This window comes from Danio aesculapii, chromosome 19, assembly GCF_903798145.1.
Source record: "Danio aesculapii chromosome 19, fDanAes4.1, whole genome shotgun sequence".
In the NCBI taxonomy this organism is placed as follows: domain Eukaryota; kingdom Metazoa; phylum Chordata; class Actinopteri; order Cypriniformes; family Danionidae; genus Danio; species Danio aesculapii.
The window spans coordinates 51,309,130-51,381,218 of record NC_079453.1 but is presented as its reverse complement, the minus strand read 5'-3'; the positions used below and the strand labels follow the sequence as shown (position 1 = coordinate 51,381,218).

Below are 72,089 nucleotides of genomic sequence, written 5' to 3'. Positions count from 1 at the left end.
TCTTTTCTCCTTCATGTTTCTCAATTCTCCTCTTTTTGTCTCCTCTTTTCTCTTAAATTCTCTTTTTGTTTCCTCAAATTCTCTTTCTCTTGTTCTCCTCTTGTTTCTCATCATTTCTCTCCTCTTTTCTCCCCTGTCCCCCTATTGTCTTTTTGTCTCTCCGCATTTCTCCTCCTCTTGTCCTCCTTTTGTTTCTCCTCTTTTTTTCTCTGTTCATCTTCTCATCTTCTTCTCAATTCTCTTTCTCTTGTTCTCCTCTTTTTTCTCCTCTTTTCTCCCCTGTCCCCCTCTTGTCTCTCCGCATTTCTCCTCCTCTTGTCCTCCTTTTGTTTCTCCTCTTTTTTCTCTTTTCATCTTCTTTTTTCTCCTCCCTGCATCTCCTCATTTCTCCTGTTTGTCTCGTCTTTTCTCCCCCTTCTGTTTCTCCTCTTGTCTTTTCATTTTTCCTCGTTTCTTTTCTTTTTCTCCTTATTTCTTCTTTTGTCTCCTCTTTTCTCCTTGTCTTGTTTCTCCTCATTTCTCCCTTTTGTTTTTCATTGTCTCCTGTTGTTTCTTCTGTTTTTCTCCTCATTTAACTTCTTGTTTCTTGTATTTTCTCTCCTCTTTTCTGCTTTTCTCCTCCTCGTCTGCTTGTTTCTCATTTCTCTTCTTTTTTCTAATTTCTTCTCATCTTGTCTCCTTCTCTTTTTTTCTCCTTTTTCTCATCTTTTCTCCCCTTCTCTCCTCAGTTCTCTTTTCTTGTCTTGTTTCTCCTTTTTCCTCATAAATTCTCTATTTGTCTCCTTGTGTTTTCTTGTCTCTCCATTAATCCCCTAATTTGTTCTGTTTTCTCCTCAATTCTCTTCCTCTTGTCCTCTTGTTTCTTGTATTTCCACTCCTTTTCTCCTCCGTTTTTCTCATTCCTCCTCTTTTCTCCTATTGTCTCTTCAGTTCTCCTCTTTTGTCTCCTCTTTTCTCCTCCTCTTGTTTCTCCTCATTTCTCCTCTTTTTTCTCTTATTTCTTTTCCACTTTTCTCCTTCTTTCTCTTCATTTCTTATTGTTTCTCCACTTGTCTCTTCATTTTTTCTCTTGTATTTCCTGTCGTTTCTCCTAATTTCTTCTAACTTTTTCCTTATTTCTCCTCCACTTTTCTCCTTATTTCTTCTCTTGTCTCCTTTTTTCTCCTCATCTTGTTTCTCCTCATTTCTCCTTATTTTTTCTTTTGTCTCCTCTTTTGTCCTTGTATTGTTTCTTCTCATTTCTCCTTTCTCATTTTGTCATCTCATTTCTCCTCCTTGTTTTCCCTCTAGTTTCTCCTGATTTCTCCTCCACTTTTCTCCTTATTTCTTTTCTTGTCTGCTCTTTTCTCCTCGTCTTGTTTCTCCTCATTTCTCCTCATTTCTCCACTCGTCTCTCCATTTCTCCTCTTGTTTTCCCTCTAGTTTCTCCTCATTTCTTTTTGTGTTCTCCTTATTTCTCCTCCACGTGTCTCCTCGTTTCTCCTCGTCTTGTTTCTCCTAATTTCTCCACTTGTCTCTTCATTTCTCCTCTTGTTTTTCCTGTCGTTTCTCCCAATTTCTCCTCATTTCTCCTCCTCTTTTCTCCTCCTCCAGTTTTTCCTCTGCAGGATCTGTGTGTTCGGTGTGTGTGTGTGTGTGTGTGTAGGAGGTGCTGTGAAGCGTGAGGATTGATTGGCTGGCGTGTGGGAGGTGTTTGTGGGATTGGAGCCGCCGCCGTCCTGTGAAGGAAACCTGCACTTTAATTTATTTACTGCAGTCTTCTCCTTCAGGTGTGAAGATGAGCTGATAATCACAGCCGTCTGAGTTCATCAACACCACTGACCCAGAGTTCATCACCGCTCTCAGGTCTACTCAGGGGTGCAGTCTTACCTGCAACATCTCACATTAAACCTGATGTGAAAATGTGTTATGTGTTACAATATCATGTATAAGAAATAATATAGAGAATTGAGTCTGTAAAATAGCATACAAGGTTTCTGTAGTGTAATATACAACACAGACCCAGACAATATAGCACTGCACACTATTACACATGTGTAGGAAAGTCAAGTTTTCACTGTTATCAATTGTTGGAAGAATGATTAAGATCCCATAATGACACTCAAAAGCAGAAATAAACAGGAAAATATAAAAATAAAAAACTTAAATAATAAAATACGTAAACCTGCTAACTTACAGATATTTTTACAGTGGGGGATCAGTCGTCATGTCAAAGCAAGTGCTGTTGAAATAGCTTCAAGCGGGATTATTTGAGACAATTACCATGAGTGAATGCAGAAGCTGCATGATGAGCTGATTTCTGTGACGGGTGTCTGTCATCACAGGCTCGACTCTAAACGCAGGGCTGGAGGTTAAACTGCAGATATAATTCACATCATTACCAAAGATCATTCCAGAGTAATTGAGGATGACCCGCTGTATGTAAATCTGTGCTGCTTAAACTTTCCTCCGCACACATGAATGAGTCATTTAAAGCAGATTCTGTCCCTCGCGCCGTCTGTAATTACGTGCCGGGGGGCTTGTCAATTAATGACACTTAATTACCACATTTCAGACCAGAAAAGGCCAAGTGAGATGTCCACGTTACTTCCAGATGTTAACTGGAGAGAAGACTGAGCAGAACTGACAGACGTGTGACTTATGCAAGAGTTTATGAAGTTTTGTAAATCATTAGAACATACATATATACAGTCAGGCCTGAAAGTATTCATAGGTCTGGCAAATTCTGAATTAAAGTTACTTTTATTCAATAAACAAGTTTGTTTTTAACTGGAAATGACACGGGCTTCTCTCAAAAGATAATAAGACCATGTACAAGAGGCATCATTATGGAAAACATTATCCTCAGCTTTTATTTATATTTGAACAAAAACTTTAATTATATTTATGTGTGTTAAATTACAGAAATTTACTGTAAAATATCAGTGGCTGAATTACAGAAAGTTACCAGAAATGTACAGGGTTCGTACAGGTGCTGGAAATCCTGGAAAATGCTTGATTTTTAATATAGAGTTTTCAAAGGTTAGAGAAGTGCTTGGATTTTGGACAAAGTGCTTGAACCTGCTTGAATTTGAAATTGCAGGGCTCGAAATTCATTCACCGGACGCGCAGATTTAGGAGACATTCATGCAGAATGCATATTTGCACCTAAAGCGCCAAACGCAGCGCTCAGAAACAGTTTAAAACAGTCGTCATGTCAACTTGTTGCAGTAAACAAAGCCCACAATGCCTGCCCCGCCTTAAAGCTCTTCTGATTGGCCCACTGCGTTTGAACTGAACGCAAATGGATTGGTTAATATCAGCTGTCAATCACTCAGTCAACGCTTTCCTTTAAATGAGAGGAAGCTACAGCCGTGAAAATGTAAAGGTCTGAGTATGACAGAATGAAACACTGACAGATGTTAGTTTTACAAACCACCTGAAGTTACAAATAACTGCACATCTGATCCGTGATCATGTGGTGAATGTTAATCCATCATTTACACTTTTCAAAGAGTGGATAAAGACTTCCAGTGGGTTAAACTCCGCTATGAAACAGACTAAAGCCATTGACTGTAAAGCCTGAGGGAGTTTGCTTTGCAGGTAACAGTGTTTGCCACACATTTTAAGCACGAGATGTTCTATTTAATCCTACATTTAATCGTCATGATGTTGTCAACTGCAGTGTGTTCACCATCGTGAGTTGAGCCTGCATTCACTGAGATTAAAGTAATATTGCAGCTCATGAAAAGACAGTTACTGTTATTAAGATGACGTTTGCAAATATTACGTTAATCCTGAATAAGCTAGTTATTATTTTTGCACTATATTTTGTTCAGTGCAGTTTCATTTTTGCACAATTTTTATTTTCATTCATTTTTTCCTAAACTCGACAGTCTAAAGGGCACTTCCTTGCTAATTTAAGTTATTGATTGTGTACTGCACGCCATGCCATGTGAGGGCTGCTCATGATGAGCAGAAGGCAGATTTTTCCCCCCTGTTTTACACAATTAAAGTGTTTATTGAAATTGTATTTATCTGTCTGGTGATTATTTGTCATTTATATTTAGGATATATAGAATGTCAAGTGTACTTACAGAGAGGTGATGCATCTTCAACCATTAAACATGTTTTCCCTTTAACCCCTTAACTGTCACCCTTTGACAGGTGGGACATTTGCATACAGTTACAACAGTAGCTTAATTAGTCCTAACCTAAAGTAATGTAAAGTAAATAAAATAATAAAAAATAATGAAGTGTTAGGTGCTGGAAAAACATAAAAATGCATCTTGAAAGTGCTTGAAAAGTGCTGTAATTTGAAGTTGGAAAAGGTGTAAGAACCCCTCATTTAGATCTAAGGAAATTTCTGTAATTTAATGTCCGTTATTTTATGGTAGATTTCTGTAATTTAACAGCCGTTATTGTACGTTTTTTTCCGGCAAACCAGCTGCTGAAAATAAACTGTAAAATGATGGATTTATTTACAGTGGACCTGACTAAAGTCTTGTCATCAATCCCAACAGATAATAACTGACTTCTAATTGATCATGTGTAAAAGTGTCAGAAGGTGGATTTCTCTGCTGAATCATCTGTTGATCTGCATCAATCATCACCAATACTGCAGAAGACCTACTGGAACCCACATGGAGCCAAGATTCTCACAGAAATCAGTCAAGATTGCTGAAGGAGTAATCATGGTTTGAGGTTATATTCAGTATGGGGGCGTGTGAGAGATCTGCAGAGTGAATGATCAACATCAACAGCCTGAGGTATCAAGACATTTGTGCTGCCCATTACATTACAAACCACAGGAGAGGGCAAATTCTCCAGCAGGATAGCGCTCCTCATACTTCAGCCTCCACATCAAAGCTCCTGAAAGCAAAGAAGGTCAAGCTGCTCCAGGATTGGCCAGCCCAGTCACCAGACATGAACATTATTGAGCACGTCTGGGGTCAGATGAAGGAGGAGGCGTTGAAGATGAACACAAAGACTCTTGATGAACTCTGGGAGTCCTGCAAGAAGGCTTTCTTCACCATTCCAGATGACTTTATTAATCAGTGATTTGAGTCATGTCAGAGATGTATGGATGCAGTCCTCCAAGCTCATGATGGAGTCAGACACAATATTCATTCTGTTTCCACTGCAGCATGAGCACATATTCTATACTGGACATTATTGAAGGTTCAGTGAGCAGACTTTAGTCTAAGCAGAGTCAGACCTTACTGTCCTAATCAAATCAGTCAACATCAAGACATGATCAGATTATAATGTGCTCAAATAAGCTTCATCTAGAGGCCTTTACCTTTCATATAAGACACTTCTGATAGTAAATCATCAACTAGAAGTTATTATTTGCTGTTCCTAAAACTTGGAGAGGCAACAAGCCTTTTGTCAGGTAGTGTGTGCATATAATTGTGTTTATTTTAAGGAAAAACACTTCATTTTGACTCATTATATCTGAAAACAAGACCATATTTCTTGCTTGGCTATAGTAAATGCTTCTTGATTTAAGAATCTTTAGATATTTGGACTAGAAACAAGACAAAAACTCTTAAGTAAGAGTTTGTTTTTGCAGTGTAGCAGCTAGTATGGCATTAAACACAAACAGAAATAGCATGTTTGTTAGATTGTATTACAGCTTTGCTTTGATTAAAGTTAAACCGTAGATCAGTGTGTCGTCTTCCTCAAGCCAACATGATGATAACTCACACTCAATGGCAGATGTCATGATGATAAACTGTACACAACGTCTTTAGTAAACACTAAATAATTCACAACCAAATGAATGTGTGTGTTTATATGAGCATCTCTGTCACCTTTACAACACCGCTGAGGTTTGAGCAAGAAAAAACACTTTACTTTTCGGTCGTCAAACACTGCTTTATTAAGCTTTTACACGTTTATGATGACCGGATCTACTCTGAGGAGGAATACAAACTCATTACGCTGTTTTTACTCCACACACTGCAAAAATACTGCTCCTACTTACAGTTTGTGTCTTGTTTCTAGTCCAAATACAAAAAAATTCTTAAATTAAGAAGCATTTTCAGTAAAAAATATTGTCTTTTTATAAAAATGATGAGCCAGAATTAAGAGAGTTTTCCCTTAAAATAAGCAAAATAATCTGACAATGAGGAAAAGCTCAATTTTTGCTTTCATTTTGGCAGATTTTTTATTATTTATTTTAAGGCAAAACTCTCCTAATTTTATCATATTATTTCTGAAAAAAGACAATAGTTTTACTCATCTATATAATGCTTTTTGATATAAGAGTTTTTAGATATTTGGACTAGAAAAGCTGGTATGGTGGCTCAGTGGTGTCACACTGTGGCCTCACAGCAAGAAGGTCTCTGGTTCGAGTCTCGGCTGGGTCAGTTGGTGTTTCTGTGTGGAGTTTGCATGTTCTCCCCGTGTTGGTGTGGGTTTCCTCCGGGTGCTCCGGTTTCCCCCACAGTCAAAACTCATGCGTTATAGGGGAATTGTTTAACTAAATTGGCTGTAGTGTATGAGTGTGTGTGTAAATGAGTGTGTATGGGTGTCTCCCAGTGCTGGGTTGCAGCTGGAAGTGCATCTGCTGTGTAAAACATATGCTGGAATAGTTGGCGGTTCAATAGAGCTGTGGCAACCAATAGACACGAAGCCAAAGGAAAATGAATGAATGGACTAAACAAGTCAAAAACTCAAAGTAATACGGGTGTTTTTGCAGTGCAGTCTTCATGGCCCAATGGGAGCATCTGCAGTTTTATCAGCGTATATGAAACGTGTCCCATTTCCCAGTGTTTATTGTGTGATTTACCTGTAGCTCAGCCAATAACACTTGAAGAGTTCTGAAGAGGCAGCTGTGCGGAGCTGAAACACCAGCGCTTCTGCTCTCATCAGCATTCAGATTATAATTACACACTATTTTCAGATATAGATGATCTCCATCAGTCAAAGTTAATGCTAAAAGACAAAGTTCAGCGGTCCTTGTGGACCACACTGCAATCAATGCTTTCCTTACCTAGAGGTTTCTAGTCCAAATGTCTAAACTTTTTTTAGATGAGATTATAAAAGATTTTATAGATGAGCCAAAAATATGGTCTCGTTTTAGGAAATGAGTCAAAATTAAGTGAGTTTTTCCTTAAAACAAGCAAATTAATCTATGAATGTGGCAAGCAAATTAATCTTGCTTCCACTTTGATATAAGGTTATTTCTCTTCCACCATTGTCAGATTATGTAGCATGTTTTAAGAAAAAACTCACTTCATTTTTACTCAGCTTCATGTAGATGATAGTTTTAAGTAATTATTTTTTGCAGTGCTGGGCGATATGACCACTCATATCAAAATATAGTTATTAAGTAAAATAATTAATTGTTAATATATGTATATAAATGAACTAAACATATATATTTAATGGTAATGATAAATATATAACAATATAATACTATTTCTGTAAACACAATCAATTAATAGTATATAGAGTTGGAATTCAAAATGATTTCCCAAGTGTTTAATGGAGAGAAGAACAGCCACATTATTAAACAGAATATTTCTAATAACTAATCAAGAAATGTTATGCATATTTAACAGAATTTTTTTGAACTTGCTTTGACTATCAGAGAGTAAAACACATTTTTTTTACCCATTTTGGACAGTTAAAATAGTGTTTGGGACATTTCATATGCTGCAAAGCAGTTGCAGGATGACACTGGATGTCTGTAACTAAATATAAAACATTCAAAGTATTTTAAATAACCATTTAAGAGCTAAAATGTGCTGTCCACATTTAAGCCCTAGGAGGTTAAACATAATATTTCTAATAATATTATGTAATCTCATTACTTTTGTATTTGCCATGATGACAGTACATGATATTTTACTAGATATTTAGCAAGATACTACTCTGTAAAACCCAAAAAGTTAAGGCAACTCAAACCTATTGAGGAAACCGATTTAACAAATCATTTAAATTGAAAAACTAATCCATATGAGTACTGTGAACTTACTCAATTTAAGTTGAAGTAATGAAGTATTTATTTAACTCATTACCTTCAACACTGAGTTCAAAAGTCTTTTTAAATGAGTAAAATTAACTTTCAGTCAATTTTGAGTTAACTACACTCATTTTATTTGATTAAGTTGACTTTTGGGTTTTCCTTAAAGGTGTAACTAGAATAATTAGGCAATTCATTGCACAACAGTGTTTTTTTCTGTAGATTATGTAAAATTAAATAATAATAATAATTAATTAATACATTAAATAATGTATTTTTCATTTAAAATAAATAAATTTCTTAAAGGGTTAATAACATTGACCTTAAAATTGATTAAAAACCTTAACTTGTTTAATCCAGCCCAGCTAAATACAAATAAATGAGAAGAAATAAGAAAATAATGTTTAAAAAATATATTTAAACGTTACAGGGGGCAGATGATTCTGTGTTTAACTGCATGTGGAATATGCATACACATAAAACTTTTTTGTTTTATATAAAATGCAAAGGAAAAACCTCAGCAGCTATTAGAAGCTCAGAAACGGCACTGATGACTTTAATTCTCAAAGCTCATGAACACAATTTAACTCATCTTTTTTGCTCTGGTATGGACTCCCGATAGTGATGTGGGTAATTTGTGTGTGGAGAACTCTGACAGAGAAAACAGCTCTTTGTTTTCTGAGAGTTTGCTCAGGGGGATTCAGAAAGTACCTCCATTTATCAGTCTATGAATATTTAATATCTCAGAGCTCCAACAGCCAAACCAAACGCTGCACAGATTCTCCCTTTCCAGCAATGTCTGGATATTTATGTCCAGATTTGTGTCTTTATCCTCTGGCTTGCATATTTTAAATATTGTTATGTTGTTGCCTGAATTTATAGCTAATTAAAATATTATTCTAGTATGTGTTTGGAGAGTTGCATCATCTTTAGCGAAGCTGGAAATCGATGATATTGATCGAAGCCTCGGTTTAATGAAGGAGATTGTGTGCAACTGTAGTGACCTGCTGTGAGCTTGGCATCCATTTCGGAAGCAAAATTATTATAATTTTTTTAAACATAATGTTTCTGCACTGCTAAACTGCTTATCTTACTCTTGTTTCTAGTCTAAATATTAACAATTCTTAAATCAAGAAGCATTTTCTAGACAAGCAAAGCATATTGTCTTCTGTTCCAGAAATAATGAGTCAAAATGTTTTACTTAAAGCAAGCAAAATAATCTGTCAATGGGGTAAACAAAAGCTTTTTTTTTATTTTTGGTTTGTGTTTCCTGCAACAAAATGTTTCATGATTTAAGATTTTTTGGATGTTTGGACTAGAAACAAGACTAAAACATTAAAAATTGACCGACACTATTGATATACTGATACCATAACATATACAATTACCGATTTTTATTTCTTTTTTGTTGAAACTTTTGTGATGACAACATGGGATGCAATACCAATTTCAATGACAGAAAAATTACTGATGCAATACTGATTACATGGGATGCGATAGTAATTAAAAAAAATGTTTGCATTACTGATATATTACTAATACAATATTTTACTGATAAGCTGGGATGTGATGCCTTTTGCAATCAAAAAACTACTGATGCAGTATCGATAACATGGGATGTGATACCAATTTCAGCATTTTTTTTACTTTTCTGATACAATACCAATATAATATGATTCCGATAATTGGGAATTTGATACCAATTTCAACGAAAAAAATTACAGATACGAATGCGATAACATGGGATGCAATACCATTTTCAACAAAAAATTACCAACACAATATCGATAACATGGGATGCGATACCATTTTCAACAATTTTTTTACAAAACCAATACAATATAATACTGACACTAAGGGATGCAATAAAGATTTTAAACAAAGAAATTACAGATACTATACTGATAACATTGGGTGCAACACCAATTTTTAAAACATTTTTTTACATTACTGATATAATTTCAATATAATGATTCTGATACGATGGGATGTGATGCCTGTTTTAACAAAAAAAAAAGCAGAAAAGATATCGAAACCATGGGATGTGATACTAATTTCAACTATTTTAATTTTTGATACAATATCAATATTATATGATACCGATAACATGGAATGCAATACCAATTTTAAAAAAAATGATACGGTACCAATAACGTGGGATGCGATACTAGTTTCAAAATAATTTTTTACATTAACAATACAATATGATAAGAGATGCGAAGAGATGAGACTGATTTAAACCAAAAATATTACTGATGCCATACCGATAACATGGGATGCAACACCAATTTTTAACAACTATTTTTAACATTACTGATATAATACCAATACAGATATGATACAGATATGGGATGTGATGCCTGTTTTAACCAAAGAATTATCCATATCATATCGATAACATTGGGTGTGATACTAATTTCAACAAATAAATTCTACTGATACAATATGATATTGATATTAAAGGATGCAATACAGATTTCAACCAAAAAATTACCAATATGAAGCCAATAACATGGAATGCGATACCGATTTCAACCAAAAAGTTACCGATACAATATCGATAACATGGGATTTGATACCAATTTCAACTACATATTTTACTTTACCAATACTATGCCAATACAATACAATTCAAATAGCATGGGATATATATCAATAACAAAAATTACCAATATGATACCGATAGCATGGGATGTGATACCGATTTTGGGATGTGATACCGATACAATATAATACTGACACTAAGGGATGCGATACAGGTTTCAACCAAAGAAATTACAGATACTATACTGATAACATGGGGTGCGACACCAATTTTTAACACATTTTTTTACATTACTGCTATAATTCCAATACAATATAATTCTCATACGATGGGATGTGATTCCTATTTTAACCAAAAAATGACCGATATGATACTGATAACATGGGATGCGATACCAATTTCAACTACATTTTTTACTTTATTAATACTATACCAATACAATATGATTCAGATAGCATGGGATGCGATACCAATAACAAAACAAAAAATTACCAATACGATACAGATAACATGGGATGCGATACCAATTTCAACCAAAAATTACAGACACGATACCGATAACATGGAATGTGATACCAATTTCAACAAAAAGGTTTTAAAAAATACAGATATAATACCGATAACATGGGATACAAAAGCAATTACAGCAAAATAATTACCGATATGATACCGATAACATACGTTGTGATACCAATTTTATCTAAATTTGTTTACTTTACCAATACAATACCAATACAATATGATTCTGATAACATGGGATGCAATACCAATGACAATAAAAAAATTACAGATACAATACCGATAACATGAGATGCGATACCAATTTGAACAAAAATCTTTTTACATTACAGATACTGTATGATTCTAAGGGATGCGACAGCGATTTCAATTAATCTCACTTAGTTTTGACTTCTTTTATCTGAAAAGAAGACTTCTTGATTTAAGAATTGTTTGATATTCGGACAATAAAGCAAGACAAAATCCTTAAATAAGAAAAGCATTGTGTGCAGTGTGGATTTTGAAGTCAATCAATCTCCTCTCATTCTGTCAATTAACATGCATCATCACTGAATGAGACGTTCTTGTCGAGCAATCCATGCTAGAGTATGCATAATTTCAGGATACTACATCCGCTTTAATGATGCCTCCGCTGTACTTTTTTCATTACCATCCCTGAATAGGTTGAATCCTAAATCACAATCGCGGTGTCATTATGATAAATTACTCCCCAGCATCAATGCGTTTGACCTGACAGGCAGCTAAAGGGCTTGCGTAGGATTTTGGGCAACAATCGGAGGCTGATGCTTGTATTTAATAAAATAGATGACAGTCGATTGTGTGGAGTTTCCAAAGGGCCTTCAATTAATCAGGCTTTTGATTTAATAATGAAGGGATGCGCTGCCACACAAAGAAAACGCTGCACAGGAGGATGTGAAGAGGCTCATTGTGAAGACAGAATCTGTCCAATAGTGAACAGATTCAGAGCCCAACATCTCATTTAGCTTCAAACACGAGTTCAGGATAAAGAGTTTGAACATTGATTTTAACAACCCTTCACACACTCCAATTAAAGCCCACTGTGGGACATAACAAAGTCAGAGTTTATATCCCACATATCCCATTTTTTAGAAATGCATGATATATATTTATTTATTTTACACAATTCTGAGTATATACTGTATAATTTGCAATTCAGATTATTTTCTGAGTTGCAAAATTAAGTAATTATTATATTTATAATATATTTGATATTATATTTATAATATATTTGATATTATATTTATATGAATATAATGAGTTGTATTTAATTACTTTTTATAAAACTTTTAATCATAATAATAGTTAGGTAATTAAAAAGCCGCAGTTATTTATTAGTTAATTATTTAGTCCCATGCCTGATTTTCTTGCTTCATCACTTTTGTATGTGCGGAACAGCTTTAGTAGAGGCGATCATCCGGCTACTGTAAGCAGACTGATCCAGTCTCAGTGAAGAAGTTCATTAATAAAATATAAATGAGTGATCCTCTTAACTGAAGTACAGTTAAAGGGTTTCGACCGTCACATAAATCATTCAGTAAATACTGAGACAACAAAGCAAACCCAGTTTTTACAGATTGACTGATTTCTGCAGTGATTTATTGACCAATGTTTCCATCTTCGTTGCTGTTTTTTATGCTGCCTGCAGGGAATGGAGTGAATGAGCACCTCATACCTTCAGTCAGAGTCTCTGAGGGGGAGCACGTCACATAACAGCTCAATTATGAATTAATCAGAGCTCTGATGTTGCTGTACCTGCACATAATGCTCAGCTGAAGACTGATGGACTTTAACTCAATGTTCAAACCTAGTATGCTGTGACCCAATATGATATAAATAACATGGAATATGATACCAATTTCAACCAAAAAATGACCAATACCATTGTGATACAGAGACAATACTGATAAGATGGGATGCGATACCGATTTCCTTAAAGATTTTTGGCAATACCAATAACATTTTTTATTGGCTGATACAGTGCGATACCACTACAGTACTGAAAACATGAGATATGATAGAATATTGACACATACGATACCAGTAATGGGATGTGATACCAATTTCAGCAAAAGAATTGACTGATACTGTTGTAATACCGGTTTGATACCAATAACATGGTGTGCAATACCAATATCAGCAATGATAAATTGGCCGATGCAAAACCGTTAACCAGATGTGACACCAATTTCAATGAAATAATACTGTTGTGATACCGATTTGATATAAATAACATGGTATTACATGTTCCATTGCGATACCGATACGATAGCGATAACATGGGATGTGATGCCAGTTTCAACAAAAAAAAATGTAGGATACCAATAACATGGGATACAATGTCAATTTCAACAAATGATTTGACTGACACTTTGCGATACCGGCATGATACTGATAACATGAGATGTGATGCCAATTTGAACAAATTTTGACAATAAAGATTAAATAATTTAATTGACTGATACATTGCGATACTAATACAAAACAGAAAACATGAGCGGTGATACCAATATCAGCAAAGAAAATTAGCCGATACGAGAGCGTTAACATAGGATGCGATACCATTGTCAACAAAAGAATTGACTGACACTGTTGCGATACTGATTTGATATTGATAACATGGTATGCGATACCAATTTCAATTAAAAAAATTACGATATCGATAACGTGAAATGCAATACCAGTTTTTTTTTAAATGACTGATTCCATTGCAATACCAATGTGATACCAGTAACATGAAATGTGATACCAATGTCAGCAAAGAAAATTGACCGATACGATAACGTCAATCAGATGTGACACCAATTTCAACAAAATAATTGACTGAAACTGTTGATACCGTTTTGATACCGATAAAATGGGATGCGATGCCATTGTCAACAAAAGAATTGACTGATACCGTTGCAATACCGATTTGATATCGATAACATGGTTTCAAGAGTTCACACTTAAGATATTGTTTGACAACTGTTAGCAGGTTTGTCATGCTGTCCCGGGAGAGAACCCTGAGCTCGGAGATAGTTGAGCCCAGGGCTCCCGCCTGGTCCATAGAGCATATAAGGGGAGTACGAGATCGGTGGTTCTCGAGAGCTTCCCGTGGTAAAGGAAGAAAGGAGGAGAAGGGGTGGATGGGGGGTTTCTTTGGAAAAGGAAGATACGGGAGTAGTTCTAGCTAGGCTACTTATAGTGAGTTGGGGTTAATCTGATTGGCTAACTAGTGAATGTAGATGAGTGCCCAGCTGCAGTCAATCATATCACATGCTCCTCTCGAAATTAGTTTGTGAAACTTCACATGCGATACCAATTTCAATAAAAAAAATTACGACACCAATAACATGAGATGCAATACCATTTAAAAAAATTAACTGATACCATTGCGATACCAATACGATACCGATAACATGAGATGTAATACCAATTTCAGCGAAGATAATTGACTGATATGATACCGTTAACATGGAATGCGAGACCAATTTCAACAAAAAAAACACCTGCGGATACAGATATCATGGGATACGATACAAATTTTAACAAACGAATTGACTTATACTGTTGTGATACCTATTTATCTATAACAGGGTATGCGATACCAATTTTACCCCAAAAAAATTGATGATACCGATATAATGGGATACGATACTAATTTCAGCAAAAGATTTGACTGATACAGTTGCGATGTATCGATATGATATCAATAACATGGAATGCGACACCAATTTCAACTAAAACAACTGACTGATACCTTTGCAATACCGATATCATAACAATATCATTTAATGCGATACCGATATGATAACAATAACATAGGATGTGATGCCAATTTCAACAACAAAAACTACAGATAGGTTGTGATAATGATTCAATGCAGATAACATGGGATGCAGTACAATATCAACAGTTTTTTGTACTATACATAAACTATGCGATGCAATGGGATGCAATACATTTGTAGCATTTTTATGTGTTGTTTTGAGAAATGGACATGAAAGGATGTTTTCTGAAAGAATGAATGGAGAGTTCAGGGAGTTTAAGTGTACTTCAGTCTTGACTAGTGAATAACAGCAGCCGACGTCAGAACTGCATTCTCAAAATATTTCAAGAGTTCCAGCTTCTTCTACGCCGACCTGAAGATGAAGTAAATAATAATAATAAAAGTGTTTGGCTGCAGTTTAATGCAGGTTATGAATGAATGAATGTTCCCTCATATGTTCCAGGAGGGTTTTGCACTTCACTGCTCCCCAAATCATCCTCTAAAAATATGACGTTTCTGATCGTCCAGGTTATTTATCAGACTCCAGGGATCTGCTGCTGCACTCATATATTTTTCTTGATGCGTACACTAGATCTCATAAAGTAAAACTGTCTGCTTTTCCACCTCTCATCTCTCTTATTAATAAAAGGCTTCAATTATTAATGGCAGCCTAGCAAAACAAATGTCAGTGTTCAAGCCGACTGTACATTGTTGACAGAAGCGATTGGCTGTTATTCAGGGTAATTGGCCCCTTGGTGTTTGAATAGTGTGCTTTATCAAGGGCACTGCTTAGTGGATGATGAAGAGCTTCCATTATCACACACACACACACACACACACACACACACACACACACACACACACACCTGTTCTCTGTGTTAGGAGGTGTATTAAAGAGACAGTTCACCTATAAATGAAATTTACTCTCTCTTAAGTGGTTCCAAACCTTTGAGTTTATCTTTCACACCATTGAAGATATTTTGACGAATGTTGGAAACTGGAAACTATGGCAAATAATTTCCAACATTCCTTAAAATATCTTCATTTGTGTTCAGCTGAAGATTACTGTGTAATTGATGACAGAATTGCAATTTCTGGCTGAATTATTCCTGGTTGAAAATATTGCACTTATTTATTAATATCCCACTTGGCATTATTATTCCGTATTTCATGTGTCCGTCTGTGAAACTGATTTATACACTAGTAATACATCTCAAAGCAGGATTTACCCTCAGATGTTCGATGTCGATCCAGCAAGCACAGCAGGCCAGGATAGTTTAATGCATTTTCTGACTTCATATGAGCCTACAGTGGAAAACAAGCGATTGTGGTGTGGCTCCAGTATTCCCAGCATGCACTGGAGGATGAATAATTCATACGGGTTGGTTCTCGGACTGTTTGCCAGTTTCATTTATGCTGCAGTTTGTTGATTCTGTGGTGTTTAGTAACGTGACACTTGTTGAGTAGTGACGAGAGGGTGGAGGCCTGTTTGTTTCTGTTTAACATGATCATCCTATTGTCATGCATGCTGCATACTGAACTTTGCAATATATAAATATAAAACATGCATGTGTTTAGTTAGAGAACCAATCTTTGGAAAAGCTTAAAGATTCTGAAAATGCATTTATTTTGAATGTACTGTCAGATTTTCACAATTATTTGTTAATACCAGTGAATACAGTATATTTGTGCTCAGGCACTTATAAACTGAATTAGATTTTCATACCGATCAGAAAATGATCAGGTATCAGTAAATGAAGGCATCATATTGATCTAAAGTACATTAGGGTACAACAAATATTGCTTAGTCCACATGCTGTTTCCATGATAAATACATTATATATGATTACTAACATCAATATGTATCAATAAACGAAGAGCTATCATAATAATCATGGGTACAGTGTGGGGTACCACAAGGCTGTTCTTGGTCCCTTGATTTTTACATTATAAATGTCTATGCTTACTAACACTATCAGTTTATATCAGTAAATATGGAGCCACCATTCATTCATTCATTCATTTTCCTTTGGCTTATTCTCTATTTCAGGGGTTGCCACAGCGGAATGAACCGCCAACTATTCCAGCATATGTTTTACACAGTGGAAGCCCTTCCAGCCGCAACCCAGTCCTGGGAAATACCCATACACACTCATTCACACACACTCATACACTACGGCCAGTTTAGTTCATTAATTCCCCTATAGCGCATGTGTTTGGACTGTGGGGGAAACCGGAGCACCCGGAGGAAACCCACACCAACATGGGGAGAACATGCAAACTCCACACAGAAACACACACTGACCCAGCCAAGGCTCGAACAAGCAAGCTTCTTGCTGTGAGGCCACAGTGCTAACCACTAAGCCACCATGCAAAGTACACCGTGGGGTACCTCGAGGCTCAGTTCTTGGTCTCTTGCTTTTTACAATATGGATTATGTGGAAAAGCTTATTGATGGTTTTATGACCTCTCAGTTAGATGGGTTATTGGATTAGTGCTGTACTTGTGCTTATATGAACTGTATGACATATAGCTACAATATTTGGCATCAATTTTACTTAATCAATGTTCAGTATAGTATGAAACTTGAGATTTAGCGAATCTACCATGCTTTCATTTTCTACTACAGTGCCATTTCACATCTGTTTATTATTGAAGTTTAATGAAAACATGTGAACTCAGACATGTCACTCACCTCACACCTCACGTGCTGTTTCTCATTCACTATAGTACAGGAGGAGGCCGTCTTCAGTCTTCACGTACAGGGTGTGTTTAGAGTCATTCATCTATACCCGACACTCCTCATGTTTACTCATAAATCAGCGTGCATCAGTATATGATTGTTTGTTGTGTGAACTTATAGACGGTGTGCTGTTATAAACATCTCACGTATTTGAAAGAGACGGTTTGTAAGTTTTATTAGCCAGACTGTGAGAATCAGCCAGCGGCCATAAATCTCTTATACCTTATAATTATACAGCGAGCGCAGGAGGCCTACACCCGTACTGAACATCAGACACAACACAGCATATTCTTACTTCTGCTGGCAACAAGTGAATAAAAACACAGTCTCTCCTGTTGTTTAAATGAGTCTGTTTCTAATCCCTCCAGACACCCGGCTCTTCATCAGCACTTCCTGTGAGATTTCCCGGCAAATGCAGTGTTGTGCTGTTTTTAGATCAAAAACACAGAGAGACGTCGAGGAAACTTTTGTGGATTATTGTTGTAAACAGCACGATAAAGTGGATCAGAAGTAGGCTTCTGCTGGTAGAAGAGTTCATTTCTCACGAAGCGTTTTGTCATGAATACGATATTATCATAACACTGAACTTTTAATAGATGTAATAACCAAAAATACCTAGTTCAGAGTAAATAAACTCAGTAAAATATATAAGTTAAAGGATAATAAAATACTAGGTACACTGCAAAAACATGCTTTTGTTCTTGTCTTGTTTCTTTTCAAAAAATCTAAAACTTTAAATGACGCATTTTCAAGCAGAAAATAAAGTATTTTCAGAAAAAATGAGTCTAAATTAAGAGTTTTTAGTTAAAACAAGTTAAATAATCTACCACTGGGGTAAGCAAAATAATGTCATTTTAAACCAAAAACAACAACATTGGCAGATTATTTAGCTTGTTTTAAGGAAAATCTCACTTAATTTTGTTGTCTTAAAACAAGACAGTCATATTTACTTGTCTGAAAAATGCTTCTTGATTTAATATTTATTAGATATTTGGACTAGAAACAAGACAAAAACTCTTAAGAAACAACTTTGACAGTTTACAATGAAGTCTCGTTAATAAATGTTAGTTAATGCATTAAAATCAACAATCAGAAATGGCCGTGTTATATGTATATCTATATATGTATGTGTGTATACACACTCACGGCCACATTATTAGGTACACCTCACTAGTACCGGGTTGGACCCCTTTTGCTTTCAGAACTGCCTTAATCCTTTGTGGCAGAGATTCAACAAGCTACTGGAAATATTCCTCAGAGATTTTGCTCCATATTGCTCCATATTTTGCTCTAAAACAGTTGCTGCAGATTTGTAGGCTGCACATCCATGATGCCAATCTCCACCACATCCCAAAGGTGCTCTATTGGATTGAGCTCTGGTGACTGTGGAGGCCATTTGAGTACAGTGAACTCATTGTCATGTTCAAGAAACCAGTCTGAGATGATTGGTGCTTTATGACATGGTGCGTTATCCTGCTGGAAGTAGCCATCAGAAGATGGAGACACTGTGCTCATAAAGGGATGGACATGGTCAGAACAATACTCAGGTAGGCTGTGGTGTTGACACCATGCTCAATCGGTACTAATGGACCCAAAGAAAATCTCCCCCACACCATTACACCACCACCAGCAGCCTGAACCGCTGATACAAGGCAGGATGGATCCATGCTTTCATGTTGTTGAGGCCAAATTCTGAGCCGAGCATCTGAATGTGTCAGCAGAAATGGAGACTCATCAGACCAGGCAACGTTTCTCCAATCTTCTATTGTCCAGTTTTGGTGAGCCTGTGTGAATTGTAGCCTCAGTTTCCTGTTCTTAGCTGACAGGAGCGGCACCCGGTGTGGTCTTCTGCTGCTGTAGCCCATCCGCCTCAAGGTTGGACGTGTTGTGTGTTCAGAGATGCTCTTCTGCAGACCTCGGTTGTAACGAGTGCTTATTTGAGTTGCTGTTGCCTTTCTATCAGCTGGAACCAGTCTGGCCATTCTCCTCTGACCTCTGGCATCAACAAGGCATTTGCGCCCACAGAACTGCCGCTCACTGGATATTTTAATGATATTTGATTTTAATGCATTTATAAAAGCTAAAGCAGCTGATTCTTATTGTGTGTGTGTTGGAGTGTGTGTCTGTGTGTGTCAGGGGTTTATGTGGTGTATAAATGTTTTCATTTTTATTGTTTTTAGCATAAGAAAATAAACAATAACAAACAGAACAAAAAAAAGAGACAGAAAAAAGGGTACAAAGGCCGTTTCAAAATACACAAATAGTCGGACACAACATAATACAATATCATCCAGAAAGCATAAGAGAAATAAATAAAATTGAATATAAAACAATTAATAAAAATTTACAGAGAAATGTGTAGGCTCCACAACTCGCCAAACCAATCCCACCTAGAAAGAGTTACAAGTCAGCATTACTGATATAAAACCATTAGATTCCAGATTAAAACACATGTGTTTAGTTTGTTTGCCATCCCTTATCGCATTTCTTCTATGGGCAGCACGTAACTTAAGCTCCTAATCCAAGTTTCAAAGACAGGCAGATATTCTGACTTCCAATTTTGTACAATTATTTTCTTTGCTACACAGATGCTGCCTGTGATAAATATCTATCTCCTATTTCTGAGGTGTCTCCAAAACTCCTGACAGATCAATCCTGTATACTTCAGATATAAAATTAAAAATGCTCTGCCAAAATGAACTAATTTTATAGCGTAACCAGAATAAGTAAAAATGGGTTTATAGCTGGTGGGTCAAAATTCAGCCAAAGGACAAGCGATGTATCCTAAATGTGTTCAGCCTTCATGAAAACAGAAAGTCTTTCTAGGGTGAATAGTGTGAGGAATATGCAGAGATGAGATGGAGACTAAAAGAGCTGTGTGTGTGTGTGTGTGTGTGTGTGTGTGTGTGTTCCCTGTACAGCAGGTTTCAGCTCTTCATGTCTGTAATGGCTCTGAATGTGGACGGATCTGCTGTAGATCCTCTAATGGGCTTCTGGAGCTCTGTGGTCAGGACTGTGGGAAGTGGGACGTGTGTTCGTCCATAGGGAATCAGACTTACTGTATGATTATGTGAGCAGCACATTATGGACCCGATCATACACCCGGCGCAATGCAAGTGTTTCTCCTAGTTTCACCCTGGTGCAGGTTCTGCACCAGGTTGTTTAAACAGCAGATGCATTCGTGCCTCTGTGATGTGTGTTAAGGCACAGCGAGGTGTTGAGGAGGTGTGTTAAGGCACAGTATTGGCACGTTGTTATTTTGAGGAACTAGACAGCAGATTATTGGCAGATTATTTTGCTTGTTTTAAGTGAGGAAAGACTCACTTCATTTTCATATTTGGACTAAAAACAAAACTCTAACACAAGTAAACATTGTTTTGCAGTGTGTACGTGCGTTTTGGACCCGCGTATTTAGAGTGTGTGTTTGTGTTCCTGTTTATGTGTACCTGTGTTTGTTCCAATTTCAATGTATCTGTCTGTGTGTCTGTGTGTCTGTGTGTCTGTGTGTCTGTGTGTCTGTGTGTCTGTGTGTGTGTGTGTGTGTGTGTGTGTGTGTGTGTGTGTGTGTGTGTGTGTGTGTGTGTGTGTGAGAGAGAGCTGGTGACTGCCCATATTGAAGCACATGAGTGTGTGTATGTATCTGGATGTGTGTATCTGTGTGTGAATCTGTGTGAGCCGGTGGTGGCCCATTTTGAAGCACATGAGTGTGTGTGTGTGTGTGTGTGTGTGTGTGTGTGCTCATGAATATTTGATGTCTGGCATGTCTCGCAGCAGATGGCATGTCTCTTGCCTTCTGAATCTGCACCTGTAGCCGAACCACACGTATTTAATTAAAGCAGACTCACATTCCCTTAATCTCTGCGTCTCTTCAACACATCTCCTCTGCTTTATCTTCATCTCTGCTGTCTCAACTTCAGACAAACACTGAAGAGACAGAGAGAGAGAGAGAGCGAGACACTTTCTCACACAGTATAATTCCAGTTTCCGTGTTTAGTGATTCTGAGGTGTTTTGTGTTTATCTTCGGTGGTGAACTGCATTATGGGATGTTGATCTCTGCTCTGTCCACTTCTGATGTTGATAATTCAACTCTACAGTTTAACAAAATGACTTTTATTGACATTTTAGTGGTTTGCAGACATGAAAACTGCACAAAAGCATGCACATCAGTCTAAATGTGCGCTCAACCAAAAAACAAAAAGTGCAAACATTTATTAATAAAGACGCCGACACTACAGCTCCAGAAATACACTTTACTAACCTGAAAAAGCTGTCATAAAGCATGTGATGTTTCAACACACTGGCTCTTCATCAGACACTTCATAATGTACTTGTGTGCTGCCCACACATTCTCAAAACTTTTCAAGGTTAAGACAAGAAAGACCGAGCTCCCTTGATGCAAAGCTTGAATAATCTGGGGAAAATAAAAATGCAAAATAAAAACAGTGCAAGATTTAAAAGAGGGTTCATTATTTTGTCTCCAATTAGACGTGTAATTTTTGCAACCCAGACTCATTCTGAAAACCTACCCCTGTATACATTTCTGGAGAGCGCCGAATACGTCCCAGGAGCTACATTTTATTTCATATTTATAATAATTTTTTAGGGGTTTTCACTTTATTAGATAGGACAGTAGAGAGTATTGACAGGAAAGCAGAGAGAGGGGAAGGATCGGCACAGGACCGTGAGACTGGAATTGAACTCGGGTCGCCGTGAGCACTGGAGTGCATGTGTCGACGCACTAACCACTACACCACTGGTGCCAACTATTTTATTTTTTTCAGTTTTTGTTTTTGAGAATCCACCAGAGGGCGCTGTGTACACTTTTACAGATCTTAATCTTTTCTTGTGAGTGCCATTCACACCTGCTGTTCTCACGTAAATCCCCCTGAGGCTGCTGTCGACTGACTGACTGACCGACCAACTCACTTCCCTAAACCCAACCAATAGTGTTTTGAAAAGCAGTCCAGAAAAAGAAAGCCCTCACGGCTGCCTGATTTTTACCATGTTTTCAGATTTTACCACATTCTCACCCTGTTATTTACTTGTTTATTTTAATTTTGGCTTTTGTTTTTGTTTTACCTGCTTACTGGAACCGTTCTTTGCCAGACTCGAACCCTGTTGTTGTGGTCAACTCCTCTCTAAGTCTCAACTCCGCTGATGTATGCAGTGAGCCACTGGACAAACTGGTAACAGCGGGAAAGCCGTCCGCATAGAGTTAAGCTGTCAGCTGGTAAGCGAGAAAAGCAACATCGTCATACCGCCCCTTAGCATCTATTTTAAATACTAAATGCAGCTATACGTACTTCTGGCTATATAATTAGCATTTTCCAGTAACGTATATAGGGCTGCGTTTTCAGAATGAACCTATGTTGAATTTTTGTCATCAATTTGACACAGCACGAGCTCTCTTGGTGCTCTCTGCAGGTCTTTGATTGGTGGATTTCCTGTAGAGCATCATGGGTAGTGGAGTTTTTCTCAGAACCTCACGTTTGCACACTGTAGTTTACTGATCATTCAGAATTATTAGCAAAGTTATCAAAACAACTTCAGACTTAAAGCCACAAATAAAAACTATTCTAAATGAAACTAATTTTTATTCTTTAATATTTTACTATATTTTATGTCAAGACACGATGAGGTTGTTTACAGTACAGGAAAACACACCAGATATTCCCTTAATGGATAGTTACTCAAAGCAGAAATTCACCTGAAGTATCAATATTGCAACAGCAAACAAACTGAAATACTGTTTACTAAGACACAACAGTGTCACTTGTTTTAGTGTAGACACTGAAATGTTTGTAAAGTTTATTTTTGGCCCGAATTTTGAGTCTCTCTATTTCTCCACTCTTTCTGTATCAGAGATCACTGATGATGAGAAGAGCAAACGCAGGAGCGTTAATCGATGTTAAACTGCATCTGTGTATGTGTGTTCTGGAACTGTATTGATCGTAGGCTGGAGATGATGTCTTTATGCTGATCATCAAGTAAAGTCAACATGTAAATCAGTCATTAATCACCTCAATAATCCTAAAGCACACAGGAAACAGGAAGACAGGAACACGTCACGCATGAACACACGCTGACAGTGTTATTATTATTACTGCAGACAGATGAAGAACACACACGGTTCTGTAGGAGAGAGAGAGAGACCACATAAACACACTGAGCTCATAATGCTGATATACAGCTGCTCATCATCATCATCATCATATAGATACAGACAGACTGAATCAGTGCCTCTAGTCACACTAGACACTATATTTCAGTTTATTTTGGGCTGTACACTGAAGGAAACTGCTGCATCTTTCATTTAAAGTGCATTTTTATACTGGGTAAAGTAATAAATGAGGTTTCTGATTATAACCTGTTATTCAGTTTACATCAAAGCAAAACAACAACCGTCTGCAGGTAAACTTAAACCATTTGTTTTTCTAATAGTAGTATTTGTACTTTAAACACTGCACTAAATGTTTTCTGACTCTGTTTTTGTCCTGAATCTGGCCAAACTATCTACAAACTCTTAAATCAAGAAGCATTTTATAGACAAGCAAAAAATACTGTGTTGTTTTCAGAAATAATGAGTCAAAATTAAGAGTTTTTTCCTTAAAACAAGCAGAATAATCTGCCAATAGGTTGAGTGACGTTTACTTATTTCAAACAAAAAACAGGATTATTTGTGAAAACGTACCCCCTATACATTTCTGGAGATCGTGAATTATGTATCCAGAAGTACGTCGGGCTGCATTTTGTTTTTAAAACTAATGCTACGAGGTGGTATGATGCCATCAACGGCTTCTGTTTCTTTTCGTGCTACCAGCCTGGCCACTTACCTCTGTGTGGATGGCTTTTCTTCTGTTACCAGTTTGTCCGGGAGCTCGATACGTACGTCGGCAAACTTGAGATATAGAGAGGAGGTGACTGCGACAACGGGGTTTGAGCCCAGCGACGAACAGTTTCAGAAAGCAGGTAAAACAAAAGGCAAAAAATAAAACAAACATGTAAATAACAGGGTGAGAATGTGGTGAAAATCAGGCGAGGCCTTTTATTTTTCTGGATGGTCAGTTGGGTTTCGGGAAAGGGTATTGGTCAATCCGCTGACAGCGTCCTCTGGTGGATTTATGTGAGAACAGCAGGCTTGAATGACACTCATGAGAGAAATTTGAGATCTGAAAAAGCGTACACAGCGCCCTCTGGTGGATTCATGGAAACAAAAACTGCAAAAAAACAAAACAAAACGTAGTTCCTGAGATGTATTTGGTGCTCTCCTGAAATGTATACAGGGGGACGTATCAATCATGAGCCTGCGTTGATTTTTTTGCTCACCCCATTGGCAGATTATTTGACTTGTTTTAAGGAAAAACTGACTTTTTTTGTCTGAAAACTGGACAATATTTTTTACTTGTCTAGAAATGCTTCTTGATTGATCATGGTAACAGTTAAAATAATGTTTAGTTGTTATTGATCAGAGACAGTATGGATTTAGTTTTAAAATATAATTTTATGACTCTTATTTTCAAACCAACAATTCATTAACAGACTCAAAATGGTAAAATAGAGATTTTACAATTATAACGAGAGTGAAATCATGCAGATATGAAGATATATGAATATACACGTGAATATACTGACTGTTCCTCTCTGGCTCTCACTATAGTTTATTCTGAAAACTTGAGGGTGAGTAAATATTCATTCATTCATTCATTCTTTTGTGCTTTATCCCTTTATTAATCAGAGGTCACCACAGCAGAATGAACCACCAACTTATCCAGCACATGTTTTACGCAGCAAATGCCCTTCCAGTTGCAACTCATCACTGGGAAACACCCATGCACTCTTGCACAAACACCCACACACACTACGACAGTTTAGTTGATCAGTTCCCCTATAGTGCATGTGTTTAGACTGTGGGGGAAACCGGAGCACCCGGAGGAAACCCACTACAACACGGGGAGAACATGCAAACTCCACATAGAAAAGCCAACTGACCCAGCCGGGACTCGAACCAGTGACCTTCTTGCTGTGCGGTGATTGTGCTACCCACTGTGCCATCGTGCCGCCGAGTAAATATTCAAGAACTCTACATTTTTGCGCTGAACTATGTCAGTACGAATATGAAAATGAGTAGCAATATAAGCCTGTAATGTAGTATTACCATGGTGAAAATTCTAATATTCAGTTTTAACATTTTAACACATTTTATTTTGTGTTATTGATCAAATATAATATAAATTTAGTTTTAAAATATTAGTTTATGGCAGTTTTTTAAACAAACGAATCTTATGACCAAACCGACTCAGAATAGTAAAATATAGATTTTAATATCACAATGAGAGTTCAATCAGAAGTGCAGATATCAGTGAATATAGGATCATATTGATGTGAATATACCGACTGCTCCTCTCTGGCTCTCACTATAGTCTGTTCTTAAGATTTCTTAAGTCCGTTTCGCCCACATTCTGTCTTTCAACTTCACTCACAGACGTGACTTTGTACCCAAAAACAAAGAGTTCCGAGCCACCGCTGTGACAGAAGCAGACCTCACACACACACACACACACACACACACACACACACACACACACACACACACACACACACACACACACACACACACACACACACACACACTTACTATTTGCACTTTAACTTGCATCAACTTGACATATTTGGATGGGGAACTTCATCTCGGGGCAGCTTTAGAAAGACACTTCACAGAAACACAGCAGTCCTTCAAGAGCTGAAACATTAATAATGCTGATTTGTGTGGTGAATATTGAATATTAGTGTAGGAGGCAGACTGACAGGCCTCTTAATGACTCCGGCTCCGCTTTCAGATGCTGCTTTTCATTTTCCTCACTTAACCAGAGGAAATGGACAGAGTGTGTTTGGTTTGAGGAGTGTGTTTCTCCGCACGCTCCATTATAATGCCTGCTAATGACATTAATATTGTATGCAAGACATCTGAGTGTGAAATCCTGTCATTAGGTCATCGCAAACAGTCCAAAATAGCAATATCGGAAATAATGCTCATTGCAGCATCTCAAACCATTCTTAAATGCAGAAGCGTTTTCTAGATGAGTAAAATATCTCTCATATGTTAAATGTTAAATATGTCTTGTATAAAGAAATAATGAGCCAAAATTAAGTAAAATGATTAAAATAATCTGGCAATGGGGTAAGGTAAATAATCATCTTTCCCTTTTGACACTTTTAATTTCCCCATTTGCAGATTATTTTGCTTGTTTTAATAAAAAACTCACATAATTTTGACTCATTATTTCTGAAAAGAACACAACATGTTTTGTTTGTCTAGAAATGCTTCTTGATTTGAGTATTTTCAGATATTTGCACTAGAATCAAGACAAAAACTCTAAGAAAAGCATTTCTGCTGTGTAGTTAATAGTGAGCACTGGTCTCTATACTGAAGTGTTATCAGAAATGAGAGATGGTGCCGATGAATCAATGACGAGTCCTTCGAGCTTCTGGTTTTGAACATCAGAAGTCTCCGAACAACAAGTGTGTGTTTCTGAACTTCTTCTTCATCTTCTGATGGTAATGTATTCCTCTTTCTGTGTGTCGCATGTGTCCCTCCGGCTTTAATTAGGAGTCTGATTCAGAAACAGTGGAGCCGCAGGGAGGTTTGCATCTGCACCTCAGATCTCTCTCTCACATACACACACACACACACTCTTTCTCTCTGCATGTGGATGCTGAGGAGTGTGTGTGTGTGTGTGTGTGGTTACAGGAGATGTGGACAGTGCATCTGTTCTGATTATAAGGCTGTTTACTGTTTGTGTGATTGCTGATATGATTTCTGAATACCACACTGCACTGGAGTCAGAAACACTGACAACTGCACTGAAAACTGCAGATCAGGCTGATGAAGTCGAGATGCTTCAGGGGGCTCTCTGTGATGAATGAGGGGGATTTGTGATAAATCGGTGATTTATGATATTTCTGTAAAAAATCAGGGGTTGATTTATGATCAATCAGAGGTGATTTCTGATAAGTCAGTGTGATTTCTGTTAGAAGTCAGAATTATTTCTGTGACAAACCAGAGGTGATTTTGTGATATTTGTGTGATTTCTGTGATAAATCGGCTAATTTCAGCTGGTTTATCACAGAAATCACCCGATTCATCAGAGAAATTATGTGAAATCACCTGATTTATTACAAACATCACCTGATTTCTGTGAGAAATCATTTTGTTTCTGTGATAAATCAGAGGTGATTTTTGTGATAAATCAGGTGATTTTTGTTGTAAATCAGGTGCTGTGAAAAATCAGAAGTGATTTCTGTGATAAATCAGAGGTGAACTCTGACAAATCATTGTGATTTCTGTGATAAATCAGGTGATTTCTGTGATAGATCATTGATTTCTGTATCATATCAGGTGATGTGATGAATCAGGTGAATTCTTTGATAAATCGTTGTGATTTCGGTGATAGGTTATTGTGATTTCTGTGTTAAATCAGGTGATGTTTGTGATAGATCAGGCGATTTCTGTGATGAATCATATGTTTGTGATAAATCACAAGTGATTTCTGTGATAACTCAAAGGTAATTTCTGTGATAAATCACAGGTGACTTCTGGGATAAATCATGTGATGTTTGTGATAAATCAGGTGATTTCTGTGACAAATCATGTGATGTTTGTGATAGATCAGGCGATTTCTGTGATGAATCATATGTTGTTTGTGATAAATCACAGGTGATTTCTGTGATAACTCAAAGGTGATTTCTGTGATAACTCAAAGGTAATTTCTGTGATAAATCACAGGTGACTTCTGGGATAAATCATGTGATGTTTGTGATAAATCAGGTGATTTCTGTGACAAATCATGTGATGTTTGTGATAGATCAGGCGATTTCTGTGATGAATCATATGTTGTTTGTGATAAATCACAGGTGATTTCTGTGATAACTCAAAGGTGATTTCTGTGATAAATCAAAGGTGATTTCTGTGATTACTCAAATGTGATTTCTGTGATAAATCAAAGGTGATTTCTGTGATAAATCATGTGATGTTTGTGATAAATCAGGTGATTTCTGTGACAAATCATGTGATGTTTGTGATAGATCAGGCGATTTCTGTGATGAATCATATGTTGTTTGTGATAAATCACAGGTGATTTCTGTGATAACTCAAAGGTGATTTCTGTGATAAATCAAAGGTGATTTCTGTGATTACTCAAATGTGATTTCTGTGATAAATCAAAGGTGATTTCTGTGATAAATCATGTGATGTTTGTGATTGATCAGGCGATTTCTGTGTTAAATAATGTGATGTTTGTGATAAATCAAAGGTGATTTCTGTGATAAATCATGTGATGGTTGTGATAAATCACATGTGATTTCTGTGATAAATCAGGTGATGTTTTTGATAAATCACATGTGATTTTAGTGATAATCTGGTGATTTCTGTGATAAATCAAAGGTGATTTCTGTGATAAATCTGGTGATGTTTTTTGATAAATCACATGTGATTTCTGTGATAAATCATGTGATGATTGTGATAAATCACATGTGATTTCTGTGATAAATCAGGTGATGTTTTTGATAAATCACATGTGATTTTAGTGATAATCTGGTGATTTCTGTGATAAATCAAAGGTGATTCTGTGATAAATCATGTGATGGTTGTGATAAATCACATGAGATTTCTGTGATAAATCAGGTGATGTTTTTGATAAATCACATGTGATTTTAGTGATAATCTGGTGATTTCTGTGATAAATAATTGAATTCTGTGATAAATCAAAGGTGATTTCTGTGATAAATCAGGTGATTTCTGTGATAAATCAGGTGATGTTTGTGATAAATCACATGTGATTTTAGTGATAATCTGGTGATTTCTGTGATAAATAATTGAATTCTGTGATAAATCAAAGGTGATTTCTGTGATAAATCAGGTGATTTCTGTGATAAATCAGGTGATGTTTGTGATAAATCACATGTAATTTTAGTGATAATCTGGTGATTTCTGTGATAAATAATTGAATTATGTGATAAATCAAAGGTGATTTCTGTGATAAATCTGGTGATGTTTGTGATAAATCACAGGTGATTTCTGTGAAGGGACTGCAGATGTTCATCAGTATGAGCAAACATCCACACTGAGGAACACACACATGTTTAAAGAATTACATTATTAATGAGGCTCTATCTAAATATTTGATGTCTTTGTTGCGAGATTAGAGTTTTCACACACACACACACAGTCAGTGATGGAGAGCGTGTGTGTGTGTGTGTGTGAGAGAGGGAGAGAGAGAATTTGTGTATGTGTGTGTATTTGTGTGTGTGTGTGTGTGTGTGGGATAGGGATAAAACGATAATCGTTTTCAAGGTATACTGCAGTTTGGAAAAGTCAAGGTTTTAAAACTGTCAATATGTTCTGCAATACTGTTCCTATGGTATGGAAATATGTTTGGTTTGTTTTTTAGGACAACAGTATTTCCAGCAGAACAGATCTGAAGATGCCGCAGTAAATTGTAAAAATAAATCAGTCTGTGAACTAAAGGAAGACAGCAGAAGTCAGTAACTCATTTGGATTATTTAGCCTGACATGTTTACTGCCACACAATATTTCAAATGTTGCTTAAAATAAAAATATTGTGCTTAAAAGGGAAAAAAGTTTGAGTTTGTTATCCAGACATTTAAAATATATATATTTAGAGTCGTAATCACAATACCATGATATCGTGAATCTTTATCCAGTGTTATCATACCGTCCGAATCTTATACCGGCCCATGCCTACTGTGGGATGACTCTAAACTCATACTCCACTCGGTTGAGTGTATAAGTAGATTGTGCCATGTGTGTATAAATTCTTATGTCAAAACCTGACAGACAGCACAGAACTCACAGTAATGATCACAGTGACGATCCTCCAACATCTCAACAACAACACAAACACATCTGCATCTGCTTGGAGGAGTGTTTAAAGGAGCAAACACACACACACACACACACACACACACGCACACACACACACACACACACACACACAAACTGAATACACAAACATGCCCTATGAACACACACACTGAATACACACGCACATTGAACACGCATATATACACACACACACACACACACACACACAAGCTGAACACAAATATGCACAATGAACACACACACACTAAACAGGCATACACTGTACACACACACACACACACACACACACACACACGCTGAACATGGATACACACACTGAACACACATACATGCACACACATACTCACCCACTCACTCATTCACTCGTGTGTGTGTGTGTGTGTGTGTGTGTGAGCTGAATCCGGCTGACATCTACAAGTATTATATTCAGCCTGGGGCTGTTTCTACTGCGGTGTCGCCGCCGAGGGCTTCATGCACAGTAAACACCTGCTGACACACATTTGCAAAGCAGATTCCTCCATATCGACCCCATCATCCAGGAGAGAGAGCTGTATTCCCCCATCTCTGCTTTAACACACTTCCAGACTCGTGCAAATCAAACCTCAACACTTCTTCTACAGGATAACCATAACACAGAACACATCACTGTTTCAACACTAAAATAGAAGTTAAAACATGGAGAATGACTTCAGGAAAGTCAGACATCAGATGTAAAATACAGATATAATGCAGATATTATTCATCACGATGATTATGAACTATTGATTCTTCAGCAATAATGCAGTCTCAGTTTCCATCCTCCGGCAGTCTCAGTGGCCTGTTTCTTCCTGTTGTTTGGATCTTGGGTTTGTTGATTCAGTAATTCTCATTTCATCAAGCTAATAATGAATAATGTAGAGACAGAAGAAGAGTCTGAACAGCAGCTGTAAACAATGACGAGTCTCTCTGATCAGATCACTGAAAACACACGAGGAAAACACACTGGACGGTCAAAATAACATTATTATAGTAAATCTGACCTAAAATATCTGTTAAATTAGCATAATTTATTCAATTATTTCACTATTTAATAGATATTTTAGGTCAAATCCAAGAACGCCTCCATAGATGATTCTGATTCACAAACAAATGACTCTCTTGAACTGGATCTTTCCAATGGTTCAAAAACAAAACAGGCATCTAGATGATTCTGATTCAATTTCCCAGTACTGGATTGCTGCTTGAAGTGCATCCACTGCGCCAAACATTCTGGAATAGTTGGCGGTTCATTGTGCTGTGGCAACCTCTGATAATTAGAGACCAAGCTGAATGAAAATAAATAAATGAATGATAAATGATTCTGATTCACAAACAAATGACTCTTGCAAAACGTTTTTTTGTTCAGTGATTCAAAAACAAAGTAAGCTGCTAGATGATTTTGACTCACAACCAAATGACTCTTACGAACTGGTTAATTCCAGTGATTCAAAAACAAAATGAGCAGCTAGATGATTTCAATTCTCTAACAACTGACTCTTACGAACTGGTTCTTTCCAGTGATTCAAAAACAAAATGAGCAGCTAGATGATTTCGATTCTCTAACAACTGACTCTTACGAACTGGTTCTTTCCAGTGATTCAAAAACAAAATGAGCAGCTAGATGATTTCGATTCACAAACAAATGACTCTCGTGAACAGTTTTTTTTCCAGTGATTCAAAAACAGAATAAGCAGCTAGATGATTCTGATTAATAAACAAATGACTCTTGTGAACCGGTTATTTCCAGTGATTCAAAAACAAAACAAGCAGCTAAATGATTCTGATTCACAAACAAATAACTCTCACGAACCAGTTTTTTTCCAGGGATTTAAAAACAAAGCGAGCAGACAGATGACTTATTCACAAACAAATGACTCTCGCGAACCGGTTCTTTCCAGGGATTCAAAAACAAAATAAGCAGCCAGCTTACACGTGTCTCTCGTTCATAACCCATACATTTCCCCATATGAACAAGGCCTGCGAGTAACATCCAATCAGTGCCACACTGGAAGAAAACATCAGAATTGGGTCACCATGCATTGGGTAAATTGGGTAAACATGCAGCCATAGACTTCGATTGTTAAAATAGAGCCCACTATTCTATATTTTCATGTGAACTGACCCCTTAAATGTGTGTGGTTGTGCTGTATGTCAGTGAGAGTCAGCGCAGACAGCTCCTTCAGTCAGATTCAGTCATTATAAACGGATCTTCTGTATAGATTATACACACTGGAGACTGACCTGAGAACAGAGCGACCCCGTCAGGTAATGAAGCCATGAAGAACAGACTCAATTACTCTGTGAAACACACATCTGGAGCTCCGGTCTGATCGATACGCTCCGGGAATTATTCATGTTCCTGCAGCGAGGGTCAGAAAGCCCTGAGTCTGTGTGATTGTGTCAAGATTCAGCCGGCAGATGAGCATCAGAAATAGAGCTCGGTGTGTTTTAGAGCTCACAGCAACTCTGATGATCACAAAAACAGCACAGGACAAACTAAACACACTGATCACATTTTATATTCCATATATTACATTTATATCACACATAACATTTAAATCTCATATATTACATTTACATAACATTTCATTCCCACATATTACATTTTAAATAACTTTTATATGCTATATAACATTTTTATATACCATATATTACATTTATATCACACATAACATTTAATTCTCACATATTACATTTATATAACATTTAAATCCCATATAACATTTTATATACCATATATTACATTTATATCACACATAACATTTAATTCTCACATATTACATTTATATAACATTTAAATCCCATATAACATTTTATATACCATATATTACATTTATATCACACATAACATTTAATTCTCACATATTACATTTATATAACATTTAAATCCCATATAACATTTTATATACCATATATTACATTTATATCACACATAACATTTAATTCTCACATATTACATTTATATAACATTTAAATCCCATATAACATTTTATATACCATATATTACATTTATATCACACATAACACTTAATTCTCACATATTACATTTATATAACATTTAAATCCCATATAACATTTTATATACCATATATTACATTTATATCACACATAACATTTAATTCTCATATATTACATTTACATAACACATAACATTTCATTCCCACATATTACATTTTAAATAACTTTTATATGCTATATAACATTTTTATATGCCATATATTACATTTATCTAACATATAACATTTTTAATTTGCATATATTACAGTTTAAATATCTTTTGCTATAACGATATAACATTTTTATAAACCATATATTACATTTACATATAACATTTATATCCCATGTAGCATTTTTTTTCTCACATATTAAATTTATGACACATAACATTTTTTTAATTCCCACATATTACATTTTAAATAACTTTTATATGCCATCTATTACATTTATTTAGAACATACAACATTTTAATTCCCATATAACATTTTATATACCATATATTACATTTGTATAACATATAACATTTTTAATTTGCATATATTACATTTTAAATATCTTTTGCTGTAATGCTATAACATTTATATACCATATATTACATTTACATATAACATTTATATCCATATAACATTTTGTTATTATTTTTATATAACACATAACATTCTACCGCATACTAATTCCCACATATTACATTTTATGTAACTTTTATATGCCATATAACATTTTATTTACCATATATTACATTTTTATATAACATTTATATCTTATATAACATTTTTATATCCCATATATTACATGTATATAACACATAACATTTTTAAATCCCACATATTACATTCCACATAACTTATATGCCATATAACATTTTTATATACCATATATTAATTTATATAACACATAACATTTTTAATTAGCATATATTACAATTTACATTACATTTATATGCTATAACATTTTTATAAACCATATATTGCACTTACATATAACATTTCTATCCCATATGACTTTTTATATTATTACATTTATATCACACATAACATTTTTAATTCTCATATATTACATTTTATGTAATTTTTATATGCCATATAACATTTTAATTCCCATATATTACATTTATATAACATTTTTAATTCCCATATAACATTTTAATTCCCTTATATTACATTTTATATAACTTTTATGTGCTATATAACATTTTTAAATACACCACTATATTACATTTATATATAACATTTTACACTTTTGATTCCCATGTAACATTTTTATATGCTATATTACATTTATATAACATTTTAATTCCCTCACATTATATTTTATATAACTTTTATGTACCACATACCATTTTATATACCATATATTACATTTATTATTACATTTATATAACAAATAAAATTACAATTCCCACATATTACATTTTCTATAACTTTTATATGCCATAAAACATTTTATAAACCGTATATTACATTTATATTTTTCATATACATTTATAAATTTTTATTATGATTTTTTTTTATCTGATATATAATTTTTTTACAGCATATATTACATTTATATCCCATAAAACATCTTTAAAACGTACTATCAGGTTTAAATATGCGTCTTGTTAAGCATCACTTAGGAAATATTTATAAAAGAATTTAAATTTCACTGGTGAAGAATCATTATGACTTCCATCCAGATATGAACTTGTATGTCATACGTGTAATTTGCATATATTACCATATATCAGATTTCTATGTGGAGATTGTTGCTATGGCATGTTTATCAGAGTGTAATGTACGAGGGATGCACACATATTAACATTATCAGATCAGAATCAGAATCAGAAAGAGCTTTATTGCCAGGTATGTTCACACATACGAGGAATTTGTTTTCGTGACAGAGCTTCTACAGTGCAACAGCATTACAGAGACAGGACAAAAAACAGATAATAAATATATATTTTTAAAAATAGAAGTAAGTAGTGAGTGCAAATATACAGATTGACAAGTGTATGTACATGTTTATTACTATATACAACGTTATATGTGCAGCTGTTATGTGCAAATTGGCATGTAAAGTGTGTTGTTAAATAAGTGTATATGTGTATAAAAGTGTATAGCAGTAGTGATGTTGGTTCCACAATTATTATCATCAAGTGTTCATGAGATGGATTGCCTGAGGGAAGAAACTGTTTCTGTGTCGGGCTGTTCTGGTGCGCAGTGCTCTGTAGCGTCGACCAGAAGGTAAAAGTTCAAAGAGGCAGTGTGCTGGGTGTGAGGGGTCCAGAGTGATTTTGGCAGCCCTTCTGCTCGCTCTGGATAAGTACAGTTCTTGGGGAGTAGGAAGGGTTGTACCAGTGATTCGCTCAGCAGTCCGAACTATTCGACGTAGTCTTTGGAGGTCGTATTTAGTAGCTGAGCTAAACCAGACAGTTATTGATGTGCAGATGACTGATTCAATGATGGAGGTGTAGAACTGTTTCAGCAGCTCCTTTGGGAGGTTAAACTTCCTCAGCTGACGAAGAAAGTACATCCTCTGTTGAGCTTTTTTGACAATGGAGTTAACATATTAACATAAAGACCAGGACTAGTAAACGTCTGCCTCAACTGCAGGTGGAATGTAGAGGCGTACACTGACACATTAGTGCCAAATCCTCACAACAAAAGCAGCTTTTACTTGATTTATTTAGTTAGAAAACACATTCAGTATTCAGAGTGCCAGCGACGGGGCAGCCAGAGCATTCTGTGAACATTCTTAATGTAAAAATCTACCATATAACATCAGAAAGGTCAGTATTTTTGTAGGCATATTAATCAGTTTGCCTACAGTAAGATAAAGCATGACCATAAATCAATGCCTGATTTACACACTCACTTATTTTTATTCTTCCAGTGTCAGTGTTGAGAATATTTGATTCTCTCTAGCCATTTTATTTATTTATTTATTTTCAGGCACGAATAATAATTTGGAAAGTTTGAGAACGATGTGAAACTGCCAGAAGCAGTCAGAGATGCCTTGTTGTCAGCAAAATTAATTAAAAAATAAATCTGACTCACTTTATTTTCCAAACTGCGGAGTTTTGTCCAAAAAAAAAATTAAACAATCGTGCATTGAGGAATAGCTCGTAAAAACTCCATCCAAGAGTCTTTTGCATACATAGAGTTGAATACAAAATCATTCACCCTCCTGTCAAACAATAATTCTGCCAATATTTCCCAAGAACAGTTTCACAGTATTTGATATTATATTTTAATTCTTAAAAACTCTTACTTCTTTTAGTTTGGCTAGAATAAAAGTATATATATTTATTCATTCATTCATTCATTCATTTTCTTTTCGGCTCAGTTTCTTTATTAATCTGGTGTCGCCACAGCAGAATGACAATTTATTTTACCCAATATAGCACATGAGTTTGGACTGTGGGGGAAACTGGAGCACCCGGAGGAAACCCACACTAACACGGGGAGAACATGCAAACTCCACACAGAAACACCAACTGACCCAGCCGAGACTCAAACCAGCGACCTTCTTACTGTGAGGCGGTCGTGTTACCCACCGTGACAACCTATATACAGTTGAAGTCAGAATTATTAGCCCCCCTGTTTATTTTCCCCCAGTTTCTGTTTAACAGAGAGCAGATTTTTCCAACACATCTCTAATCATAATAGTGTTAATAACTCATCTCTAATAACTGATTTATTTTCTCTTTGTCATGATGACAGTAAATAATATTAGACTAGATATTCTTCAAGACACTTCTATACAGCTTAAAGTCACATTTAAAGGCTTAACTAGGTTAATTAGGTTAACTAAGCAGGTTAGGGTAATTAGGCAAGTTATTGTGTAATGATGGTTTGTTCTGGAGACTATCCAAAACTAATAGCTTTGGTGTGGGTTTCCTCCGGGTGCTCCGGTTTCCCCCACAGTCCAAACACATGCAGTACAGGTGAATTGGGAAGGCTAAATTGTCCGTAGTGTGTGAGCGTGAGTGAGTGTGTATGGGTGCGGCTTCCCAGAGATGGGTTGCAGCTGGAAGGGCATCCGCTGTGTAAAACATATGCTGGATAAGTTGGTGGTTCATTCCGCTGTGGTGACCCCTGATTAATAAAGGGACTAAGCTGAAAAGGAAATGAATGAATGAATGTTTTCCGCTGCTATAATCCACTATTGGTGCGTCTCAAACTGAAAGAGGTTTTTCCTCCCAGTATGATAGCCCTGATATGATATGACCATGTTTGTTTGTTTGTTTGTTTGTTTGTTTGTTAGCAGCAGAAATCCTAAAAGTATTCTCAGAAAGTGTGTGTTGTTATTGATCCAGTATAATCACACAGTTCCCCGTCACATAAGCACACAGTTGCTGATATGATGAGTGTGATGTAATGATGGTGCAGCTCAGGAACGTGTTGAACTGAAGAAAATCTGGCCTTTAACAGTAAACAGCAGGTGAATAAACACACACACACCTGTCATTCGTGCAGGATTCAGGACTATATGCTGCATGTTTGACATCTATTATTGATGTGAAGTTCACTCGTGATGATATTGTCTGTCATGCATGTCATTTGCATAAATTAGCATACATTAAAACTCAGACTCCCATTTCTGTGTGATTCAGTCCAAATAATGGAGCATTGACTGAGAACAAGCACATAAAGCCATCCAAGAGCTGGAGGATGAAGCGCAGATGGTGTCTGAGACGACACACACACACACACACACACACACACACACACACACTCGTCCTGCTGCTCCAAACACAATTAACATGATGGAGACTCGTCATTCTCAATACACTGAAGAGGAGAAGCAGAGCTGTGTGTGTGTGTGTGTGTGTAAGAGAAGCAGAGTCCTGTTTACTGCAGAGAGAGAGATCTGTGTGTGTGTGTGTGTGTGTGGAAGAGAAGCAGAGTCCTGTTTACTGCAGAGAGAGAGAGAGATGTGTGTGTGTGTGTGTGTGTGGAAGAGAAGCAGAGTCCTGTTTACTGGACAGAATTATCTGAACATCAGCAGATTCTGAATACCCTCGCTGCTGCAGCTGTGTGTGTGTGTGTGTGTGTGTGTGAACAAGTGTCTGAGAGGGAATAATCTGAAGAGTTTGCAGCTGTTTGTGTGTGTGTGTGTTTGAGAGAGTGTGTGATGGGTTGTGTCTGTGAATGAGTGTGCTTGTGTGTATGAGAGTGTGTGCGAGTGGCTGTAATTGTTTGTGGCAGAGTTTGTGAGTGTATTTTTGTTTGAGTGAGTGTGTGTGTGTTTGAGTGACAGTGTGAGTGTATTTGAGTGTGTGTGTGTTTCCTGCTCAGGTCAGGCTGGTGGAGGTGGAATGTGTGTGTTGTAGTCTGGCAGTTCCAGTACTGATGTGTGTGTGTGTGATTCAGTAAAGATTAGACAACAGCGACACCCAGTGGTGGAGAATCTACAGCTTTATTGAGAGGTTATTGAGATTATTAGAGGTTATAGATGATGTGAGCTGATCTCTCCTGTATATTATTCTGCTTCTCATATGTCATCATGAACACACTTCACCTCTGTACAGCGACTGCTGCTTCTGCTGTATTATAATAAGGTCAGTAGTGTCTGCTGTATGTGTGTGTGTTCACTGTGAAGAATATCTGATCATTATCACAGCTCCCTTATTTACAGATTCACAAGGGTTCATTAGCGGAGGTGAACTGCATTATGGGATGTGGATCTCTGCTCTGTCCACTTCTGATGATGATGATGATGAGGAAAACACACACTTTTACACACTTCTGTTGTTGGAAGTGAGATCAGGATCCCATCATGCAGTTCAACAGCAGAAATAAACAGGAAATGAAAGCCTGAATCACGTATGGAAAACTGCTGATTTCTGGATATTCTTATTGATCAGGCCCCCCGAACACCTCCACCTCACACAGGCTCAGGGTCCTGTTTTCTCCAGCGAGGGCCACAGTCACGTATCGGCCCCGGAGAGCAGAAACACACCTGAAGCGGCCTGTTCCTCCGGCGGGGATGAAGGACACGGAAACACACCTGAAACACACACACACACACACACACACACATCAGGTATAGAGCTGGACAATATGCGTCTGTGCTGAGAAAGCATGGATTATTATATATATTATTTTTATTTTCTGGGTGTCACGGTGGCGCAGTGAGAAGCACTATCGCATCATGGCAAGAAGGTCTCTGGTTTGAGTCTCGGCTGGGTCAGTGTGTGTTTCTGTGTGGAGTTTGCATGTTCTCCCTGCGTTTGCGTGGGTTTCCTCCACAGTCCAAACACTTGGGCTATAGGGGAATTGGGTAGGCTAAATTGACCATAGTGTATGTGTGTGTGCAAATGAGTGTGTATGGGTTTCCCAGAGATGGGTTGCAGCTGGAAGGGCATCCACTGTGTAAAACATATGCTGGATAAGTTGGCGGTTCATTCCGCTGTGGCGACCCCGGATTAATAAAGGGACTAAACTGAAAATGAATGAATGAATGAGTGAAAATGAAGAGAGAAGCTAAATAATGTGCCAATGATGCAGGAAAGCGAACCTTGTGTTCTCTTTAAAACAGCATTATAGTCAGGGTATTCAGCTGGTGTTAGTGATCTACTCTCTTCATTTTGACACTATTTTGAGCTCGTCTAGAAAAGGTTTCGTTCAGATGTCTGGATTAGAAACAGGACATGATCAGCACATGTCTCCTACAGTGTGTTTGCGCGTCCCTCGTCCTGCAGTGAGTCCCCGATGGTCACCCGCGCGCCGCTGACGTCCTGGTCTCCGCGGGTCAGAGCCACTGCAGTGATGGTGTGTGTCCTGAGCAGGTCCAGTCTCCACCAGGGGGCGCTCTCAGTGTCTGTCTGCGCACACGAGCCCCGGGACGGGTCGTACTGCCGGTTCCCGTCAATGGCATTCTGTGGCAGACTGAGACACGCAGCAGAACCCGGACGCACACTGGACTGAGTGGCTCGACCCGATACTGCCACATTCACCAGCTCTGAGTTTGAGTCTGAGGGAGGAAACACAGCTTTGATGACATGGGCTCGAGTGCTGTTAAATCAAATAAAAGAACCAGTTCATAAGAGTCATTTGTTTGTGAATCACAATCATCTAGCTGCATTGTTTTTGAATCACTTGAAGGAACCAGTTCGTAAGAGTTATTTGTTTATGAATCAGAATCCTCTAGCTGTCCTGTGTCTTTCTGAATCATTGGAAAAAAAAACGATTCATCAGAGTCATTTGTTTGTGAATCAGAATCATCTAGCTGGCCTGTGTCTTTCTGAATCACTGAAAAGAACCAGTTCGTAAGAGTCACTTGCCTTTGAATCAGAATCATCTAGCTGCCCAGATTGTTTCTAAATCACTGAAAAGAACCAGTTCGTAAGGGTCATTTGTCTGTGAATCAGAATCATCTAGCTGGCCCAGTTTGTGTCTGAATCACTGAAAAGAACCAGTTCGTAAGAGTCATTTGTCTGTGAATCAGAATCATCTAGCTGCCCAGATTGTTTCAGAATCACTGAAAAGAACCAGTTCTTAAGAGTCATTTGTCTGTGAATCAGAATCATCTAGCTGCCCAGATTGTTTCAGAATCATTGAAAAGAACCAGTTCGTAAGAGTCATTTGTCTGTGAATCAGAATCATCTAGCTGCCCAGATTGTTTCAGAATCATTGAAAAGAACCAGTTCGTAAGAGTCATTTGTCTGTGAATCTGAATCATCTAGCTGCCCAGTTTGTGTCTGAATCACTGAAAAGAACCGGTCCATGAGACCTTGCCAAACCCTCTTCTTCTTTGGTGCCATATTTTAGGCTGTTTTTCTCTTTTAGCAGAAAACTAATGAAGATCATCTTCAGCTGATGATTCTCAGTGGTCATCCCTAATATGAGCGATTGCGTCACACACTGCATCTGCTGTTCCAGTGTGGTACACCTGATTTCCAGCCAGTGCTCTACTGTGTTAGTGTGTGTGTGTGTGTGTGTTTTACCTTGAGTGAGTGCGAACACCTCCACCTCACACAGATTCAGCACACGGTCGACTCCTGGTAAAATCACATTGACGAAGCGTCCCTCCACAGGCCTGAACCTAAACACCTGAGCTTTCCCTGGCTGCACAGAGAACACTCTCGCCACCCTGAAATACACCCACACTGACGTCAGGAACACACCTGCCCAACACTACTAATAATTACTATTAATCTTCATATCCTAAACCTGTTTCTCATACACTGCATCCCAAATAACACACTGTGTACACACTCCACAGCAGAGATCAACTCTCCCACACCACATTTGATGGTTGCTAATTACTGAAGTAAATGACCAAACCGTTGTGAAGCTAATTAGCTGCTTTATTAATAGTTAATCAGGCAGTAGATGAGTTTAGTTAGTCACTACATCATTCATTCACTACTGGCTGATTACCTGCTTATTATTAAGATATCAACTGTTTATAATGTATAAGTTTATCTGTAATCCCACCCAATAGCTCAACCCGACTACTATCACTCGAACTCATTGATGATTATTGATGAAGCTATCGTACAGCTGGTTATGGTTTCCGTCCTCCTCCAGACTGCTGCCGATGCGGATCTCAGCTCCGTTGATGCCCTCAGCGCTGGTGCTGATGGAGATTTTGGCGATTCTGTAGGTCTGTGCTAGAGAAACCCTCCACCAGGGGCTTCTCTTAGAGCTGATGGAGCTGCAGGACTGATCTCCATCTCCAGCCACTGCTCTCCATGCTGAGACTCCATTCAGCAGGTCAGTGGACTGATGGGTTTCAGCCCTCAGAGCGATGTTTCCTGAACATCAAGCACAAACAGCCCAGAACTATAGTCACAATTCATTAATAATACAATGATAACAATACACTGATTCATAAGAGTCAACTGTGTGCTTCTCTAAACAAACTGATTCATAAGAGTCAACTGTGTGCTTCTCTAAAAACAACTGATTCATAAGAGTCAACTGTGTGCTTCTCTAAAAACAACTGATTCATAAGAGTCAACTGTGTGCTTCTCTAAACAAACTGATTCATAAGAGTCAACTGTGTGCTTCTCTAAACAAACTGATTCATAAGAGTCAACTGTGTGCTTCTCTAAACAAACTGATTCATAAGAGTCAACTGTAAGCTTCTCTAAAAACAACTGATTCGTAAGAGTCAACTGTGTGCTTCTCTAAAAACAACTGATTCGTAAGAGTCAACTGTGTGCTTCTCTAAAAACAACTGATTCGTAAGAGTCAACTGTGTGCTTCTCTAAAAACAACTGATTCGTAAGAGTCAACTGTGTGCTTCTCTAAAAACAACTGATTCGTAAGAGTCAACTGTGTGCTTCTCTAAAAACAACTGATTCGTAAGAGTCAACTGTGTGCTTCTCTAAAACAACTGATTCGTAAGAGTCAACTGTGTGCTTCTCTAAAAACAACTGATTCGTAAGAGTCAACTGTGTGCTTCTCTAAACAAACTGATTCATAAGAGTCAACTGTGTGCTTCTCTAAAAACAACTGATTCATAAGAGTCAACTGTGTGCTTCTCTAAAAACAACTGATTCATAAGAGTCAACTGTGTGCTTCTCTAAACAAACTGATTCATAAGAGTCAACTGTGTGCTTCTCTAAACAAACTGATTCATAAGAGTCAACTGTGTGCTTCTCTAAACAAACTGATTCATAAGAGTCAACTGTAAGCTTCTCTAAAAACAACTGATTCGTAAGAGTCAACTGTGTGCTTCTCTAAAAACAACTGATTCGTAAGAGTCAACTGTGTGCTTCTCTAAAAACAACTGATTCGTAAGAGTCAACTGTGTGCTTCTCTAAAAACAACTGATTCGTAAGAGTCAACTGTGTGCTTCTCTAAAAACAACTGATTCGTAAGAGTCAACTGTGTGCTTCTCTAAAAACAACTGATTCGTAAGAGTCAACTGTGTGCTTCTCTAAACAAACTGATTCATAAGAGTCAACTGTGTGCTTCTCTACACAAACTGATTCATAAGAGTCAACTGTGTGCTTCTCTAAAACAACTGATTCGTAAGAGTCAACTGTGTGCTTCTCTAAAAACAACTGATTCGTAAGAGTCAACTGTGTGCTTCTCTAAAAACAACTGATTCGTAAGAGTCAACTGTGTGCTTCTCTAAAAACAACTGATTCATAAGAGTCAACTGTGCGCTTCTCTAAAAACAACTGATTCATAAGAGTCAACTGTGCGCTTCTCTAAACAAACTGATTCATAAGAGTCAACTGTGTGCTTCTCTAAACAAACTGATTCATAAGAGTCAACTGTGTGCTTCTCTAAACAAACTGATTCATAAGAGTCAACTGTGTGCTTCTCTAAACAAACTGATTCATAAGAGTCAACTGTGTGCTTCTCTAAAAACAACTGATTCATAAGAGTCAACTGTGTGCTTCTCTAAAAACAACTGATTCATAAGAGTCAACTGTGTGCTTCTCTAAACAAACTGATTCATAAGAGTCAACTGTGTGCTTCTCTAAACAAACTGATTCATAAGAGTCAACTGTGTGCTTCTCTAAACAAACTGATTCATAAGAGTCAACTGTAAGCTTCTCTAAAAACAACTGATTCGTAAGAGTCAACTGTGTGCTTCTCTAAAAACAACTGATTCGTAAGAGTCAACTGTGTGCTTCTCTAAAAACAACTGATTCGTAAGAGTCAACTGTGTGCTTCTCTAAAAACAACTGATTCGTAAGAGTCAACTGTGTGCTTCTCTAAAAACAACTGATTCGTAAGAGTCAACTGTGTGCTTCTCTAAAAACAACTGATTCGTAAGAGTCAACTGTGTGCTTCTCTAAACAAACTGATTCATAAGAGTCAACTGTGTGCTTCTCTAAAAACAACTGATTCATAAGAGTCAACTGTGTGCTTCTCTAAAAACAACTGATTCATAAGAGTCAACTGTGTGCTTCTCTAAACAAACTGATTCATAAGAGTCAACTGTGTGCTTCTCTAAACAAACTGATTCATAAGAGTCAACTGTGTGCTTCTCTAAACAAAACTGATTCATAAGAGTCAACTGTAAGCTTCTCTAAAAACAACTGATTCGTAAGAGTCAACTGTGTGCTTCTCTAAAAACAACTGATTCGTAAGAGTCAACTGTGTGCTTCTCTAAAAACAACTGATTCGTAAGAGTCAACTGTGTGCTTCTCTAAAAACAACTGATTCGTAAGAGTCAACTGTGTGCTTCTCTAAAAACAACTGATTCGTAAGAGTCAACTGTGTGCTTCTCTAAAAACAACTGATTCGTAAGAGTCAACTGTGTGCTTCTCTAAACAAACTGATTCATAAGAGTCAACTGTGTGCTTCTCTACACAAACTGATTCATAAGAGTCAACTGTGTGCTTCTCTAAAACAACTGATTCGTAAGAGTCAACTGTGTGCTTCTCTAAAAACAACTGATTCGTAAGAGTCAACTGTGTGCTTCTCTAAAAACAACTGATTCGTAAGAGTCAACTGTGTGCTTCTCTAAAAACAACTGATTCATAAGAGTCAACTGTGTGCTTCTCTAAAAACAACTGATTCATAAGAGTCAACTGTGCGCTTCTCTAAACAAACTGATTCATAAGAGTCAACTGTGTGCTTCTCTAAACAAACTGATTCATAAGAGTCAACTGTGTGCTTCTCTAAACAAACTGATTCATAAGAGTCAACTGTGTGCTTCTCTAAACAAACTGATTCATAAGAGTCAACTGTGTGCTTCTCTAAACAAACTGATTCATAAGAGTCAACTGTGTGCTTCTCTAAACAAACTGATTCATAAGAGTCAACTGTGTGCTTCTCTAAAAACAACTGATTCATAAGAGTCAACTGTGTGCTTCTCTAAACAAATTGATTCATAAGAGTCAACTGTGTGCTTCTAAAAACAACTGATTCATAAGAGTCAACTGTGTGCTTCTCTAAACAAATTGATTCATAAGAGTCAACTGTGTGCTTCTCTAAACAAACTGATTCATAAGAGTCAACTGTGTGCTTCTCTAAACAAACTGATTCATTAGAGTCAACTGTGTGCTTCTCTAAACAAACTGATTCATAAGAGTCAACTGTGTGCTTCTCTAAACAAATTGATTCATAAGAGTCAACTGTGTGCTTCTCTAAACAAACTGATTCATAAGAGTCAACTGTGTGCTTCTCTAAACAAACTGATTCATAAGAGTCAACTGTGTGCTTCTCTAAACAAACTGATTCATTAGAGTCAACTGTGTGCTTCTCTAAACAAACTGATTCATAAGAGTCAACTGTGTGCTTCTAAAAACAACTGATTCATAAGAGTCAACTGTGTGCTTCTCTAAACAAACTGATTCATAAGAGTCAACTGTGTGCTTCTCTAAACAAACTGATTCATAAGAGTCAACTGTGTGCTTCTCTAAACAAACTGATTCATAAGTCAACTGTGTGCTTCTCTAAAAACAACTGATTCGTAAGAGTCAACTGTGTGCTTCTCTAAACAAACTGATTCATAAGAGTCAACTGTGTGCTTCTCTAAAAACAACTGATTCGTAAGAGTCAACTGTGTGCTTCTCTAAAAACAACTGATTCGTAAGAGTCAACTGTGTGCTTCTCTAAACAAACTGATTCGTAAGAGTCAACTGTGTGCTTCTCTAAAAACAACTGATTCGTAAGAGTCAACTGTGTGCTTCTCTAAAAACAACTGATTCGTAAGAGTCAACTGTGTGCTTCTCTAAAAACAACTGATTCGTAAGAGTCAACTGTGTGCTTCTCTAAAAACAACTGATTCGTAAGAGTCAACTGTGTGCTTCTCTAAAAACAACTGATTCGTAAGAGTCAACTGTGTGCTTCTCTAAAAACAACTGATTCGTAAGAGTCAATTGTGACTTGATTCGTAGTGACGCATTAGTTTGAGCACTGAGTTCCCCTATAGTGCTGCTCAGTGGTCTACCTGTGAGTCTGAAGGCTGTAGAGTCACACACACACACCAGCAGCAGCACAGCCAGCATCACTGCCGTCATCCCTATACACACACACACACACACATTTACACAGCATCTGGTAAAGGTTTACTATGGTAAGAGTTCAGTATTCAGTACTCACTGTGGTGTCGTCTGCTCTCCGTCAGATCTGAGCTGCACAACTCCAGCTCAGGGTGTGTTTATTAGATATACTGATACACAAGTCATGCTGATTGAGCAAACACACACACACACAGGAGATTCTGACACTGTTATATTAACAGCAGAGTAAGAGATCAACATCAGACCACTATACACACACACTGACACAGATACACCCAATACACACGTACACATAAATACATACACACATACAATCTATACAAAGACACACTCCATACACAAACACCCAATACACATATTAAACCACACACACACACACATACATACACTGACCGGCCACTTTATTAGGTACACCTGTCTAATCAGCCAATCAGATGGCAGCAGCTCACTGCATGTAGGCATGTAGACATGGTCAAGACGATCTGCTGCAGGTCAGATCGAGCATCAGAATGGGGAAGTAAGGGGATTTAAGAGACTTTGATTGTGGCATGGTTGTTGCTGCCAGACGGGCTGCTCTGAGTATTTCAGAAACTGCTGATCTACTGGGATTTTCACGCACAACCATCTCTAGGGTTTACAGAGAATGGTCCGACAAAGAGGAAATATCCAGTGAGCGGCAGTTCTGTGGGCGCAAATGCCTTGTTGATGCCAGAGGTCAGAGGAGAATGGCCAGACTGGTTCCAGCTGATAGAAAGGCAACAGTAACTCAAATAAGCACTCGTTACAAACCGAGGTCTGCAGAAGAGCATCTCTGAACACACAACACGTCCAACCTTGAGGCGGATGGGCTACAGCAGCAGAAGACCACACCGGGTGCCGCTCCTGTCAGCTAAGAACAGGAAACTGAGGCTACAATTCACACAGGCTCACCAAAACTGGACAATAGAAGATTGGAGAAACGTTGCCTGGTCTGATGAGTCTCCATTTCTGCTGACACATTCAGATGCTCGGCTCACAATTTGGCCTCAACAACATGAAAGCATGGATCCATCCTGCCTTGTATCAGCGGTTCAGGCTGGTGGTGGTGGTGTAATGGTGTGGGGGAGATTTTCTTTGGGTCCATTAGTACCAATTGAGCATGGTGTCAACGCCACAGCCTACCTGAGTATTGTTCTGACCATGTCCATCCCTTTATGAGCACAGTGTCTCCATCTTCTGATGGCTACTTTCAGCAGGATAACGCACCATGTCATAAAGCACCAATCATCTCAGACTGGTTTCTTGAACATGACAATGAGTTCACTCTACTCAAATGGCCTCCACAGTCCCCAGAGCTCAATCCAATAGAGCACCTTTGGGATGTGGTGGAACGGGAGATCGGCATCATGGATGTGCAGCCGACAAATCTGCAGCAACTGTGTGATGCTATCATGTCAATATGGAGCAAAATCTCTGAGGAATATTTCCAGTAGCTTGCTGAATCTCTGCCATGAAGGATTAAGGCAGTTCTGAAGGCAACAGGGGGTCCGACCCAGTACTAGTGAGGTGTACCTAATAAAGTGGCCAGTCAGTGTACACACCATACACTAACTACATACACACACAAACTACATGCACACATAAATGTACAAAAATTAAATACACCTCATACACACTCCATACGCATTCACTCTATAAACTTCTTACACACACATGCTTAGTACGCACATCATACTCCATACACGCACTACAGAAAACACTCACACACACACACTCCATCTAATCAACTCTATACACACACACACATTACATACATAAACAAGCACACACTCAAACACTCACATTAACACCATACACACACACACACACACACAGGGCGTAGGTTTGGTTGTGACACTTCTGCATTTATGATGCTGCACATCACTTTATTTTGACATGTTTTGCATTTGTTTGAGAATCCTCTGTGTTTCACTGTAGTTTTAGTTCTGTTGCTGTCGGCTTCATCTGATCAGTTCATTCAGTCTGCTGCATTACCCTGATCACATCATCTGCTTACTTTAGAATAAACACACACATTAGAGTTCTACTGCACTTACTTTGACCTCTATTATTGGCAACACACACACACACACACACACACACACACGAAAAAAATCATTTATGTATAATCATGGTTAGTCAAAGTGATTTTAGTGCAGTGTTTAATGAATTACATGATGGTGTCACATATATAACTCAATAAATACTGCATTAAAATAACTTTAGAATGTGATTTTAATTCATGTAATTATAATCCCCTAACTATACACAATTGTACACAAGTGATTTAAACATCAGGTTCAGATGTAAAGCAGCCGGACTCAGAAATCATGCAAACATCTAACAGCATTGTGTATTACATTCATATGACATAAACTCAATATTAAATATAAACATTAATAAAAAGCTTTCCAGATATAACAGATGTCTTACCTTAGAGTTCATTTTCCTTCAACTTAGTCTTTTATTCATCAGGGGTCACCACAGCGCAATGAACCGCCAACTATTCCAGCATGCGTTTTACACAGCGGATGCCCTTCCAGCTGCAACCCAGTACTGGGAAACACCCATACACACCAGTTTAGTTGATCAGTTCCCCTGTAGCGCATGTGTTTGGACTGTGGGGGAAACCAGAGCACCTGGAGGAAACCCACACCAACACGGGGAGAACATGCAAACTCCACACAGAAACACCAGCTGACCCAGCCGGGACTCAAACCAGCGACCTTCTTGCTGTGAGGTGACTGTGCCGCCCAGCTTCAACTCTGTTTAATGATGAAATGTACCATAAATGCTTATTTATTGTCAAAACATTAACATCCATCATCCACATTCCTTTAACATGAAGAAACTCTGACTCCATTACAGAACTCCACCAATGAAAGGCAAGAGACTCCATATTGATTCACTGTTCACTTTCTATTTATTAGCAATTATTTCCAGTCAGAGAACAAACTGAAATGTGCAACACACAGAATCAGAAGCAGTGATGGACTGTCCGTCATATCAGCACACACACACACACCTTTCAGAGTCACCTTCACACACTCAGCACAAACACCTGTTCACCACTGAGTCTAGTAACCCTGTGTGTGTGTGTGTGTGGCGTCACATGCCTTCATCTACAGTGTCTGCAGTACAAAAGACTGGAAATGCACACATTAAACACACATTATTTCCACAAGCGCTCCACGTTCTCAGAGGGGTTTCAGTTTCTGGACTCCTCTGATTCTGGGATTTTATCAGTGGTTAAGAACATCAAACTAAATCTCAAACGTTTATTCTTCAGTTCAACTCAAAACTAGACAGCGTCGTCCTTCAGGGAGGTGTGTGTAACACAGAGAGAGAGAAAACAACAGCACACAGATACTGCAAGCAGACACGAAACGTCTGACAGCTGAAACTGGCCCAGACATATCAACTAACCCCAGACTAGTGTGTGTGTATATGCATGTGTGTATGTTTGTGCATAAGTGAGTATGCATGTGTGTGTGTGTGTGTATGTGAGTGTATATGCATGTGCGTATGTTTGTGCATAAGTGAGTGTGTGTGTGTGTGCATGTGTTCGAATATGCATGTGGTGTGTGAGTGTGTATATGCATGTGTTAGTCTGTGTGTCGGTGTGAATTTGAGTATGTTTGTGCATAAGTGAGTATGTGTGTGTGTGTGCTTATGCATGTGTGTGTATGACTATAGATATGTGTTTGGATGTGGTGTGTGTATGCATGTGTGAGTGTGCATTTGTGCATGTTTGTGCGTAACTGTACATGCATTTGTGTGTATGAGTGTGTGCAGTTCTGTATCTGTTTGTATGATTATATCTGTTTGTGCACAAGTGAGTATGTATGCAAGTGTGCGTATGCATGTTTGTGTATGCATGTGTTGTGAGTGTGTATGCATATGTGGGAGCATCTGTGTGTATGAGTGTATATATATATATGTATGTGTGTGTGTGTGTGTGTGTATGAATGTATATATATATATATGTGTGTGTGTGTGTGTGTGTGTGTGTGTGTGTTAGCTGGCCCAGACCTCCAGTGCCCAGCAGCTGTTCTGCAGGATCCACTTGTGTGCGGAGGCTCTGTCCAGTGTGAAGAGCTGCTCCTGCCGCTGGTTGACTGCGGTGTAGCGGATGCTCAGTTTGGGGTTCGGAATCAGAGCGGCAGACAGAAGTCGACAGCCGGCAGCCAAATACACACTCTCGGTCACGTTCTCCACCTCCGCCTGCCTAAAACACACCACAGACACACTCCTAAACCACATCTGACTCAACACACACACAAACATCACTCCAGAAACACTCTAAACACTGCTTCACTAATAAACATGTGGTCAATAGAGTGTTCAGATGCGTTTGGAGCTGCATGTGTGACCCACAGTTCAGCACACTTATTGATTAATCCTGAATGTGTAATGACTGCACATCATTCAAATCACAGGTGTGAAGGTGTTTAGTCTCCCCTGTAAACACTCTCTGAGGTTATTAAAGAGTTGAGTGTAGAGCTGCACCATTAATCATTTAAAGATCTCCAAACACAACATCAGCTAGACATGCTCATCACTGCAATAACACTTTATAGATCACACAGATCTATTTGTGCTTTGCACTCACACTACAAGCATACCACGGCTGAGCCCAAGTGAACCGCGCTCTGGCACACCTCTTCCAACTGGGCCAGGGTCAACTGAACCGCACCTGCACCTGCGCCTGATTCAGAGCACTCACACTTCTCAAACGATCCGGGAAACGGGCCTGGGCATGGTTCGGATAGCATAGTGTGAGTGTGCCCTCAGTGTGATGAGCAGTGTGTGTGTGTGTGTGTGTGTGTGTGTGTGTGTTCTCACCGTCTCAGTGTGATGAGCAGAGGGTGTGTGTGTGTGCTCAGGCTGCTGCTGATGAAGGTGATGAACATCTCGAATGCCAGAGTCATCTCGATCTCACTGAGGCCGCAGGGCAGGAACAGAGCGTTCGCTTCACACACCACACCAGAGTAGAAGCCTGCGGAGCGAGCGCCTGTCACACACACACACACACACACACACACACACATACACACACAGACACACACACACGCACACTGAACATCAGTGTCAGATCAGGTGGGAAATATCAAGACGTGATTTACTTTGATCTGTTTCTTTCTTAAAGGCGCAGTACACACAGTGCATATTGACGCTCCCTGATTTTCACAGTGCATTGTGGGACTTTTCAGGATGTGAACAGTTCAAAGTGCAGGAAGAATTTTTAAATTGAAAGAGAATTAAAAATGGCTGAGACCCTAATCAGTGCACTAACTAGTGAACAAGGTGCTGATTGAGACGCATCCCACAGATAAGAGAAGTTTATTTAGAAGCTAATTTCGACAGCCATCTTCATTTTGAAGAATCCCCCCTTCCACCCCTACTCCTCATCCTTTCCTAGATGGGTGGCACGGTAGCCCAGTGGTTAGCCTCACAGCAAGAACATCACTGGTTCTAGTCCTTACCAAGCCAGCCGATGTTTCTGTGCGGAGTTTACACTGAAGTCAACTGACTAATCCAGATCAGTATCATCGACATGCTCCTAGTAAACAGTCATCTCTTAAGAGCGATCACTATCTGTTCATTAGCAACTACAGCAGGGGAGTTCTCCAGATCTACCTGAGCTCAAACTCCCCTCTCACCTTGTTAACGGGAGGGAGCCCCGGGCTCGAGGATCTTATGAGTTCAGCGCTCTCTCCCGGGACAGCATGCCAAATACACTTTATAATCAATCATCAGCTGAGTGTGAACTCTTGAAGATATGTAAAAGCAGTGCAGTGGAGTGGAAAAGTGCTGTTCTGTGTGCTTACAACACTCCACAGACAAGAGCAGTGTGTCTGTCTGCACCAAATGAAATGTAAACAGCAGCCACTGCGCTCACATAGTAAAGGCTTTTCATCCTAATCACACACATTAAAGCTCTATAACGTTATGACCAGGCTACTGAGAGACTGAAGTCTCAGTTCTGACTTGTCAAGCCGTCTGCTAGTTACTCAATTAAAGATCTGAGGTGAACAATAATCATATCATTGCCTCATTTAGATGAAGGTGAATAACTGCATCTCTGATCTCTGTGTAAGCCTGGTCATCATCACAGTAGTGTATGCTGTAGTGTTGTGCATGACTGCCGCAGATGGTTAGAACAACTCTTTTAACATGGAGGAGAGCGCTTCCATGGCAGTGTGTGTGTGTGTGTGTGTGTGAGAGACTGACGTGTGAACAGGGCTCTGGCGCGGCTCCACATGTTCTGTTTGCCCAGTCTGTGGATCAGGTTCTGCAGCTGCTGTGTTTCTGGCACCAGACTCTGTGTGAGCATAAACTCCAGGATGTCTGCAGCCACCGGCAGCGTCTGCTTCAGCACACACATGCGCAGGTGAGCGTTGAACATGTCTGTGTAGTCCGAGATCTGCACACCGTCTGAGGATAAACAGCCACACAGACACACACACACACACACACACACACACACACACACACACACACACACACACACACACACACACACACACAGTTCAATACGACATTACTCTACATTTTATTGTTTTTCTGATATTCCCCAAGTGCTGTTTAACAGAGATGGAAAGATTCACAATATTTGTATTTTCACTGTATGCACTACATATAATAATAATAATGATAATAATAATAATAATAATATTTATATAAATAATAATAATAATATTGATAATAATAATAATAATATTGATAATAATAATAATAATAATATTGATAATAATAATAATAATATTGATAATAATAATTATATACATAAGAATAATATTGATAAATAATAATAAAAATATTGATGATCATAATAATATTGATGATAACAATAATAATACTGATATCCATAATAATATTGATTAATGATAATATTGATATCCATAATAATAATATTGATATAAATAATAATAATAATATTGATGAGAACAATAACAATATTGATATACATAATAACAATAATAATAATAACAATAATATTGATATAAATAATAATAATAATGATTTTAATATTAATATTATTGATGATGATAATTATAATAATAATAATAATAAGATTGATAATAATAATAATAATAAATAGGGAGAAGCAGTGGCGCAGTAGGTAGTGCTGTTGCCTCACAGCAAGAAGGTCTCTGGTTTGAGCCTCAGCTGGGTCAGTTGGTGTTTCTGTGTGGAGTTTGCATGTTCTCCCTGCATTCGTGTGGGTTTCCTCTGGGTGCTCCGGTTTCCCCCACAGTCCAAACACATGTAGTACAGGTGAATTGGGAAGGCTAAATTGTCCATAGTGTATAAGTGTGAGTGAGTGTGTATGGATGTTTCCCAGAGATGGGTTGCGACTGGAAGGGCATCCGCTGCGTAAAACATGAGCTGGATAAGTTGGCGGTTCATTCTGCTGTGGCGACCTCGGATTAATAAAGGGAATAAGCCAAAAAGAAAATGAATGAATTAATAAATAATAATAATAATAATAATAATAATAAATAATAACAATATTGATAAATAATAATTAATAATAATAATAATAATAATAATAATAATAATAAATAATAACAATATTGATAAATAATAATTAATAATAATAATAATGCTGCGTGTAATGTAAAGTGCTGATGAGTATTCCCTCACCGATGGGTTGTCTGAGTCCGGGGAGGTTGGTCAGGATCTCGAAGGTGTCTCGGTGGGAGGTTTTTCCCGCTAAAAGAGTCAGAACACGCTTCCTGATTTCTACATCAGCCGCTTCACAGGGCCACACACTGGAGCTCACAAACCAGCCGTCAGCTACACACACACACACACACACAGTTAGACAGACACAAAAATACAACATGCATAGAGATACACATACACACACACTCTCTAAGTCAGACAGACATCACATGCATACACGGACAGAGACGGACAAAAACAACATGCACAGAGATACACAAACACACACAAACAGACAGACACAAACAAACACAGACAAACATTGAGCAGAAACTCAGATACCACCATAACAAGTACAAATACACAACACAGACATACACACAAAGACATGCACAGTTGCACACACAAATACACACAGACAAACACAAGAACAGTTACACAGGCAGAACCAAAACACAAAGATGCACAACAGACACAAGCACACACACACACACACACCTCTGAGCAGTTTGAGTGCGCCCTCGATGCTGCCGCTGTGCAGGAAGAGTTCTGCAGCCATACTGACCAGCTGACAGCGGGACACACGGTGCTCATTACCCATCAGCCCCTTCTGCATGATGAACTCAATCTGCAGCCGGAGCATCACATTCACCAGCTTCACCCCCTGAACACACACACACACACACACACACACACACACACACACACACACACACACACACACACACACATCATATCCCGCTCTGCATCCTCATTAGGTGAGGGTTCTGCTCAAAGTCCCAGTGTTTGAGATGTCAGTATCAGTGTGTTAGTCTTCAGGAGATCTCTAGAGTCTCCATAACTCGTGTGTAGAAGACAGACACGTGATCTGACCATCTAAAGTCTGCAGTGTCTCTTCCACTTAAATGCTTCAATGAGTTCATACTTCAGTTTCTCATCAAATCTTCTGACCAATCAAATGCTCACTAGTATCTGACATGCCCCGCCCCTTCTTCTCATTGGCTGTTTATTTGATGGCCTTGAGCTTCTCACTCATATGGTCATCTGAATGTATCGCCCAACACCAGTGAAATGCTGATTTTACCACACACACACACACACACACACACACACACACACACACACACACACACACACACACACACACTCACCTTACTCCACTCTCGGGTCCTGTGGTACCTGAAGATCAGAGACACTCCAATCCGGCCCAGAATGCTCTTCACCTCATCAGACGGCTCTCGCTGACAAACTGACAGAACACATTCACAGCTGATTATTTTGAAGAGTCCGTCACTATTTAATCCAGAGATTAAGCGGGATTCTTGTTCATTATTGATCAGTTCTCGTGCACTTTACAGTTTGGACACTTAAGAAAGTTCATAAGTAAAATAGTTGAAGAAAAACACTCATTAAATATTTGCTAAAAGATGCACATCTCAGAGGAGGGGGTGAATAGTTTAGCCTTTAACTGTGAATATAATTAATCTATTTACAGAACTGCCGTTAGTAAGATCATTTTCTTCATGAAGAACACATTAAGCTGATTAAATTACAGCACATTTAAATAGTTTGCATATTTCCACTAAGCAGATTTGAGCCATGGCTGATTTATTTATACATGTATACCTGCGTCAGCGAACAGCTCGTAGGGAACAGTGTGTTTGTCTTTGGGCTCCTTCAGCAGAGCCATGGTGACGCAGCAGCAGAAGCGCAGCAGCTCATTATTACTGTGTGAACCTGAACACACACTGTAGAACACCAGCGCCAGCCCAGACCAGTCCTCCTGCTGCTTCAGCATCTGCACACACACACACACACTTTATTTTGTCCACATGCTATAGTCATCCTGCACAGCTTTATGTGAACGTGCATGTACAGAAGCACTATGGACATGCGCCTGTAATCTCACCTCAACTCTAACAACAGCCTGTGTCAGATGTGAAAGCTCAGAGGTGTGAGGGTTCGTCGCCAGCGCTCTGAAACACACACAGTGATAATTCTGAATGATGTCAGAAAGCACCTGAGGTGTATTCGCAAAACATCTTTAGGCTAAAGGTTGCTCAACGTGTGAATTTAACAGGCACATATTCTGCAGAAATGACTTTAATAAGGGGTTTAAACACAGATGTGTAGCTGCAGTGTGTGAATATATTCATTTATCATATGACTGAGGCAAATTCCACACGTTTATGGCAAATGAATCGCATATTCCATGTCGTTCGCACCACAGGACAGTAATCCACCTGTAGTCTGGCGTTTGCATTGACTTGAATGCAGTTTACTCACATAAATACTTCATTCTGCATTTGAGGAACCAGCATAGAAGGCTTTTATCACTTCCTGATGGTTTGGAGTGCGTTAGATAATTTATTTATTTATTCTTTTAACAAAAGCATGGAAAACTGTTTATAAAAATACCCGTGTGTATGTGGACATGAACTAATCCAGGCCCTGACCTGCATTTAACAGCCATGAAGATGTCCATCTGCTGTCTGGGGACCTGCATGATGTGAAGGTGACTCTGCATGACCTCACACTGATCCACAGTGAACACACAGCCCGACTCCACAATCTGCACGCACACCATCATCATCATCATCATCATCATCATCTCCAGTACAGCATGTGAGCATCGGAGCGTCAGCTTTACCTTGGAGGTGAGCAGAATGAGCTCTGGCACAAAGTTGATCAGTCTTCGGTCACTCGCAAACTTAAACACAGCCAACACCAGCTCCGGGGGAGGCTGCAGGAAAACATCATGCGTCAGGGATATTATCTACAGTTGTTATCTCAGAATAAAGCATGACAGGTTTATCAGCAGCCTGATGTGAAGCGGAGCACTGCTGTAGAAGACTGAAGGCTTTATTCCGAGATAACAACCATCCTGGATGTACTTTATCCTGATTATTACATGGCTACTGGCCACTAAACAGAACAATTGGACAAAAATAATGTTCCAAGCCTTAATAGCTTAATAGTTTCTACAATTAAACACAAAGCTGACAGAAATGAATACAGCTGATGGAGTATACACTAACCTAGACATTATTCAGACACTAGATGGCACCAAACAGAGTTATGTTAAAATGCGAGATAACAATGGATTAAAATAATTACACGTGCTCATCCAGGTACTGCCAATCATCTTGACCATTAGTGTGTGTGTGTGGACTTACTTATGAGTCAAAAGATGAAGCGAATGTGTTGTTTGTCAGTTTATGAGCCCTTTAACTAATGAATGAAGTGTTCCTTGAAGCCAGCAGCACTCACCAGCCTCTTGTGTGTGAGCAGCAGGTTCAGGACAGCCAAGAATTCTCTCAGTAAACCCATATTGAGGAGAATCGAAAGCAGAGAGTTGACCGTGTCCTGGCTGAAGCTCCCGCTGGGGGGACAGCGACTGTAATATCCCATAAACACCTCCACTTCACACACAGAAAACATTCATATTAGGCCAGCCTTAGCAATGCATTTGAAAACAATTCACCCCTAAATTAATGACACTACCGGTCAAAAGTGTTAGCACAGTCAGATGTTTAATGTTAAAGAAATGTTCCTTTTGCTCACCAAGCCTGCATATACTTGAGCAAAAACTACAACTCTGAAATATTTTTACTATTTTAAACTTTATTTATTTAAATATATATTAAAATGATATTTATTTTTGTGATTTCAAAGAATTATTATTCCCATCACATGACTCTTCATTATAACAAATGAGTTATTAAAACTAATTATTAAACATTCTAATCATCAAAAAATCTCTGCTGTTCTTAATAAAAATAATAAAATGTAGAAAATCCTCGTAAGACAATTGTTGAATAGTTTTAGGACAACTTTGATGATGTTTTGATCCATCATATGCTGACTATTATTTTAAACAGTTAAAAATATGATTGTTTTATAATAGTGCTGTATTTTAGATCAAATTAATACAGGCTTGATGAGACTTCTTTAATAATAATAATAAAAAACATTTAACTGTCCTGTTTTAACCTGTTGCCTGATAGTGTATGTGTTTATTAAAGATGTGTTACCTGCCCGCATAATAAGAACGACTTTTCCAGCATGACAGAACTTCTTCACCATGTCCATACAGAACTGAAGCAGAAAAACAATGCAGTGAACACACAAGCTGAAGGATGCAAACTCTAGAGATGCTGCAATACTCAGGATAACATTGAAGCATTTGGTGCGACCTCCACAATACACTTATGGATATAGCACTGGATTTATTTGCAATAAAACTTAAATGTAAACATTGGGAAGATTATGCTGTCTGTAACTTTCTCATTGTGCTGCATCTTAAAGTAAAAACATCTTATCCTGCTGATTTTAATATTAATCATCAGAGAGATATATTAATAATCTCTCTGTTCTTGAGTGAATAACTATAGACTGGTTAACCTTTACTTTATTTAGACAGTGAAGATTATATACAGTGTTATATTTGATTATAGTTTATATAATCAATTATAGTCAGTGATGTTATATAGTAGGACTGCATGATTCTGGCTAATGAGAATCATGAATTTTTGCTTAATATCAAGATCAGGATCTTCTCAGGATTCTGTAAATGTAAAACTAAAGGTTAATATGAGTAAGCTATTATTATTGTTATTCCCAAGGATATGGTAAAACAATAATATTAGGCCTATGTGTAGCTCTACTGTTGATTAAAGCTCAATTTTGTGTAGACTTGTGTTGGTGGACTTGAAAAGACTTTACTGTGCATTAATGACCAGGACATATTTACAGTAAAGTGATGACATCAGAATACAACTATTCATAATTGTTAAGTTGAATTATTATGCTGGGGACATATACTTGCTATCTGTCATTGATAACATTACTAGACCACTTTATTGACTGGTAAAATCAGACATCTGTCATCATCAGATTCCCTCTTGCATTATATTCAGCATTCTATAGGCTAGAGTAGTTATACTGACACTGCTAAACATTTATTCTGACGCACAACACTGTGTTAGATATGAAAGAAAAAAACAGATCAAATGCTTGTCCTAATCATTACTCTAAAATGTGATATGATCATTTAAATGATGTGCGTGCTTTGGCTTTCACTTTCAGTGCCGAGTGTGGTTCATGTCGTGGCTGCAATAATTTTGAAGAAAAAAACACACATGCAAATCATACTTCCAGTGCGACTCTCAACCTATCGCTCTGTGCAACAACTGAACATGATTTACAGCTTTATTAGCTGTTATTCACAGCCCATGCAGGTTCTGTTCACTAAAGTTTCATTCACTAAAGACACAATTTGCAGGGCATGCGCGCATTCTCTCGACAAACAGTGCGTCAGCTCACACGTCATTTTTAAACGGCGAATACATCATTAAATTAAGACAGAAATGACATTTCTGGGTGAATTACACCTTATTAATACAGTATGTGACTCTTCCAACACCATTTGGAGGTGTCCATGCTGCTGAGCAACGTATATAAAACAATCGAAAGACTTGTGCAACCTCCTTTATTTTTTCTTGCGAACTTGAAAATATAATTGGCTGAATCGCAGAGATGATTGATTAAGATCCTGGGGGGTCAAATCGAGATTGTGATCTTTTTTTGATTAATCGTGCAGCCCTACTATATAGTTATATAGTCAGATTATGTATCTGAAAAATACTGTTAGATACATGAAAATCCTGAAAAGCACAGTTTATTTCAATATTATATTTGCAGTTTTGCATTCAGTGTTTTATTATTATATTTTTATTAGACAATGCTGTTTTATGAACATTTCATATGACGAACCACACTGAAACCCTGATCTAAAACCAAAAACCAAACTGTTATTGCATCTCTAGTAAAAACCATGAGCGAACACACACACACACACACACACACACACCGTCTCATCTCCATCTCTCGGCACATGCAGGAACCAACACACACTCCGCAGGCAGGTGCTGTGATCGCTGAAGTAGAACCTACAATACTGTAAACACACACACACACACACACAGAATGTGAGCTGTTTGTGAAGAAAAAATACCGAATATAATCTTATTTTCCCTCTCACTGACATTGATGTGTGAAGTTCTCAGAGCAGGCGTCTCTTTAGCGTTCACTTCACGGCCTGCAGCATCAAACACAATCAGCTTTAGATTCATTACTCAAACCAAACAGTGCAGACACTGATCTCAGACTGTGTTGACGTACCGCTGAAGCAGGAGTGTGTCACGGGTCTCGGCTCTCTGCTGTTTATTATTGAAACATTGTGCAGACTGCTGGAGTCTCTGCTCTGCTGGTTGTTGTTACAGTCTATTCCAGCATTCTGCAAGAGGAGGAGGAAGTGCTTTACTGAATCACTCCTTTAAACTGGTTGTTCAAAACAGCTGATTCGTTTAGAAATGATTCAAGTGACTGTCTTTATGAATGAATCAGTGAATCGCTGACACAAAATGATTCGTTCAGAAAGAGATTTATACAGAAAGTAGCTCTGAGATGCACAGGTGTTCTGCTCTGGCTTTATACTCATATATATGGTTATGAAGAGGGTGGCACAGCAAGAAGGTTGCTGGTTTGAATCCCGGCTGGGTCAGTTGGTGTTTCTGTGTGGAGTTTGCATGTTCTCCCCGTGTTGGTGTGGGTTTCCTCCGGGTGCTCCAGTTTCCCCCATAGACCAAACACATGCGCTATAGGGGAATTGATCAACTAAATTGGCCGTAGTGTATGAGTGTGAGAGAATGAGTGTGTATGGGTGTTTCCCAGTACTGGGTTGCAGCTGGAAGTGCATCCATTGTGTAAAACACATGCTGGCAGTTTATTCAAATGTGGCAACCTTTGATGAACATATGGACTAAGCTGAAGGAAAATGAATGAATGAATGAATGGTTATGAAGATATGCGAACTGACCTCTGACTTCACAGTGTTTAGACTCTGGACAGGCTGAGGTCTGCAAACCTGCGTCTCCCTCACTAAAACAAAAAATAAATCAGTTTTTAAAATAAGAATAATTCCTCTGAGACACTGACATTAGAGGAGGAATGCACCGCAAATAATTCTATATATTAATAAATAATTAAACGTTCACACACCTTTTGAACCACCGTCACTCAGGTGATCCGTCTGGACATCTACAGCCGCTGGGAGAGATTTGCTGGTGCTTTAAAAGAAACATAAGAACAACACATTCAGTAAACATCAGAAATCTTAATGATGCATCACTGGCCATAAAAACAGAGCACGCTCCTCCATCCAGATGCACTACTCTTCATTGTTTTTCTATGCGAAAACACTTGACAAATGTGTGATCTTGCGTCTCTCATCTCTCGCAGCACCTCACACTCGAGCTGTGTTTTTAAGATGAAAAGGGGGAGGAGCTACTCTACACCCCGCCCTCTATTCATGCTTCAGTCGAGATTACATCATAAATGAAATAAAATCCTGCACAGTTCAACGCATATTCAGATATTATGATGAAATATGAAAGTACCCCTCAGTGTTTTGCTCCCAGATGACCTCGCAGTGATGATCCTCAGTTTTAATCGGAGTGTCTTCATTCTCTGTCGGTTTATCCCGTTGAGTCTCGGTTTCAGAAACCACAGTCCCGAACAGCTCTGGATCATCCTGAATCACATCCAGCACCAGGACGTCTTCTTCATACGCTCGAGAGACATCCAGAAAGTTCTCTTCACCTCTATGAGACTGAGAACAAGCTTGTGTATTATTATTATTAATCGAACACACCCCATCATCATCATCATCATCATCAGATGAAGATGCTGCTGAAACACCTCCAGCATTCTGGTTTTCCTCCTCAGAGGACGTGTCTGTGTGTGTGTGTCTGTCAGACGCTGGCTTCACTTCTCCTTCAGGATTACTGCTGTGTGAATGAGCGGCAGATTCACCTTCAGTCTGATCTGCTGATGAACAGTCCTGCGCTTTCAGCACTCCCACTTTAATACACATCTCCGAGAGCAATGCTGGGTTATGAACCACTCCTTCATCAGCTTTTCTGTTCTGATCCTCAAACTGTGAAATGGGGAGGATGTTGAATTTAGCACATCTGGGATCTCCAACCACATGATCATGATGAGCTTGTTCCCAAACGACTGGAACATCAGAGTGATCTCTATGATCAAGCAGGGAGCGATGTTTAAGAAGACCGTTTGGGTCCAATGACGCCTCAAAGCTAAAGCAATGAGGTTTGCAGTTGTTGGCCTGCTCAGTGGTGTGTTTCTGACTTTGGTTTAGCTCTGCATGTTCTGAAATAGGAGTCAAAGAGAATCCTGAAGTCCTTTTTAGCACACAAGTGGATGTATTTTCACACAACACTGAGCTCTGCTGTTTCAGCACATCAGGAATATCTCCACTTATTAATCTCCTTGGCGTGTCTGCATGACTCTTCAGAGAGTAAACCTCCTCTGGTGCTTCAGAATGCTTGTTTTTCTCTTCATCATCTTGAGCTGTGTTTGTAAATGTGGCGGTGATTATCCAGCGGGCTCCGTTTCTGGATGATCTGAGCTCCTCAGGAGGACCTGTTCTAGGAAAGGGCCACGGTTTGCAAGTGCGAGCGCATGATGATTTGGGAATGAATATGTACTCTTGCGTTCGCTGGCAGGAGAAACTCTCGGGTGCATTGGCAGACTCTGCATCTGAATCCTGGTTTCTGCCATCCTCATCAGGACCGCTCTCACTGTTATCATCTTCACTTCTGAAGCCAAAGCCGTTGACCGAGACTCTTCTGAGCACTAGAGGTGGCACACGGCGCTCAGGGCTGGACGTGTTTTCAGATATGTGGTTCACTGGACAGTGTTTCTGTTTCTCTGGACTGTTATTAGCACACGCTGGAGCGACAGTTTCTGGACTCTCCGATAGTCTCATCCTCTCCGGGTCCTCTACCAGACAAGCGTCCGATTCCTTGAGCGGTCCTTTAGAGACGTGCGTGCCGCCAGACGGAGCATCACCTGATGAGAGAGAAGCACAGCTATGTTTGGGTGCAGTGGAAAGTTTCCTGGAGCGTCTACGTTTCCTGATGCTGTGCGGATGAGGATGCGTGAGAACACCGTATTCTGTCTGCAAGCACTGCTGCTGCGCTCTTCGTCTCGCTGTTTGTTTTAGCACCGCTGGCAGGACACAGGAGAAATCACGTGAGGCTATGCGAAACACTCGGCCTACATCGCAGAGCTTCACCGTGGGGGTTTTCTCGAATGCTGAGGCGTGACGGGACGCTGAGGGAGTTCTCTGCTTATCTTCGCTCAGGCTGGGGCGGCCAGCTCTGGGTCTGGGATTGAGTAAAGGGACCAGATTCTTACTAGAGGGAGGACGAGTGTATTTTACATCACCACACAAAGCACAGCACGCGTTCTTCACCGAGCGCTTCCTCGACCTTTCCTCTGACCTAAGCCGTCTCAGCTCAACTTTTGAACTGAAATCTGCAATCAGAGACAAGAAAAAAGGGTGAGAGCAAAAATGCTAATTAATAAGAGGATCCTCACTACTACTAGCTTAGTGATGTCTGCATTAAAGGGGCAGTTCACGCTAAAATAATCATTCTTATTTTCCCTCACTCAGGTGCTTCAAGTTTATTCTGAATTGATGCATATTAATCTGTCAGTTTACACTATTGATTATTCTTAGATGTTAACTGGACAGTTCACACAAAAATTTTAATTCTCATCATATTTCCCCACACTCATGTGATATGAGTTCAATTCTCAATTCTTGAGAATCAGTTGATGGCCATTCTTATGTGTTAAAGGCGCAGTTCACCCATTTTTTTCATCATTTATTAACCCTCAAGTGGTTCTAAACATGTCTGAACAACAGCTAGCTTAGTGATATCTGCAGTGAAGAGGCAGTTCACACACATACAAAAACAATTCTCATTTAGGCACACTCAAGAGGTCCTAAACTGCGGTTCTATGAGTTTTATTCTTAATTTTTGAGAATTGGTTTATACTAATGACCATTCTTAGATGTTTAAGGCACAGTTCACCCAAATATTTACATTTTACCATTATTTATTAACACTCAAGTGGTTGTAAACATTTATCAACTTCTTCTTTTGAACACAAAACTAGATATTGTGAAGAATGTTTGTAAAAACAGGCGTTGACATTATTAGTGGTAGAGCTGCACGACATTGGACAAATCTGATATTGCGATATTTCCGATTTCTGCAATAAATATTGCGATATGAATACAGTTTCACAAGACTATTTGACTATAATAGCTCTACTTAACAGTTTTCTGTGGAGTTTAACACAGGGTATATGCAGGAAACCTAAAGATGATTTCACTTCCTTTTCAAGACTTCTTAAAGACCTCAGAATAATTTAAGACCTCATTGCCACTTCAAGCTCTAATCAGTATCAAACCTTTAACTTAATAAACAGATGTTAATAAACAGTTGTAGTTAAATAAATCAATGGAGCACAGCCATACAACAGAACTCAGATAGTATCGGAAGAAACAAAGTTGAATGAATAAATTACGTGGTTGTTTTCAGCGATAGGCTTCAGACACTGTTTAAACTCGTCTTACTTTAACCAGGAGTAAGAAAACTAACATCGTCCTGTCTGTTTCGCTCTATGGTTTCACTACATGTGGGGAGCGACAGATCACTATCACCTTCACATCACCCGGACGGAGGAGCTTGGCCGGATGCTCCCCGGCCTGAACCAACCGCTTGGATCGAGCACGCCGTTGTTAATATTAGGAGGAAAATAAATATATTTATGCTTTTTTGTTGTCAAACAATTTGGACAACGCTTGAACAAAATTGAAGACCTCATAAAAACACGATTAAGACTTTTAATACCTTTTAAGGGCCTTAATTTTCTCATAATTGATTTATCAACTTTTGATACTTTTTAAGACCCCGCAGACACCCTGTAACAGCATTCACGTACAGAAATCGAATAAACAATTTAAAAAATGCTTTTCTTACTTTGTTTTGTCTCATTTTCAGTCCAAAATATCAAAAAAGTACTTAGTTTTCAGAAGAAAGAATTGAAAATTAAGTTGTTTTTTTGCTTGTTTTAAATCTGCCAGTGAGGTAGTGAAATTATCTTGTTTTCACTTTGACATGTAGACATTTGGGCTAGAAACAAGACAAAAATTCTAAGAATTTTTTTTACATAAATCATATAAATTCCATATAAATACAGCGATTAAATACAATTCAGTGGCTTCTGGTCAACTATAATTCAGACTAGATATTGCAAGTCTTTGTGATGTGACTATTGCGCATGCGCACATTGCGATATTAATATGGAAACGATATATAGTGCAGCCCTAAATAGTGTTAACTATAGTGCTATATTGTATAGTACTATATTGGCTGTTTGTTTCCAGTATTCTTCAGTAAATCTTCATCTTCAACAGAAGAAAGAAACTTGAACAGGTTTGGAACATTTGGGTTATGTATTGGTTGGTGAACTGTCTCTTAAAATCAAATCAAATACAGTAGGCAGACTCTTCCTTATCGTTTACTCTCCCTCATGTCATTCCAGATTAATATGAGCATTTTCCTTTGGCAAACCTGCAGTTTCTTGAACAATAATCATCACTGCAAATTTCCAAAACTCACATTTTTAATTGTGACCTTTACTCTGTAAATATCTGAGTCTGTAAATATCTGAGTCTGTAAATGTCTGAGTCTGCCAATGTCTGAGTCTGCCAATGTCTGAGTCTGCCAATGTCTGAGTCTGCCAATGTCTGAGTCTGCCAATGTCTGAGTCTGCCAATGTCTGAGTCTGCCAATGTCTGAGTCTGTCAATATCTGAGTCTGCCAATGTCTGAGTCTGTCAATGTCTGAGTCTGCCAATGTCTGAGTCTGTCAATGTCTGAGTCTGTCAATGTCTGAGTCTGCCAATGTCTGAGTCTGTCAATATCTGAGTCTGTCAATGTCTGAGTCTGTCAATGTCTGAGTCTGTCAATATCTGAGTCTGCCAATGTCTGAGTCTGCCAATGTCTGAGTCTGCCAATGTCTGAGTCTGCCAATGTCTGAGTCTGCCAATGTCTGAGTCTGCCAATGTCTGAGTCTGTCAATATCTGAGTCTGCCAATGTCTGAGTCTGTCAATGTCTGAGTCTGCCAATGTCTGAGTCTGTCAATGTCTGAGTCTGTCAATGTCTGAGTCTGCCAATGTCTGAGTCTGTCAATGTCTGAGTCTGTCAATGTCTGAGTCTGTCAATGTCTGAGTCTGTCAATATCTGAGTCTGCCAATGTCTGAGTCTGCCAATGTCTGAGTCTGCCAATGTCTGAGTCTGCCAATGTCTGAGTCTGCCAATCTCTGAGTCTGCCAATGTCTGAGTCTGTCAATGTCTGAGTCTGCCAATGTCTGAGTCTGCCAATGTCTGAGTCTGTCAATCTCTGAGTCTGCCAATGTCTGAGTCTGTCAATGTCTGAGTCTGCCAATGTCTGAGTCTGTCAATGTCTGAGTCTGTCAATGTCTGAGTCTGTCAATCTCTGAGTCTGTCAATGTCTGAGTCTGTCAATGTCTGAGTCTGTCAATGTCTGAGTCTGCCAATGTCTGAGTCTGCCAATGTCTGAGTCTGCCAATGTCTGAGTCTGTCAATGTCTGAGTCTGCCAATGTCTGAGTCTGCCAATGTCTGAGTCTGTCAATGTCTGAGTCTGTCAATGTCTGAGTCTGCCAATGTCTGAGTCTGTCAATGTCTGAGTCTGTCAATGTCTGAGTCTGCCAATGTCTGAGTCTGCCAATGTCTGAGTCTGCCAATGTCTGAGTCTGCCAATGTCTGAGTCTGCCAATGTCTGAGTCTGTCAATGTCTGAGTCTGTCAATGTCTGAGTCTGTAAATGTCTGAGTCTGTCAATGTCTGAGTCTGCCAATGTCTGAGTCTGTCAATATCTGAGTCTGCCAATGTCTGAGTCTGCCAATGTCTGAGTCTGTCAATGTCTGAGTCTGCCAATGTCTGAGTCTGTCAATGTCTGAGTCTGTCAATGTCTGAGTCTGCCAATGTCTGAGTCTGCCAATGTCTGAGTCTGTCAATGTCTGAGTCTGTCAATCTCTGAGTCTGTCAATGTCTGAGTCTGTAAATATCTGATCTGAAATTCAGGTCTACCAAACGATAGTTTTGAGAAGAAAACAAACTCACAATTGTGAGGAGGTCATAAAATAAATTAAAGTTCTTTATCGATGACGAAAGCAGCTGATATTCAGTTCAGCAGTAGACGATCTCCATCAATATATTAGTCTATTTATTAATAAACACAGATCGGCATAATCATCTGTGACAGCAGGAGGGCGGGAAAGCACGAGTGATCAATTCTATAAACAGACATTTCATCAGATGTGAACTCTCTCTCTGCAGTAACAGTCAGTGTTTGTTTACCTCAGTCAAATAAACAGCAGGTAAAGGTGTGTTGCTCTAATGTGTGTCTTACTTTCACTTCTCCTTCCGGTTAAACTCGCACGACTTCTGCGCGCTTCCGTCCTGATGGCGGTCTTCGCCTCACCGGCGAACAGTCTCTTCGGTGTCCCCTTTTCCCGTGGAGCCACGGTCGGCCGCGAGAGTGTGTTCTGAGCGCCGTGTTTTACCGATTGTCGCGCGGGCGGATTGAGTTCTGCCGGTTCGACGGAAACATTAACGTTACCTGACTCGACGCAACTTATGACGGAGAGCGCATGCGCGTCCGTTGGGCCATCAATCACGCGCTTCCCGCCATTTCGTGGTTTGTTTCTGGCGAAGCACAACGCTAAACGCAACCGGCAGAAGATTTCGCGTTTATGTTCGGATAATCGGTGTTTGGAGGCCGGCGGAGCCTCGGGCCCTGCTCCGGTAACGACACTCACTCTGGAGGAGACTATACCTGGATCAGCCGCGGCCGGTTCCAGAGAGCTGCCGTCCGCAGGTGGATTCACAGCACACACGGGTTTAGATCCGGTCCATCGCCGTTTATTCGGCTCCGGTTTGTTCTCCGGTTTAAACGTGTCCCGCTTCAGTTTGATCCTCGTGCCACACGAAAACATCTTTGACGCATGCGCGAACAATAAAACCGCATCTGTGGCGGAATAAACGACTCTAAACTCCTCAGTGTGATAAATATCAGCTTTCAGACACTAGACCGACTGATAGATTCAACACAACCGATTCTGAGAATCAAAAAAACGTCAACGGGGGCAACGGATGAGTCGATAACGAACGGAGAAACGTGCGTCTGACGCGATGAAAATAAGTCAAGCGGTTATACAAACATCTGTAACGTTATGTCGACATTTAGTGTTTTTAAAGAGGTTATTATTTAATTATGTTGTTTCTCAATACCTGTCCGTGTCACTGTTTATTACTAATAGAATTAAACACACTCCCACTTCCAATCTCCGTGTCAAGCACGCGCAGTGGCGCTCAGCGTGATCGAGCGGCCAGTGGGAAACACACCGCCGCCGCGTGGCGCATTCACACACTGCACTGGTGCTGTTTACAATGCTCACTTTAAACGAAAACACAAATACCATGACATGCGATCCTGTCATTATTACGGTTATCAACATCATAGTTGTGATATAGGAGATATGTTTTAGTTTGTTTACTTCATCTACACCATTAGTTTGCATATGAAATTATATTTTTATTATATTTTTTATTCTGAAAATTATTTTAAACATAAACAAGGGTTATTAATCTGATCAGTCTTGTGTCTCCATCTCTTCAATGGCCTTGAGATTTTTTTAAATGTATCCCATGGAGCCGGTGCCGTGTTGACAGAACTGAACTAGTATGATCATACTTCTTGGTTTTAGTGTGTGTGGAGACTTCTGAGGTTCAGTTCTCCTCACTTAAATAGTGAAATGTCAAGTGTTGACATTTTCACTAATTAAAACACTCGTCAATCAGCAAGAGCAGGCTTTTATTACTTTATAATGGTTATGGGCTTTTTCTACGAGGGTTGTTTATTAGTAGAATTCATCCAGACAGAAATACAAAAGAAGTCTATGTGCAGTGTCCTCACTAAGATAGTAAAACAAGTGTGTGTGTGTGTTTGTGTGTGCATGAGATGCAGTACAATTGTTCCATAATGCATTTGTGGATATTTAAAGTGTAATAATGTATATTAGTGGATTTTGTAAAATGTTTTTAGCATTTAAAGTGCTGCTAATCTCGTGGACTTTATTTATTTATTGCATGGCTAAGTGAAGAGCATTCTGAACTTATTGCCGGTTTATTTCTGAAATCCTGTTTTGACACAATCTTCACACAGAAATAATGCAGTGTGTATCAACACACACAAATAAAGTATATTTAATTTTGTATGCTTGCATTTTTTACTAAAAGTCTAAAATGTTAAACGTGAGAAACTTAGCAGATTAATTAAAGATAATATAAAGAGCAAATCTGCTGTACTGTTTATTAATAACATATTCAAGAACACAGAATATGCACACAAGTTTCTATTCTGTGTTAATATTCTACTGCTGTGACTCAAGTGAACTTCTGAATCTTCTATATCTCTGTCCATCTGAAATAAAGCGTTAAAAAGAGAAGACACAAGATGACCTGTTTGTGTTGAAACAGCAGTGACTCCGCTGAGATATTTATCTGATTTTACAGCATGTTTGTGCACATTTGCACGTATATATATATATATATATATATTACTGTAGGCTCTTCTATAAAGCTGCTGTAGATCTGCACACCTTTATCACTGGAGGACGGACAGGTATAAATATTAATGAAGCTTTATTTCTGATATCATCTAATAAACATTTGACTAATCCAGCAAGATCATAAGTAGATGTCATTTGATTATCAGTTCATTTCTTACACCGTTACATTACATTATCTTCATTTAATGTGATTTAATGATGTTTAATTATCTGTGCGATGTTTGTTGTGATGTGTCTTAGATCATGATGGGAGAACCTGTGATGTTGTGGCTCGCTCTGCTCTCGGGGTTGTGTGTCACTGATGTGGCGCCGGGTGAGTTTACATTTATTCTTTACATTTATTCATGAACAGATGCTTTTATAGAAGGTGATTCACAAATGAGGAGAAAAGAAGCACTTCATCATCAGAGCAGCTGTAGATATAAAGGGCTCCCACTGCACATGGAAATACTCTTATATTATGGAAAGTCTCCTCCAGATATTAAAAATATATATTTTAATGCAATATCAGGGATGTTTGGGCGGTAATTTAAATTTTTTATTTAAACTTATCTCATTAAAATGTAGTTTTCATTCATTCATTTTCTTTTTGGCTTAGTCCCTTTAATCAGGGGTCACCACAGCAGAATGAACCACCAACTTATCCAGCATGTTTTATGCAGCAGATACTCTTCCAGCTGCAACACATCACTGGGAAACATCCATACACTTCCATTCACACACATACACTACAGCCAATTTTGGCTTACCCAATTCACCTGTACCACATGCGTTTGGACCTGGAGGAAACTCACACCAACACGGGGAGAACATGCAAACTCCACACTGAAAACACCAACTGACACAGCTGAGGCTCGAATCCGCGTCCTTCTTGTTGTGAGGCAATTGTGCTACCCACTGCGCCACCATGCTGCCCAAAATGTAATTTTCTACACCATATTAGTTTCACCCCTGTTATTATTGGTTAGGCTTTTTTTCAGCTCCATTGTATTCCTCTAAACAAGTGTTTCTCAACCACGTTCCTCATCGACCACCAGCTCTGCACACATTCCTTGTTTCCTTAACCAAACACACCTGATTCAGATCATCAACACTTCAGCAGAGACTGAAAGACCTGTTATTGGTGTGACAAAGGAGACTTCCAAAACATGCAGTGTTGGTGATCCTCCGGGAACATGGTTGAGAAACACTGCTCTAAACTGTTAGTCACTTTAGTCAAATGCAGCAACTAATCTGTTCATTAAGCCTAACATGTCAGGGTAATGTGTATTTTAGGAGCTTTGGCTTTAAAATCACCACTTCAAAGACACTTTAGCTAAATGTAAAGTTTTTAAAACTACTATTCACTGCAAAAAAAAAAAAACGCTGTTCTTAGAGTTTGTGTCTTGTTTCTAGTCTAAAAATCTAAAGATTCATATTCCAAACCCATGGCAAACAGAGTGGCATCAGTGCTCGGAAAATAAACTCCTTGAAATTCAGTCAGAAATAGGAAGAATATCTCATTTATTTTTAAACTCAAGACACGATGAGATTGTTTATAGAAGATGCCACATTGGACACACGAGACTCACACTTGAACATTTACTGAAAGGAGAAGAACCAACAAAATGTCAATATTGCAAAAGAAACTAAGCTGTTAAACATGCTTGTGGAGTGCCCTATTTTTAATGTTATCAGGCAACAATTTTTATCTGGAAAGACTTTAAATGAAATCTTTTTAAATGTGAATCCGTCTAAAATTGTACAATTTAAATCAAAAGCAAACCTTAAAGTGTTTTAGATTTTTATCTTATATATTATTATCATTATTATTATTTATGGATTTTACCTTGTGCATTATTTATGGCTTATGGTGACTTTTAATTGCTGGAATATTTTTTATAACTATAGGAAAGTGGTGTTTATAAAATGTGGGAAACTTGATCTGTTTTTTTTTTTTTTTTTGCCGTGACATAACCAAAGAAGCTGAAATAGCAATACACTCAATTCTCTCTCTGTCTCTCTCTCCATCTAAAGATTCTTAAATCAAGAAGAATTTTCTAAACAAGCAACAAATATTGTCTTGTTTTGAGGAATATTGAGTCAAAATTAAAAAAAATTCTCTTAACAAGCTAAATAATTTGCAAATTAAGTAAGCAAAATAAGGTTATTTCTAAGTGAAGAGTAGATTATTATGCTTGTTTCAAGGAAAAACTCAATTATTTTTAAATATTACATTTGTAAACTATGAAATATTTAAATATACGCTCATTTAAAAATGCTTCTTGATTTAGGAATTTTTCAATATTTAGACTAGAAACAGGACAAAAGCTCTAAGTAAGGAAAGTGTCTGGTGCATACGGAGAGGAGAGTGTGTCCTAGTTCAGAATGAAATAAAAAGACAACCACTGTGCATTAAAATAAAATAATCTCTGAAGGTGTGTGTGTGTGTGT

The 72,089-nt window shown here is 38.3% G+C and overlaps 2 protein-coding genes across 3 annotated transcripts in view; one reads left to right on the top strand and one right to left on the bottom strand.

The window, feature by feature from the left end:
• Positions 1 to 39,004: 39,004 nt before the first annotated feature.
• On the bottom strand, positions 39,005 to 46,489 carry si:ch1073-376c22.1 (uncharacterized protein LOC100000126 homolog). The gene is made up of 6 exons (XM_056480022.1): positions 46,449 to 46,489; positions 46,297 to 46,368; positions 41,935 to 42,190; positions 41,378 to 41,523; positions 40,104 to 40,404; positions 39,005 to 39,438 (listed from the first exon to the last, which is right to left on the bottom strand). Exons 2-6 carry the CDS (start codon positions 46,364 to 46,366, stop codon positions 39,285 to 39,287), a joined length of 927 nt encoding a protein of 308 aa, XP_056335997.1. The 5' UTR covers positions 46,367 to 46,368; positions 46,449 to 46,489; the 3' UTR covers positions 39,005 to 39,284.
• A 23,135-nt stretch (positions 46,490 to 69,624) lies between these two features.
• Positions 69,625 to 72,089, top strand: part of si:ch73-359m17.2 (uncharacterized protein LOC799904 homolog) — an 8,318-nt gene continuing 5,853 nt past the window's right edge. For both annotated transcript variants that reach the window (XM_056480040.1, XM_056480038.1), the window contains exons 1-2: positions 69,625 to 69,709; positions 69,897 to 69,969. In XM_056480040.1, coding sequence (XP_056336015.1) covers positions 69,900 to 69,969 — 70 coding nt within the window. In that variant the 5' untranslated portion in view covers positions 69,625 to 69,709; positions 69,897 to 69,899. The remainder of the gene's footprint in view (positions 69,710 to 69,896; positions 69,970 to 72,089) is intronic.

Excerpts from the sequence above, each read along its gene's own strand:
- si:ch1073-376c22.1 (XM_056480022.1), bottom strand. The coding sequence starts at position 46,366 with ATGACGGCAGTGATGCTGGCTGTGCTGCTGCTGGTGTGTGTGTGTGAC. Across the intron at positions 42,191-46,296 it reads TACAGCCTTCAGACTCACAG|GAAACATCGCTCTGAGGGCT; the intron begins GTAGACCACTGA and ends CTTGATGTTCAG. Across the intron at positions 40,405-41,377 it reads GGTGTTCGCACTCACTCAAG|ACTCAAACTCAGAGCTGGTG; the intron begins GTAAAACACACA and ends TTCCTCCCTCAG.